General features: G+C 35.8%; 1 protein-coding gene, 1 non-coding gene and 1 pseudogene across 2 annotated transcripts; all 3 read right to left on the reverse strand.

The window, feature by feature from the left end:
• Positions 1-13,381: 13,381 nt before the first annotated feature.
• LOC114382696 lies at positions 13,382-15,845 on the reverse strand. The gene is made up of 3 exons (XM_028342273.1): positions 15,761-15,845; positions 14,485-15,635; positions 13,382-14,266 (listed from the first exon to the last, which is right to left on the reverse strand). The coding sequence occupies exons 1-3, from the start codon at positions 15,843-15,845 to the stop codon at positions 13,382-13,384; spliced, it is 2,121 nt and encodes a 706-aa protein (XP_028198074.1).
• A 315-nt stretch (positions 15,846-16,160) lies between these two features.
• LOC114380863 lies at positions 16,161-17,221 on the reverse strand (annotated as a pseudogene).
• Positions 17,222-55,743: 38,522 nt separating this feature from the next.
• On the reverse strand, positions 55,744-55,850 carry LOC114382897. Its single transcript, XR_003660353.1, has one exon. It is a non-coding gene; the product is annotated as a small nucleolar RNA R71 (small nucleolar RNA).
• Positions 55,851-72,089: the final 16,239 nt, after the last annotated feature.

A 72,089-nucleotide genomic window follows, 5' to 3' on the forward strand; every position in this document is an offset into this window, starting at 1 on the left:
TGGAGCATTCTCGCAAAACATCGTGACCCTGACTGGTCTCCCTATGATTTTACTTAGTGAGAGTGACCTGGCAAACCCATTGTGTGGTGTGTCTTGTTATGTACTCCTAAGCGCCCCAGGGTGGTTTTTCACTGACATGGTACCACATTGCATGTAGGCTTGAGTCTTAGCATAATTGTCTCATGCGCTTGCTAATTGTTTATTATGAAATTGAGGTGTTATTATGTCTTGATCAGAGCGTGTGATTCTTGTGTAATGTGATTGATGATTGAAAAGTGTGATTGATGGATGAAAAGTGAACTTTGAATGACAAAGTGGTGGAATTACATGAATTACATGTAAGTAAGTTTTATTTGGTTTATATGATATGTATATCTAGTTGTCTTGTTTCTTTATTAGTTAGGAATGTGATAACTCACTCCCAGTTTGCTGTTTGTGTTTGGATCCTGTGATGATCTTGAACCTTGTGTTCGGGGGAGCAGATGACTAGGTGAACTGCTTTAAGGAATATTGTGCTGAAGGACGTCGGGACACAACGCTCTGATAAGATGTGACATTGGGATATAAGTTTTTATGTTAATTTTATGATGTTAGTCTATTTTATTTCACCTCACTGATTTAACAAAATATTTTTGTAAATTTGACGACCTTATTTTGAGCCGAATATATTTTTAATGAGTTTATTTGGTAATTGAAATGAATGTGAACCTTTTACCCATTTGATTTTTGTTTACCAATATATTTTATTTATTTATATATATGTCGGGGTAGAGGGTGTCACAGTAGTTTCTTGTGATTATCTCCTTTATCAAACCTAACTACAATTCTATAAATAGAAGGCTAGACATTCATTGTAAAAGTGTAGTAGTACCAAGCAGTTCTTATAATTATATTTTAGACTTCCACCTACTAGATGCCTCTATTATTCCATTAGATAGTCTAGGTTTCATTGTATTATTTTTATGAGTGCAATTCCTTCCACCTAGGAGAGGAAAGGATGAACCTTGCTTCGCTTATTTTTATGAGTGCAATTCCTTCCACCTAGGTTTCATTGTATTATTTTTATGAGTGCCTCTATTATTCCATTATGTACTCAATGCTTTTATTTGATTGGTCATCTTATAGATGAATTCAGGAATTGACTTTCACTTTGGCGAGCCTTGTTGAACCCCGAACATGAATCAAGTACTTAATTGAGATTATCTCTAGGGATAGAATAATCTTGGTTAAGCCTTGCTAATTCTCGGCCATTAATGTTGATTGCTTGTGTTGGTATGTCCAAGGGATTGGATATCGAGCAAGAATTTTAGAATCTACAACCATGCGAGAGCTAGGGTAGAATACATCAGTGAATTGGAGATGAACAAGAGAGATGAGAAGTTACAATGGATCGAGCGAATTCCAAGTCCAAACCTGGACATTCATTCATCAAGATCAACGTCATCATTCAAGTCTAGTATTTCTATCTTTACTTAATTATCTTATTGACATTTAATTTTTATTACAATTTATTTTATATTATTTATTTTGTGACAAACACAAAACAAAAATACAAAAAACCTAGTTCTTAGTTAAATAATGACATGAAATCCCTCCTTTATTCCTTTGGGAGACAACTTGGATGATAGTTCAATTACTACATCATGATTGGATTACACTTGGTCTATAAATTGAATTTAATGTGAAATAAAAACCCTAAAACACATCTTGCTGGTCATTCTTAATTCTATGAGGAAATGGTAGACTTACCTAAGGAGATGTCATTATCTCCTTCTTTTTATCCCCTTCTTTCTTTGGCACTGGATTCCCATTAGTAGGAACCTCAACTTTCTTCGGTGCTTGGTCCTTCTCAGTAAGGACACCATTTGTAATTTTGGGGAAAGAACCTTCCTTCTCCTCGAAATCCTCTTGCTTCTAGTCATCACAACATTGATATCCTCCCTCTTAGGATTTGTTTTAGGTTGTGAAAGAAGGTTGTTCAACTTCCTTTGTGACAAGAAAGGTTGTATATTGGTCAATTGAGACTTCACCTGCTTCATTCGCTGATCAATCCAGGCCAGATACTAAAGCATGATTTCTTAAAGAGTAGGTTGTCTCTCCTCTTATTTAGGCCTCTAATTTTGCATGCGTTAAGGCCTAAACATTCCTTGACTCTGCCTGAAGCCTTGTCCTTGATTCAAATTGTTGGGGAATTGATTATAAGAGTTGTTTCCTCCCCTAATAAAGTTGATTTCATCCATGGTTGTAGCTAGCTTGTCATCAATAGTTCATTCTCCCAGCCGATTCACAATACCACTTCTATCATAGGTTGGGAATAGAGGTGTAGTGATGGGGACTTGAGCTTTAGCTATCATGAGTGTCTCAATCTTTAGTGTTAGAGCTTGCATCTACTTTCCCAATTTAGTTTGGGAATAATCTTTCACCACCTGGTTGACGTCTCTCTTCATAATCCTCCTATCCCCTGGTTATTATAGGGGTTAGAGCACATATCTTCAATGATCCTGATGGCATTAGCAACAGTTTTTAACATGAGGTTACCCCCACGAATCTACTGCAAATTTGGATTAATATCTACTACAATTACTAACTAAATAACTCTTGCATTAGCTCTTATATTATGGAAGAATTCCCTATTGTAGGAGTTGAAATAAATGGCATTATACCAATTGATAAACATCTTTTGTTATCAATTGATAAAAAAATTATAGACACATGTATATGCCTTTTTTCAAAGGACACACTATTCAATCCCAAGGCTAAAGGTTGGGTTTAGTTGCCTTAATGTTTTTGAGTTTATTTTTCTTTTTCCTCATTTGTATATAGTTTTTTATATTCTCATTTTATATATAAAAGGCTTAAATATGTTTTTAGTCCCAGATAAATACACGTTTTTTTTTGCGTTTGATCCTTGATAAATTTTTCTTTCGAATTAGGTCCCTAATGTTTCAAAATTTTTGCCTTAGATCCCTGCCATTAGTCTGTAATCGTTAACTGCCTACATGGCTGTTAATTGGACACTAGGAGTGTGATGTGTCATGCCACGTGTAACCTTTGGTGTTACTGTTTATACACGTTAAATTATTTTTTTAAAAAAAAAACAAAGAAAACCTCATCGTTTCAATGTACTCCAAGGACTTTTTTCAGATCCACTCCATGGCCTCCCAAAAGCTATGTCATGGTTTTGGAGTTCATGTTTCTTCCATAACGTAACTCGGGGGAATCTCAGTGGTGAAACATCATCAAGATAGTGGACAACCCAAAAGCTAAGCAACATTCTAGGACCAAACCCAACAAGCCAATCACAATTTCTAACATCATGCTCAAATCCTTCTTTGGAAAAAACGTGTTTGGCCTCTTCGCCAATTCTAAATATTCCCTCAAATTTTGTCCCCCATCTCACAAATATATTTGAACTAAGAGTTCCATTTAAGGACTGATTAATCTCAATAACAACGACAACACAAAAAGAGCATCCTGCATTCTTCTAATCATTGATGTCCTTCCCAGCTCTCCTAGCCTTTCCATTATCAATTTCACTCCATAACCTTGCAATCCCATCTAAGCTGCAAGTCAAAAGTACATGCCTTACAGAACACTTACCATATCTTATGGCCAATGTCCCTTCCTAGTGGGTTCGACAAGGAAGGGCCACCGCTGAAAATCACAACGGTGAATAAGAGTGAAAATAGGAGTTACCAACAAGGACAAAGTGTGGGGGAAGGAGAGTCGATGCAAAGAGAAGAAGAGGATGAAGCCACCATGTCAGATCTGGAAAAAGAAACCATGGAAAAAGGACGAAGGGGAGTGGATCTCAAATCTAAAAAAAGAAACTATGTCGAGGGTGTAGTTGTATCTTGCGGCAGGGACATTGACTGGGAGAAGATGAAGTGGTTGTCCTCGGAGTCGCAATCATCAGAGAAGAAGTCCTTGGCTGGAGATGGGAGGCCATGGAGTTAATTTGAAAAAAGTTTAGAGAAGTTGTCCTCTCAGTACATTAAAATGGCGATACTTTCTTTTTTAAAAAAAATTCCAAAGTGTATAAACAACAACAAAAGTTACACGTGGCACGACACATCACACTCCTATGTGTCTAGTTAATGACCACGTAGGCAGTTAACGATTACAGACTAATGATAGAGACCGAAGGCAAATTTTTTGAAATATTAAGGACTCAATTCAAAAGAAAAATTTATAAAAATATGTATTTATTAGGGACCAAAAATATATTTAATCCTAAATAAAAGAAAAATTTATAAAATAAATGGTAGAAACATTTATAATTTGAATCAAAGTGGTAGCCTGAATTGTTTAAGTGTCATCATATTGCAAAAGCAAAAACTTCTTTTGAAGTCAACACATTAGTTTCAAATAATGGTACAACTTTGTCATAATAACTGGAAAAATCAAGAACATGAAACCCTTAAGGAAACTAAGCCAACTAAGAGGCACGTGCAAATTCACCAAATTCAAAAGTTCCAAACTAAGCCAATTTGCAATAAAAAATAGGAGTATCTGTTTCCTATTTAAAATTATTTTGCATTAGACTAAACATATAAGATTCTATTAACGGTAGATAAAAATTAAAGGCATATATAAAAAGTAAAAGACATACCTTTGTTTGGTTAGCCATATACGTTACATTAGATTTTTTTTGTCTACAAAATTACAAAAATGAAAAAAAAAGTCAAAACAGTAAAAGTGAAGTTTTTGTATTAAAAAATAAAAATGAAGACATAAAAGTAGAAAACATCTTTATTTAGTGAATCAAGCACATTGCATCCAATTTTTTGTATATACACTAACACAAATGAAAAAAAAAAAGAAGTCAAAATAGTAAGAGTAAAGATTTTTTTTTTCAGACAAAAAAAATAAGGCATAAAAGTAAATAACATACCTTTACCATAAGACCAAAAAAAGGTAAAGATTATTTTTTACGCAATGGGCTACATATATTTTATTTAACAAAAATAATTTAAAAACCACATCTTTTGAGGAGTAAATGAATACATTGATACAAATAAGAGCAAAATTTTTGATAAGATAAAATAAATAACAATAGAGGGATGAAAAGGACGAATTGCTCACATTTTTTTGGCACAATTTAAGTTTAATACAAACGGTGATTGTTTGGCGCGATTTTAGCTAATGGATTTTAATTATAAAAGAAAACTTTAACTTTAGGTTTGTAAAATTTATTTGCTTGATAACTATTGATTTAAGCAAATTCTCCAGCAAAAATTTATTTAAGCATTTTTTTCTATTATATTAAAGTTTTCTTTTATATTTAATATTTAAAATAAATTATCCTTTCAACAGATTGATATCAACCCAAATAATAATTTTGATTGTGATTATTGTTCCCCTACATTATACTTTCCATGAATTGTAGCTTAGTTTAGGTTTGATTATTTTAACAAAAACAACTAAATATGATTGTAAATTTGATTCCTAATCATTTTTGTTTATTTTGATTGATTTTTATTTTGTTTGTTTAAACGAGAAAGAGAAATTAATTGCACGAGACTTAGTTACACGGACCTGACTTCTTTGTTATCTTTTTTGTGTTGTCCTTCGTTTTGATTCAAAACGTCGTCATTTTAAAACACAACTTTCAAAACGACGTTGTTTTGGAGAGATAACAAAAAAAAAGGATAGCAGAGAAATCAATTTCTTAGTTACATTAGAGTGTGTGTTGACAAACACATTCAACAACCCTATTTTATATAGTATATAATAAATGAGAAAACAAATTAATTACACAAGACCTAACTATACTAATGCTTGCCACGTTTGCTAACAAACACAGTCCCCAGCCCCATTTTATATAATATATTGTTTGATTTTGATTTTGATTCATGATATATATATATATATATATATGCCAACACGAATAATTTTCCAATTGCATTTGTGTGACATGTATGCACTTGGTGCCATTTGAACAATTTGATTTTAAAAATGAACCCAAGTCCCAACAACTATTCGTCTATATATATTGGAATTCATTGACTTATAATTACAAATGGACGCATCGGACAGTATTCAGAGATCAACTTTTTTTTTTTTTCTTTTCAAAAGAAGACTACATCTTGGTCCTTGAGTGTTTTGGCGAAGAACTTAGATTCACATCCCCAAGTGAACACCTTGTATAATTCACCGTTCAAAAGTGGTTTAAAAGATGACACATTTCTCTGTTAAAAAAAGACTAAAAAACAAGGTGGGTTCTGAATTTCTAAAATATTTCCATATTCATGTATTAGAATCTTAATAATGTCCAAAGAATCTATTTTTATGTGACAAAGAGAGGAAAGAAGTAATTAGGTAAAGAGTGATGATGATAATAATTACATAGAGGAGTAGATGAGGGTTGCAATAAAGGGAGAAGAAACCAAACCTACTCACTCACCTAAACTAAACTAAACAAAAGAGAAATAAATAATTAAAAGGAGAAGATGATTTAGAAATTGGTTTGTGAAGAGAAGAGGATGAATAAGAGTGGGGGAGGAGAGATGAGTAAGTGGCCGTTCACAATCTCTAAGTATCTTTCTATTTTGGCAGGTGCTGGATTGGGCTCTAGGGAAAGAACATTCAGTTCTTCTCAGAAGATCAGAGTTGAAGACATTTGTGGACTTACATGCAAATGAGGTTTTCCTCATATATAGTATATTCTATCTGGACTAACTTAATCATAAGTGTGAAATTAGTAGCTAAAATATTCAAGTGCAGGCAGGGAAAGGTGGAGAGTTATCACATCATGAAACTTCTATAATCACTGGTGCTATAGATTTGACTGGGAAGACAGCTAAAGATGCAATGACACCCATATCTGAAACTTTTTCTCTTGATATAAATTCAAAATTTGACATGTAATATGTCATAACTCATAACTTTTAACTCATACAGATGTTTTACTCCCAATCTATCATCTATAAATACAGTTCACCTTTGTCATCAGGCATACAATGACACAAATAATAAGCAAAGGTCACAGTCGAATACCTATACATTCTGGGCACCCAAGAAATATTATTGGCCTCATATTGGTAAGCAATTGAAGAATAACATATGGGAAATAGAATGAATTCAAGTATTTTCTGCAATAAATCTTGAATATATAACTTGGGCAGTATAGTATTGCCATTATGTTCATACAAATTAATGAAGGCAAAAAAGAAAGCTTCCATTTAACATCTGAGACAATGCTTCTGTTTCTCAACATTGGTTATTAATATTCTTTATTCATATGGTATTACTATTAATACTTTTGCACTGGTTAAAAACTTGATATTCTGCCGCCCAGAAGATGAGACCCCAATAAAGAATTTGATTATAAGGAAAATTCCAAGGTAATAGAACTAATTTGACTGGAATTTTATAAGCCACATGCCATCTGGCCTTCAAAAACAGGATGGCCATCAGATATATTACTTGTGATTTTCATTCATGCATGAGTCACTAGTACTATACTTAGTATACTAATTACATGATATTGCTCAATTAATAATCATGTAACAGGGTTTATGAAAGTTGGCAACTATATGAGATATTGAATCAATTCCAGAAGGTTCACAGCCATATGGCTGTTGTCTTGAAATCCAACAAAGACACAGAGAGCACTATGGGCGCATCAACCTTTTTGAATATAATTACTAATAAAATATCAAACCCGTCTCAAGTTGTTGTAGGTAATATCTTACAGAATTTAGCCATGGTGTCATATCAAATCAAATAACATTTTATTTAAGATGAATTGCATAACAAAAGTAGAAAAAAATAGTTTACTGGAACAGATTAAATCACTACTTATGTTTGTCAATCTGGGATTTTCAGAATCTGATTCTTCCTTTGTCCTGGAAATAAGTCAGAGAAGTTCTGTACATGAATCCAGTGTAAACTCTAGTGATGCAGAATTTCGTAATCCAACATTAAAAAATCTAATGGAACTAGATGGTGAAGTACATCAAGAATCCAACCAGTGGGAACAAGAAAATGAATATTTCTCACAAGAACAAATAGAGTCTCTTCCAGATGTTAAGGAGGTTATTGGCATCATCATAATGGAAGATGTCATGGAGGAATTGTTCCAGGTTAGCATGGTGGTTTATGCTAGAACTTCATTTGTTTTCCTAATTTTATGTCTAAAGTGCAGAATACTTCATATTCCTATTTGTGAGACCATATAATATTTCATTCCTTTAGTGATGATAACACACATGGACCACATGGTTATGACTAAGACAAAAAGATAAAGGGAAGCAGGGTTAAGATTACTTCTATTAAGACCTTCACTACTAAAAAATAGGCTTTCTACATCGCTACATTAACATCGTTTATTTCAAAAACCGATGTTAACGAAAGCGCAGTGACATTTTTGTAATTAAATGGAAGTACTTAACATCGATTTTAGCAAAACTGATGTTAACTAGTTGAAGTTAACATCGGTTATTTAAAAAACCGATGTTAACATGATGTTAAGATGAATATGGTAACATCGGTTTTGAAAAAACCGATGTTAACTTCATAGAGTTAACATCGGTTTTCAGAAAGCCGATGTTAAGGAGTTGAGCTTAACATCAATTTTTTAAAAACCGATGTAATGTAGTTGATGTTAACATCGGTTTTTCCAAAACCGATGTTAACGATATTATGTTAACATCGGTTATCCTTAAAAAATCAATGTTGTTATGTTTATAAGTTAAAACTTGACATTTCATAACCCGCGCGCGCTTGAAAACCTTGCCCTCCCTCTTCTCTTTCTCCTCCCTGAAATCAGTCTTGTCTTTCTCCTCCCGCCTGAAATCTGCTGGAAACCGCTCCCTCGACACCCACATTGTTCTCAATACTACCGGAAACCCCTCGGCCGAACCCACAGAACCCCCTACACTGCTCTTCGAAGTGTGGCTCGAAGAAAACCCTACATACATTGTAGGTAAAGTTGGTGTATGCTAAGTTTCCTTGGGTGTTCATGTTTTATTGATGATAATAATAATAATACGTCTTCAGTTGCAGTATTGCTGATTGAGGTACGAGGAAAGCTTCAAGTTTCGTGCCATTTTGTTACATCTCACTGCCATTGTCACTGTTTGGGTTGGAGGTAAGCTTGGTCTCTTTTTCATTTGTAGTATAGTTTACTCTTTTTCACTGCCATTGTCACTGCCATTGTCTCTGTTTCAGTAGGTGTTCACTCTTTTTCATTGTCACTGCCATTGTCACTGTGTGTAAAAGTAATATAGTTTACTAATTTGTCTTGTACTTTTCTGTTCAATGTTGTAAATAGTGGTTTATGAAGTGACTGATTGGGTTAGTGAAAATTGATTGGGCAGGGTCTGAGCAAAAAGCTAGTCCATCTATTGTCTGCGTTGCTTTTTGTAGTTTCTTTGGCAATTTTCAGGTATCCCATTTCTTTAATTTTTGAATCTTTGATACTAGTTTACGTGTGTGAACTGCAATGCATTGATTGCTGGTGTTGCTACAATGTTTGAATGTAAAAACAACAAATAGTTGCTTATACTTTTTTATGGTATCACCTGATTTTATGGGGTAGAATTGATTCTTATGTGTCATCCAAACATGATAGTAGCTCTTTTACATTTGGGATGTATAGTAGGGTTTGTAGTTAGAGGTTATTTAGGAATGGATGTTGTGTTCATATGCTTAGGGTATAAGAGAATTGTTTAGTAGCCATGTTCATTCTCCTTCTGTTATATGAAATTGTTTGTGGCAATCATAACTGAATTCATTCTCCTTCTGTTAAATGAAATTCATGGGATCAAATGTGTGGTATTGAGCATCCATACAAACTTAATGGTGAATCATAATTATAGAGCCATAAAACATTTTGAAGGATATAAGTGATTTTCTGTGAGTTGTTGTTTTCTTTTCCCCTTTGTTTTCCCTGTGCACAAGTCCAACTCTCCAAGCCTTGCTCTACTTCCCTAATCCTCATATCTAGACACCAAAATAAGGTATTCTAGATATTAGGAGAACATGTATTTTGTTCTAATTGTAACACCCATTACATAAGAAAACCCTGGCTAATATTGCTTGACCATTGATTTAGATGGATTGAGAAATGTTTCTCAAAATGTCTAAGCCAAGTCCAGGTCAAGAAAACAACTTCATCAAACAATCTGTTAGCATCAAATTCTGCATTTGAGAACAGAATTCTGTTTCTTAATTTCCAAATAGCCCAAGTTACCGCAAGCCACCAATATCTCCACCTCTTAACCCTTAACCCATCTGCCTGGATGAAAATATGCTGGAGAAAATTTTGTTTAGGCCCAAGAGGAAAGGCACTTTTTAAATTCAGCCAAGACATTGATTCCCACCAAATTGGTTGGATGAAGATGCAATGGAAGAATAGATGGGATGCCTCCTCTTCAGCACCTCTGCAAAAAGGACAGCACAAATCTTGAAGTTGTACATGTCTCCTATGCAGATTCATCCTTGTTGGTAGTCTGTCCCTTAATAACCGCCAAGCAAATATCGTTATCTTGCTAGGAATTCTAATCTTCCATAATTCCTTACACCATTCCTCTTGCTGACCTCCTGTAGAAGTTTCCAAAATTAGATTATATGCACTGCGTGTGGAATAATTTCCTGATTGATCACCTAACCACTCCCATTGATCTGATCCTTGCTGCTGAATGTTCATGCCTTTGATCTCCCTTAGGAAATTGATGGCTGACTCAATTTCATTATCAAATAGTGATCTTCTCCACATAAAATGCCACTCCCATCCTGAATGCAGATGTTGTCCCATCTGTCTAATGGTTTGGTTTTGCTGTGACGATATTAGATACAGTCTAGGATATCTCTTTGCTAAAGGTTGCTGTTGCTGACTCCACTTATCTTCCCAGAACCTGATCTTATCCCCACCTACAACCTTCCACTTCATTTTGTTATGAACGATGTCTCCGTGATGTGTAGAATTTAGTGTTTGTTTTAAATCCTTCCACCACACAGATTGGTGTCCTACCCTCCCTGCTTCATGGAGACTCCTCCACCCTCCATATTTTGACTCCAACACTCTGGACCATATCTCTCCCTTCTCTTGCATTAGATTCCATTTCCACTTGCCGAGTAATGCAAGGTTAAAGGTATCAATATCTTTAATCCCCAACCCACGTTTTTCCTTTGGCAAACATACTTGGTCCCATTTAATCCATGCGATCTTATTCTGATCTAGTCCTCCACCCCACAAAAATCTACGTTGTATCCTTTTTAGCCTTTCCACCACTGTTTTTGGGATCCTGAAAAAAGACAAGAAATAAATTGGGATTGATGTTAGTGCAGCCTGAATTAATGTCACTCTCCCCCCCCCCCCCCCCCATGAAATATATCTTTGTTTCCATTTTGCCAATTTCCTCTCATATTTATGGACAATGTTGTTCCACATTTGTGTTCGCCTCGGATTAGCCCCTATAGGTATGCCAAGATATGTAAAAGGAATAGTTAGCAGGCTGCAGTTTAAATACATAGCCGCATCACTCTTCCACTGATCTGAAACCCCAAAAGCTCCAAAGCAACTCTTTGCATAATTGATTTTTAGGCCTGAGATTAACTCAAAAGCCCTCAAAGTAGCCTTTAAAGCTCTCACATTTTCCATATTTGTTTCTCCAAAAAATATGGTGTCATCTGCGTATTGTAAAATACTTATGTCAACCTTTTTTTATCCCACTGGATAGCCTTTGTACATATTTTCAGCTATTGCCTTTCTCAGCAGACCAGATAATGCTTCCACTACCACATTAAATAGGAAGGGTGCTAGCGGATCCCCCTGTCTAATTCCTTTTTGAGGTAGGAACTCAGTTGTGGGACTTCCATTCACCAAAACTGATATTGACATAGACTTTATTCCTTCAATCCATTTGATCCACCGAGAGCTGAATCCAAACCTTCTTAACATGTAGAGCAAGAATTCCCAAGATACCGAATCATATGCCTTCTCAAAGTCTATTTTAAATATAAGGCAAGGCTTGTGGTTATTTTTTGCTTCATCTATTATCTCATTGGTGATAAGTACACTCCGCAACAAGTGTCTACCTTCAATGAAAGCAAATTGTGTTTCCTCAATTATTGCTGGCATCACTTTTCTGATTCTGTTTGCAAGCAATTTCGCCACTATCTTGTACATGCACCCAATTAAGGATATGGGTCTATACTCTCCCAAATGTTGTGGGTTTGATATCTTGGGAATAAAAGCTATAAAAGAAGCATTACAACCTTGGGGAATAACACCATTAGCATGAAACTCATGGATATATCGAAATATATCATGCTTTAATGTATCCCAGAACTGCTTTATGAATCTGAAATTAATGCCATAAGGACCTGGGCTCTTATCATTGCTACATTCCCAAAATGCATTCTGTATTTCTATCTCCTGAAAAGGGGCCACAAGCATGGCATTCTGCTGTTGGTCTATGGTTTTGAAAGTAATACCATCAATCTTAGGTCTATGACTATCTGCTTCTTGAAATCTCTCGGAGAAGAAGGTTCTGATTTCTTCCTTCACCTTGTTAGGTTCATCTATCCATATACCCTCAATGAGTAGTCCTTTAATGCAATTTCTGTTTCTATTTGCATTCATCCTGATATGGAAATATCTGGTGTTACAATCTCCCTCCTTTAGCCATCTTGATCTAGATTTCTGCCTTAGCAATGATTCATGGGCTTGGGCAGCCACCCACAAATCTTCCTGCAACTGCTTTCTTTTACAAATTTCCAAATCAGTCATCTGTCTATGCAATGTGTCCTCCTCTAGCTTATTTAGCTCCTCTTCCAGGTTCTGGACTTTTTTAAAGCTATCCCCATATTCTTCCTTGTTCCATATCTTTAGTCTACACTTCAGCCTTTTGATTTTTTTCTTTTAATACATATGCTCCCCATCCTGAAACTTGGACAGAATTCCAGCATTGATTTACTACTTCTCTGAAGGACTTATCTGTTAACCAGCAATTTAATATCCTAAAAGGTTTAGGACCCCAATCAACATTGTTAGCTCTAAGTAGAAATGCTGCTTTGGAGGCCCCTCTTCTAATCCTCTCCAACCCCTGTACTTGGAAGTCAGAATTCTGCTCCAAAATTGGTCTGGTTGCTGAAACATCAACCATTTCCATTTAATTAGAAGAGCTTTGTTGAGAGCCTTGATGTCTTTGATTCCCAATCCTCCCCTTTCTCTAGAGGCACACACTTGACTCCAAGCCACCCAAGCTATCTTCTTCCCTTCTAGATTACCACCCCAAAGAAAGTTTCTTTGAATGGCAATAAGTCTATTAATCACTGCTGTAGGGGCTCTGAAAAAAGACATAAAAAACAAGGGCAATGCTATTAAGACAACATTAATTAAAGTGATTCTGTCAGTCATTGATATACTTCTCTAGTTCCATTTATTCAGCCTAGCCTCGAATTTTCTTATTATAGGCTCCCACACCACCTTCCTTCTCGGATTGATTCCTATAGGTAGCCCTAGATAGCAGAAGGGAAAATGCAGAGGGCCACAGTTCAAGTAGTTAGCAGCAAGTCTGCACCACTCCTCAGATTGCCCAATTGCTCCAAATTGGGTCTTAGCAAAATTGATTCTCATGCCAGAAACCATCTCAAAGCTTCTAAGAATAGCCTTGATAACTTTAACATAATCCATTGAAGCTTCCCCAAAAAAGATAGTGTCATCAGCAAATTGAAGGATATTCACTGCAACCTTGTTCTTCCCCACCATAAAGTTGTGGAAGCAGTGTTTGGATATTGCTTCCCTCATCATTCCTGTCAAACGTTCAGCAACCAAGTCAAACAATAAAGGGGCCAAAGGATCTCCTTGTCTCAAACCTCTTTGAGGCTTAAATTCAGTAGTTGGGCTTCCATTCACTACGATAGATATAGAGGCTGATGTGAGGCACCCCTTGACCCAACTAATCCACCTGTCATGAAACCCCATTCTTCTCATCATATAAAAAAGGAATTGCCAAGACACAGAGTCATAGGCTTTTTCGAAATCCACTTTAAACACCAAGCAAGACCTCTTTGACCTCCTAGCCCCCTCAACAACCTCATTAGCAATCAGAACTCCATGGAGCAGCTGTCTACCCTTGACAAAGTTTGACTGCCTTTCATCTATGAGGTGATTCATGACCTTGCTAAGCCTATTAGTTAGAATTTTAGCAATGACTTTGTAGACACATTCTATGAGGGATATGGGTTTGAAATCACTAATATATTGAGGGTCCTTAATCTTAGGGATAATGGCAATGAATGATGAATTGAGACCCTTAGGAAAAGCAGTGTTCACATGAAATTATGCACAAAACCTTAGAAACTCAGGTTTCAGATCCTTCCAAAAATGATTAATAAACCTAAAATTAAACCCATCTGGCCCTGGGCTTTTGTCATTGCCACAAGCCCACACTGCACTAGAAATCTCCTCCTCTTTAAAAGGCTCAACCATCAACTCTCTTTGGTTTGAAGTCAAGACATTAAAAGAAACACCATGTAGATTAGGTCTGAGCAGATGAGGTTCAGAAAACTGTTCTGAAAATGCTGCAGAATTTTAGCCTTAATCAAATTAGGGTTTTCTACCCAGATACCATCAATCAGCATCCCCCTCAAGGCATTTCTCCTCCTGCTGTGATTAATAATTTTGTGAAAGTAAGAGGTATTGCTGTCTCCCTCTTTGATCCATTTGCTTCTTGATTTCTGTCTCATAATAGACTCATGAAGAGTAGCCTTTTCCCAAAGGTCAGCTTGAGTTTTCTTGAGCTCTTGGACTTGCTGGTCAGAAGGCTGAGTTGTCATAGAGTTTTCCAAATCATTTAACTTTTGTTGGATCTGCTTCACCTTGTTGCCCAAGTCTCCAATATTGTCTTTACTCCAATTTTTCAACCTTTGCTTGAGGTTCTGAAGTTTGCATTTTAGAGCATAACCACCCCACCCCCTAGGCTGAGTTTCAGACCAGCAATCCCTCACCACCTTCTGATAGTCTTTATTCATTAACCAACCATCATAAACCTTAAAAGGCTTAGGGCCCCAATCAATGCATTTAGAATACATAATGACAGGACAATGATTAGAGTAATTCCTTTCAAGGTTAAATTGGGAGCTATCAGGCCACTTAGATAACCATTCATAAGAGACTAGCACTCTATCCAATTTTCTTTTGCATGATCCATTTGGCCTAACCCAAGTAAAGGGCTTACCCACATAAGGAATGCCATCTACCTCCATAACAGCAAGCCAATCATTGAATTCAGCTATAAGATTAGTATCTGGATTATTGTGATTGCTTCCCATTCTTTCAGAGGGATGTCTAACACAATTAAAATCCCCTACAAGACACCTGCAATTAACTTGGGACTGAATCTTCCTTCTACTTAAACTCTGCCACAACTGTCTTTTACCTTCTATATCACAAGGAGCATAAATATTGGCCACAACAACTCTCTGCATGTCAGCCAACCAAACCCCTTCCAACATAATGAACCCCTTTTTCAGAAATTCTGAAATCAACCTGGAAGTTTTGTTATTCCAAACACACAGCAGCCCCCCAGCAGTGTTCACAGCTGGGTGCCATTCCCAAGCAATATCTGGGTGCGCCCACAAGGCCTGGCAAGCTGCCTTATCAAAAGAGTCCCTCTTTGTTTCTTGCAAACAGAGAAGGTCCACCTTCAGCTTCCCAACCAAGTTCCTGATAGAGGCTCATTTAATACCTCTACCCAGCCCTCTAATGTTATAGGATAGAATATTCATCTATGGGCTTTCCTATTACCCAACTCCATAGCTTCTTTTCTGTCTCTGGATTCCATATTGACATAGTTTTGGATAAAGTCAGAATGGTCTGTATCTGCCTCCATGCCTATGCTTTTTCCCAAATTCCATAGTTGCTGAGCCTCTTCCAACACCTTTGTATTGCACTCAATTTTACTTTTTAACCTCCTTTCTGCTTCAAAATGACTCTGGTTTTGGGCCTTGTCCTTGGTACTTATAATATGACTAGACACAAAATTTGTGAGTACTTTAGTACCTCTGCACATAAGTGTATGCTTGCATGTGTCTCCAACATAAGTGTATCAATGCTACATAGCAAATTAAATAATAGCCATTTAATTAGGATTACAAGGCAGACAAATAAAAGGTACTGCACGCTTTCCTTAACCACAAAGTCAAACCAGTTCAATATTCTCTCTTTAAAATCTGTTGGGATTTTTGCATCCCTTTTCAAACAAACCAGAAATACAGAGTTGTTATGCAGAATTATAAGTGACAAAATAGAAGCCATTACACATATAGATACCAAACTATATTCGTGGATATGATATATAACGTGAAAAAAACTCATATCAAGCATTAATTCCATCTCCGGGGTTAAGTTTCATAGACCCCAAGTTGGCCACGTGAAACTGTGATGCATACTTATTGGAAGAAGCTTCTATCACTGGCGGTTCATTCAGAAATGCCCAGCTGCTTTTGGTCCACCTGCATTAACCCCAATCATTTTCTAAAATATTAATCATTTAAAGGGATTCATAATAATACACCAAATTGTGCAATTACTATCTGTGATTTAATTTACCAGGCATTTTTCTTGATAAGATGCTCTAAACTTTTCTGGTCAACGTCCATGCCTAAGGACTCCTTTATGCTGGCCAAGGTCACGGTACTTGACTTATGAGAATTCTCTGAATCCTCAAATTTTCGGGCCTGCCCACTATCCATCATAAACATCAAGATATATTACTAGCTTTTATATATATGTGTGTGTGTGTGTGAATTTCTGACACATAGAAGGGGGAAAAATGTAGAGATGTAGTTAATTTCAAAGTTAAAAAACCTGAATAGTCTCAGACAGTTTGGACATAGCTCTGAGGTGTTCTAACTCTGTCTCCTTCTTTACTCTCCAATAAGCATTAATTTCTTCTTTGGTGAGTGATCGATTCCTCTCTATTGTAGCTGCAACAATAACAAATTTTTCCTCCATCAGAAATCACAAGTGATTTATGATCTAGATTCGACCAAGAGGTGAAGCATAAGTGCATAACATAATACGAGAAAGAAACAACACTAGTACTAATTAATTAATTAATTATCTATACCTCATTCAGGATCCAAGATCAGAGAGTCCCATCCTGCCATAAGAGAACCCATTGTATTTGTTGCTGAATTAATTTCTTTATCGTAACAAACTTAGCAACTAAGCCACACTAGCTCCTCCAATGCCTTTCTAAATCGATGACCTGTTTCTTGATATATATATATATATATATATATATATAAGTGCTGGTCAGTGTAGTGACGAAGCTCCGGATTGTTTCTCTATTTTGTTCTTATCTCTTGGCAAGGTTTTTAGATTGTGATGAGTGGACAAAAGTGTCACATCCATAGGTTTTGGATGTTAAGGGATAATGATGATGATAATGATCCTACTGTGAGTCAATTATCTCAAAGCAAAGCAAGGCAGTATTTCCATTTCGTTCTAAAGTAGCATAAACCACTATGCAACAAGTAGAGAATTAAGTGGGAAACTTCATCAGTTTTTGATCCCGTAGTTGCTTGAACTGGCTTTTCCTTAGAATGAACACGATTCTTTTCACTCTCTGCTAGTTCAGACCCAAAGGAAAAATTAATTTCACAATGGATGCAAAACAACAACCACAGAAAATGAGACCTATGTTATTTAGGACTAACCTCTAACCCTATCAAACTGCATTTTGAAAATTAGAATTCTTGTAATTCAGCAACTGTACAAATCCAGAGTACAATTGTGTAAATAAATTCTTGCAATTTAGTAATTTTGGTAGTTAAGACTTCTATAATTGGATTGGAACTCCACCAATTGGAATTCTGCAGTTCCTCTTCCAATGGTATTAGTTGGAAAAAGGTTGGTTTTTCTTTTTACCATATTAGCTCCCCTAGCATCCCTCTTGGTTAATAACAAAGAAAAATGCTAGATAGTAGGAGACAGAGTTCAATAAAATTTGTACTTCATCTTTTGCCCAAGGCTGTACTCAGTTCAATAAAATCTGTGTATCAACTACCTAAACCTGCCCTAAAGTAACTTGGGGGACATAGATGGAAACAAACCCATGTTATTTGCACATATAGCTAACTTCTTGGGAAATATGTAGAGCATGCATTTAGCTTCAATGAATTAGACTGTACTCAGTTCAGAAACAATTTTAGATTGGAATTAAACATTGTTTCGTCCATCCTAATCATTCAACCATAAATTGGATTTAATAACCCACAAAATAGTAGCTGTTGAATTTAATTTTGTACCATGAAAATGTCAAAATTACAACAAGCAAAGAAAATTGAATATTTTAAGGCTTTAGTCACAGGAAGCACATAGACTTTAGAAAACAAGGCAGCCACATCACCACAGTTTTTATTTTAAGAACTTTAGCAATTAGTTTTAAATGTACCAATATTTTCCCTCTATCCGTTGAACAAGTAAGTGTATGTTTATGTTGAATAAAATTGATTTTGATTATTGTAGAATTGATTTTGACACAAATTTTGCTGAGCAAAAAAAAAAAATTTGAGTCTTGATTCTGATGTAATCTGCAACTCAATTATTCAAACCAAATCCAGCCTAAAACTATGCTCTTGGCAGGTCTGACTTCTTTGAAGGTTAGTGGCACGACATCCTTAGTTCAGAGACAATATCTAACGGCCCCAACATTTGGGATATTCTACTTCTAGAAGGTTAGTTGCACGACATCCTTAGTTCAGAGTGTTTTTGCTTGCTTATTCTGCCTTCTTCATTCTGCCTTGATTGGATATTCTGCATGCTGTGTTTTTGCTGTTTCCAAAATGGTTTGTTGCTGCATATTGTTGTTGTCTATTATTGTTGAAAGAAGATAAATATAATCGAAATATACCTCAAAGTAGCATACAAACAGATCAGCCTTGCTTAAAGTAATATGATGCGGCTGAGACTATTGCACCCCTCCCAAGGGGATAAAGAAAACTAGTCAAGATGGTTTTCCAATTAGTTCCAACTAGTTCCAATTAGAGTTGGTTTGAGGCTTAGTGTTGTTCCTATTAGTTCCAATTAGTGTTGTTCCAATTAGTTCCTCCTCCACTTCAGATCCCAGCTCCATATATTCTGAGAAAAATTTCCCATCTTAGAAATGGGAAAATTGTGTTGTCTACTAATAAAAAAAAAGCTGATGATACTTCTGCTGAAGGCTGCAATCCTCTCCCAACGAGTTATCTTTACAGAAATTTATTTTATCCCCACATCCAACCTTCCAAGCCATATTTTGATGGATAATGTTGAAGTCAGACTGCTGATTTAGCTTTCTAAGATCCTTCCACCATTGGGAATGCCATCCTTTGTCTCTGCCATTCTGTAAATCTGACCACCCTCCATATTTGGAGTTTAACACTGTGACCCATAACTAATGCTGATTGGAGGATAAGTCCCAAATCCATGTACCCCTCAAAGTTGCATTGAATTTAGAGAGATCCTTGATCCCCAGGCCCCCATCATTCTTGGGAAGACAGATAACATCCCACTTCACCGAAGGGATTTTCTTATGATCTTGATTTCCTCCCCACATAAAATTCCTTTGGAGAGACAGCAACTTGTCAACTATTCTTTGAGGTATCTTGAAAAAAGATAATAGGTAAATTGGTAGGGCATTCAGAACATACTTTATCAAAGTCACCTTGCCACCCATGGATAAGTTTTTGTGGTTCCATTTGGATAGCTTAGCTTCAAATTTGCTGATCAGAGGCTCCCATACCACCCGACTTGAAGGCTTGACCCCAATAGGCATACCCAAGTAGTGAAAAGGGGTATCCATGTGTGTACAATTAAAAAATTGGGCAGCATCATGAACCCAATTGGCTTGAACCCCAAAGATCCCAAAGTGGCTTTTGGAAAAGTTGATCTTTAGACCAGAAGCCATTTCATAACCTCTAAGCATGGCCTTCAAGACAATGACATTCTCCCAAGAAGCCTCACCAATAAAGACTGTATCATAAGCCATGACCTGTCTAAGCCATCATTTAGGATACGTAACAGCTTATGCTAGTTAAAGTCACATCTGAATTAGGCCAAGCCAAATCGAAGACATCATTGGAATGAACAAAGAATTGTTGCAGTGGTGATTCCTCTATTTGAAAAACACTATTTCAAAGGAAAATGAAGGGTTGGCTTAACTGTTTCTTCCGAGGATAAGAGTTGTCACATTCCACTTTGCTTTTAGAAGTACTATCTTGTGGGGTGAAACAAATACTGCATTTATCCAGTGATGTAACACACTAAATGTGAACAACACCATCTTCACCTCCACTCACTAAATACTGACCAGATGGGCTAAATTTCATGGTCCAGACTAGGCCTTTGTGTGCTCTAACCTCTTGTCCAAGGTATAGGCCACTGAACTCCAAGCACCTCTTTTTATTCTGCTTCACCTTTATTCTTCGAGTTTTATTTGTCCCTACATTCAATTTGGACCTTACATTTCCTTGACCACTTTTCCTGATGTTGACAAAGCGCTTCCACCAGTTTTTCCTCTTTCTTTTACTCATATCAAAATCCTGAAATTCTTCTTGTGAAACACCTTCTCTGGGTCTGTGGTCCTCAGGTGTATAAGACAACTCATGCTCTTTTCCTTGAATGTTTGCTTCTGCTTCATGTTGGGGACCCCCTTTGAATTCATCCAAAGAGATTTTTTGTGTAGAACATGCTTTGCTTGCAGAGAGAATGAACTTCTCAGATACTACTTGATCAGTATGCAAAATGCAAGCATTTGAGATTGGCCCACTGCACTCCCTCATCATCTCCAATCCCAAGCTGATAGATGAGTCGTCTAACCTCATTTTCTCTTGTGAACAAACCTTGGAAGAAGAATCAGCTAAGCCCAAACCCTGCAGAAAACGTTCCCTCCTCTCCTTCACACTAACAGGCTCCTTCACACTTAAAGCAATAGTGGATAGATTTCCATAATATGTAATGACACAAAATCAAACCCTGATCACTAGTTTGCCCTTAAATTTTACTAGCATCACAACTACACACATCCTCATGATACACACACACCTTCATGATACACACACAAAGACACACCCTCATGACACACAAAGACACACAGACACACACACACACACATACCCAACTACAATAATAAAACATAACCACCCTCCAAAGCCAGAATTTGAAATTAGTTACATAAAAAACTGCTGATGTTGATATTTTTCTGTAATTGAAATTTACCTTTTGTATGTTCTTGTATGTCATCAATGTAATTTGCTATATAAACAACTGTTGTTCATGCTGAGTGAACCTTAGATTCCCGTTTGAGACTGAATGCAATGATTCTTGCGGACAGTTTGCATTAGTCATTGTATTTAGTCTTGAATTGTCCGTTTGGATAGTTTGGGGAGACTGGTATTTTTATGTTAGATTCATTCGTCAAGGTTATTATTATTTTCATTAATTTGATGAAATTTCGGTTCAATGCATTTCAAGTTGTTCTCTGAGTGCATACTTGATTATTGGGAAATTCATTTCACCGATGTCATGTCGTGTACTTGGAGACCAATGCGAAATGCTGCCGAAATTTAGTCAAATTTTTGTAAATAATGGTAACCTTGACGTTTGAAGCTAACATAAAAGACAGTTTTCCTAAATGGGATAGGGCCACACCTATAAATAAAAAAGTGAGATTTTCATGCATGGAATTGCTTAGATGGATCGAATTTGGATGAATGAAAGTCGCATGAGCCCAGAATATGAGGATGGCATTGAACAGTTCTTGCAATTTGCTTTAGAAAGAGGTCGACTGAATGAAGAAGGAAAATATTATTTTCCTTGCATTAACTATTTGAATGGAAGACGACAACTACTCGATGACATACGAGACCATCTATTGTGTGATGGGATTAAGAAGAATTACACGACGTGGATATGGCATGGTGAAGTCACAGACATGCAGAATGGGTCCCAATCTGAACCGTTTGATGTAGAAATGGGAGATCGGTTGGAGGACATGATTCGTGACCTTGGACAAGAGTCTTTCCAGCAAGCACACGCTCCTGTGTATGAAGGATTGCAGAGTGATTCAAAGAAGCCTTTGTATACAGGGTGCAAGAATTCCTTAACCCTGTTGTCTGCGGTGTTAAGTCTGGTTAATGTGAAGGCCAGGTATGGGTGGAGTGACAAAAGTTTCACCTCACTGCTTGAGGTAGTGTACAATCTGCTTCCAGAGGACGACACATTGCCTAAAAGTTACTATAAGGCGAAAAAGATATTGTGTCCGATGGGTATGGAGTATCAGAAGATTCATGCTTGTCCCAATGATTGCATACTGTACAGGCATGAATTCCAAGAAATGTCGAAATGCCCTATCTGTGGGACTTCACGGTACAAAGTGAAGGATGAAGAGGAAAGCAGTTCTGATGAAAACTCCAACAAGGGCCCCCCAGCGAAGGTTGTGTGGTATCTTCTAATCATTCCAAGGTTTAAGCGTCTTTTTTCTAATGGGGACGACGCAAAAGACCTTACATGGCATGCAAATGGAAGGATTTCTGATGGAATGGTCTGTCATCCGGCTGATTGCTCGCAGTGGAAGAAGATTGATGGTTTGTATCCGGATTTCGGGAAAGAGCCAAGAAATCTTAGACTTGGACTAGCCAGTGATGGAATGAACCCATATGGCACCTTAAGCACTCAACACAGTTCATGACCACTTCCGCTAATAATTTGCAATTTGCCTCCTTGGTTGTGCATGAAGCGAAAATACATGATGTTGTCTATGATGATATCGGGCCCAAGACAGCCAGGAAATGACATTGATGTTTATCTAAGTCCGTTGGTTGAAGATCTAAGAAAGTTATGGGACGAGGGGGTTGTAGTGTTTGATGCGTTTCGCAAGGAGACGTTTGAAATGCGTGCAATGCTTTTTTGTACCATTAATAACTTTCTAGCATATGGGAATCTCAGCGGTTACAGTGTTAAGGGTCATCATGCATGCCCCATCTGTGAAGAAAACACAAGCTACATACAACTTAAACATGGGAGAAAAACAGTCTACAGTAGGCATCGCCGCTTTCTAACACCCAATCATCCTTACAAACGACTGAAAAAAGCTTTTAATGGAAGTCAAGAGCAAGATATTGTGCCGATACCGTTGACTGGTGAGCAGGTATATGAGCGGGTTCAACAATTGAATACTGTATTTGGGAAGACCCAAAAGAAGGATAAAAGTAAGAGTTGCATATGGAAGAAGAGGTCCATTTTCTTTGATCTTCCGTACTGGTCTGATCTTGACGTTAGACATTGTATTGATGTTATGCATGTGGAGAAAAATGTTTGTGACAGTGTGATTGGGACGCTCCTTAACATTCAAGGCAAGACAAAGGATGGCTTGAATACTCGTCAAGATCTAGCTGATATGGGCATACGATCACAGTTGCATCCAAGGTATGATGGGAAGAAAATTTACTTGCCCCCAGCCTGCCATACTTTGTCCAAAAAGGAGAAGATAAGTTTTTGTCAGTGTCTTCGTCGGGTGAAGGTTCCACAAGGATACTCTTCAAATATTAAGAGCCTTGTGCAGTTGAAGGAGCTTAAGCTTGTAGGTTTAAAGTCTCACGATTGTCACGTGCTCATGCAACAATTGTTAGCCGTGGCTATACGAGACATCTTGCCAAACAAAGTCAGGTTAGCGATAACTCGCCTGTGCTTTTTCTTCCATGCTATATGTAGCAAAGTCATTGATGCTGTCAAGTTTGATGAGTTGGAAAATAAGGCCGCAATTATATTGTAGAAGCAAGCTTCATGATGAATCAAGATTGATTCAAAGAAGTTTTGATGATAACAAAGGTGATGACAAAAAGCTCAAAGGTCAAGAATACTTCATGATAACAAAGATGATGATCTCAAGAATCAAAGAATGAGTTCAAGATGTTCAAGATTGAATCAAGAACACTTCAAGGTTCAAGAGCAAGTTTGATTTCAAGAATCAAGAATCAAGATTCAAGGTTCAAGCTTCCAAGAATCAAGATCAAGATTCAAGACTCAAGATTCAAGAATCAAGAGAAGAATTAATCAAGATAAGTATGAAAAAGTTTTTTCAAAAACTGAGTAGCACATGGTTTTTCTCAAAACCTTTTTACCAAAAAGTTTTTACTCTCAGGTAATCGATTACCAGATTATTGTAATCGATTACCAGTAGCAAAATGGATTTGAAAAAGTTTTCAACTGAATTTACAACGTTCCAATTGATTTCAAAATGTTGTAATCAATTACAATGTTTTGGTAATCGATTACCAGTGTGCTTGAACGTTGAAATTCAAATTCAAATGTGAAGAGTCACATCCTTTCACAAAAAAGCTTTGTGTAATCGATTACACTGATTTGGTAATCGATTACTAGTGATAGTTTCTAAACAAATCAAAAGATGTAACTCTTCAAATAGTTTTTGATTTTTTCAAATTGGTTTTAAGTTTTTCTAAAAGTCATAACTCTTCTAATGGTTATCTTGACCAGACTTGAAGAGTCTATAAAAGCAAGGCTTTGTTTTGCATTTCAAATCAATCATTCTATACATCTATCTTTTCCAATTCATTCTTTACACAAGCAATTTTTCCACATTGATTTCTGAGTCTCTTTGAACTTCTTCTTCTTCTTCTTCCTTTTGCCAAAAGCTTTCCAAAGTTTTCTGATTTTCCAAACCTTGAAAACTTGTGCTATTCATCTTTTCATTCTCTCTTCTCCCTTTGCCAAAAAGAATTCGCCAAGGACTAATCGCCTGAATTCTTTTTGTGTCTCTCTTCTCCCTTTTCCAAATGAACAAAGGACTAACCGCCTGAATTCTTTTGTGTCTCCCTTCTCCCTTGTCAAAGAATTCAAAATGACACAGTCTGAGAATTCTTTTGATTCTTCCCTTTCCCTTATACAAAAGTTTTCAAAGGACTAACCGCCTGAGAATTCTTTTGTATCCCCATTCACAAAGTATCAAAGGTTTAACCGCTTGAGATTTTTGTCTTAACACATTGGAGGGTACATCCTTTGTGGTACAAGTAGAGGGTACATCTACTTGGGTTGTTGACTGAGAACAAGAGAGGGTACATCTCTTGTGGATCAGTTCTAGTGGAGGGTACATCCACTAGGTTCAAAGAGAATAAGTGAGGGTACATCCCTTGTGGATCTTTGTTTGTAAAAGGATTTTTACAAGGTTGAAAGAAATCTCAAGGACCGTAGGTCACTTGGGGACTGGATGTAGGCACGGGTTGTTGCCGAACCAGTATAAAAACTCTTGTGTGTTTGTCTCCTTCTTCCCTACTCGTTTACTTTCCGCTGTGCATTTTAATTTCCGCTTTTACTTTTGGTTAAGTTTCTCTTCTACTCTTTATTCTCTTAACAACATAAGTAAAAGCCTTAGAAGAGTAAATTTTTAATTAGTAAAGGTTTAGGAATAATTAATTCAATCCCTCCCTTCTTAATTATTTTGAGGCCACTTGATCCAACATATACTATGCCAGTTGGAGATGCATTTTCCCCCTGCTTTCTTTGACATCATGATTCACTTGATTGTGCATCTGGTCAAAGAAATCAAATGTTGTGGTCCTGTTTATCTACGATGGATGTACCCGGTTGAGCGATACATGAAGATCATAAAAGGGTATACAAAGAATCTATATCGTCCAGAAGCATCTATTGTTGAGAGGTACATTGCAGAAGAAGCCATTGAATTTTGTTCAGAATACTTAGAGAAGGCTAAACTTGTTGGCCTTCCTGAGTCTCGGCATGATGACAGAGTGGGTGGTAAGGGTTCAAGAGGACTGCATGTGATCACTCCAAGTGTAGAACATTTGTTACAAGCTCACTTGTATGTCTTGAACAACAGTAATGAAGTTTTGTCATACATACTTAAGCATGAAGCTTTAGTTGAACAGAATAATCCAAAAATGTCAAAGAATTGGGTGTTGAAAAAGCATAACAAGACTTTCTGTGATTGGTTTAAAGATACAATCTTGCAGATGAGAATGCTTCAGAAACATTAAGAAAGCTAGCAGATGGGCCTAAAAGAAATGTTATAACTTGGCAAGGATACGACATAAACAAGTATTCATTTTACACAAAAGCACAAGATGACAAAAGTACAATGCAGAACAACGGGGTCACCCTAAGGGCTGAATCTCAACACTTTGCAAGTGTGAATGACGCCAATCCCTGTGTAGCTTCCATCCCTTACTTTGGGTTCATTGATGAAATTTGGGAGCTTAACTATGTGAAATTTACGGTATGTGTTTTCAAATGTAAATGGGTTGACAGCAACACCGGTGTGCGCACCGATGATATAGGATTTACGCTGGTAGACCTAAAGAAACTTGGTTACCACAATGACCCTTTCATCATGGCAGAACAAGCTAGACAAGTATTTTACGTGCAAGACCCTTGTGATGAAAGGTGGTGCGTGGTTCTGCAGGGCAAAACAATTGGTGTTAATGTAGAAAATGATGATTCATACATGGAAACCTATGTTAGTCCTTTGACCGCACAAATCACTCCTAACGTTGTCGGAGAAGAAGAAGCTGACGACGTTCATGCTAATCGTAATGATCATGATGAAGGAGAATTGATTAACATCGTCTAACGTAATTTTCTGCAGAGAGAGAGGTCACCAAAGCAAGTAAGTGACAACTGCATTTTTTTCTGATTGAGGCATCAGTATTTTGTTTTAGATGGCATCCTTAGGACTTCATACAACTCATGTTTGTCGCCAGCTTCATCATCCACCACCCTTACCTTCTCTGGCTTCTCACGTTTATTGTTGTTAAACCCATATTTATGCTTTCTTCCCTTCATGTCTTGTTTTATCACAACTTTAGCCGAATCTCCTATCTTCAGCACAATTGAATCTCCTGTCTTATTCTCCAATGACACACTTTGGTGGTCTGTATCTCTTTTCTTCATATGTTCTAGTGCTTCAGCTTCAGAATGCATAGAGCAATCTAAACTTTCCAGTGATCACCAAAGGCTTCTGCATCAGCATTGACACTCTCCACCCTCTTTGCTTTATGCTTCTGTGCTGCATTCCCTGCTTCCTCCTTATAAATCTCAGATTTATTAGAGGTTGCACTAGAACGATCAACACCAATCTGTGTTTCTTCCTCCTCTACCTGCTCAATATCTTTCCTTTCAACTAATTTAATGAATTGGGCTTGGGCTTGAATCCATAATTAGGCTTGGACTTAAAGAGGGCAGACTATTTTATTCTACAAAATTAGATCTTATCTTATCTTATCTAGATATTATTTAGATTTGATCTCATCTAGATCTTATCTTATCTTATCTAGATTTGATTTTATTTTATTTATGGGCTTGGATTTAAAATAGATTTGTAAGCTTTGGGGCTGGAAAACTATATAACAGCACCAAGGTTCTAGTTTAGGCCCTCTCTTCTCTCTCCCTATTTTCGTTTTTTAGTTTTAGGCTTTTCTTTGAGACATTTTTTTGTTTTGCAATTCCAGTAGCAATAAAATTTTGTTCTTCAATTTATAAGTTCGTTATCTATTGATTAATGGAAGGCTAAGTCCCCAGCGTTGCTTTCTCTTGAGAATCAAGCACAGTTCTCTTTGAGGTTCTATTATTACTGTTAAATTTTGTTCAGTTTTTCCTCTTCACTAATTACTCTAAATTTGTTGCTTTTAATTCATGCATGCTTAATGCTTGATTAATTGTCTCTGTGCTTAATTTACGTTCATGCTTAATGATCGTTTATGAGTAATTGGTGTATGTGTTGCTTAATCACATAATGAATGCCTTATGTTAAATTTCGCTTAGTAATTTAATTTAGGGTTGGATCAAGTGGTTAAACTGATAATGGATAAATTCTTGCAACCTAGGATAAGAGGCTTGCTTGTGAATCAAAGGGAAGCAACATATTTTAATTCTGATATTTTTCTAATTCAATTTTACTCACTATTTAATTTACAAAGGCAAACACCCCCCCCCCCCCAATTTGTTACTATTTCCTACTATCTGTTATGAACATTTGGTTTATCATTGCTCGTTGGGAAACGACCTAGGATCACTTCCTAGTTACTACATTTTAATGTTTATTTGATTCGGGTAAGGCCTCGATCAATCCCTAATTCTCGTCTAATGGTAAAGAAACTTTCTTTGGACATAGGTTTTGTAAAGATATCATCCAATTGATTTTTTGTTTCAACAAACTCTAGTACACAATCACCCTTTTGAACATGATCTCTAAGGAAGTGATGCCTAATTTCAATGTGTTTTGTTCTAGAGTGCAAAATAGGATTTTTGGATAGGTTGATTGCACTCGTATTGTCACAACGAATAGGAATGTGATCAAGCATTAAACAATAATCAGAGAGTTGTTGTCTCATCCATAGGATTTGTGCACAACAACTTCCAACTGAAATACATTCCGCTTCTGTAGTTGATAAGACAACACTATTTTGCTTTTTGTTATGCCACGATACTAGTGCGGAACCAATAAAGTGGCAAGTTCCACTCGTGCTTTTTCTATCAATTTTACATCTAGCAAAGTCAAAATCAGAGTATCCTACTAAGTTATAAGAAGAATTCTTAGGATACCATAAGCCTAGATTTATAGTGCCTAGTAAATATTTCATTATTCTTTTGACGACACTTAAGTGAGATTCTTTGGGATTGGCTAGATATCTAGCACACATGCAAATACTAAACATAATATCTGGTCTACTTGATGATAAATATAGAAGAGATCCGATCATACCTCTATATTTCTTTATATCTACTGATTGACTGGCTTCATCTTTATCCAAGTAGCAAACAGTGCTCATAGGGGTGGCCATTTGTTTAGCATTTTCCATTCCAAACCTCTTAAGCAATTCTTTGCAATATTTTGCTTGACTAAAAATTCCATTTTTTTGTTTGTTTTATTTGTAGTCCAAGAAATAAATTCAACTCACCCATCATGGACATTTCAAATTCACTTTGCATATCATTAGAGAATTCTTTGCACAAGGAATCATTAGTAGCTCCAAAGATTATATCATCTACACATATTTGAACTAGGGGAATATCATACATTTTTTTTTAATGAAAAGCGTGGTATCAACCTTTCCTCTTGTAAAGCCCTTTTCTAAAAAACATTTGCTCAATCGTTCATACCAAGCCCTATGAACTTGTTTTAAACCATATAGAGTCTTCTTCAATTTAAAAACACGATTGAGAAAATCTGAATTTTCAAATCCAGGAGGTTGATCAACATACACTTCTTCTTGAATAAATCCATTTAAAAATGCACTTTTAACATCCATTTGATAAAGTTTGAAATCCATTATTGATACAAAGGCAAGTAACATTCTAATAGCTTCTAGTCTAGCTACAAGAGCATAAGTTTCTTCATAATATGTTCCTTCCTCTTGGTTATATCCTTTAGCCACTAATCTAGCCTTATTTCTAATGACTATTCCATGTTCATCCAATTTATTTCTAAATACCCATTTAGTTCCAATAATTGGATGATCATTAGGTCTATCAACTAATTCCCATACTTGATTTCTTTCAAATTGATTTAATTTTTCTTGCATAGCAATAATCCAATGTTCATCCATTATGGCTTCATTTATGTTTTTAGGTTCAATTAAAGAGACAAAAGTCATGTTATTGCATGCATCTTTAAGAGAGTGTCGAGTTGTTATCCCTTTTGAGATGTCACCTATGATATTATCAAGAGGGTGTTACCTTGAAGTTCTCCACTCCGTTGGAAGATCCACGTTTATTTTGATTTTCTTTGGATTGAGCATCTCTACTATTTCTGTCTTCTTTGTCTTTGTGGACTTCTTCATGAATAAGCGTATCTTCTAAAGTATTTGTAATATCATCAAGTATATCCTTTCTTGGGCTAATAGAGTTAGTCTCATAAAAAGTAACATGAATTTATTCTTCAATAGTCATAGTTCTTTTATTATATATTCTAAAAGCTTTACTATTCAAAGAATAACCAAGAAATATACCTTCATCCGACTTTGCATCAAACTTGCCCAAGTTGTCTTTTACATTGTTTAACACAAAGCATTTACATCCAAAAATATGAAAATGGGAAATATTTGGTTTTCTCCCCTTATATAGTTCATATGGTGTTTTCTTTAAAATAGGTCTAATTAATGCTCTATTCATTATATAACATGCAGTATTAACAGCCTCAGCCCAAAAGTATTTAGGAAGATTTGTATCATTAAGCATGATTCTTGCTAACTCTTCTAATGATCTATTTTTCCTTTCAACTACTCCATTTTGTTGAGGGGTTCTAGGTGCAGAAAAATTATGTTCTATTCCATTTTCATCACAAAATAATTCAAAGTCTTTATTCTTAAATTCCTCTCCATGATCACTTCTAATTGATGCAATGTTGAGATTTTTCTTATTTTGAATGATTTTGGCAAGTTTCTTAAAAGCATGAAATGCATCTATTTTGTGAGCAAGAAATAAAGTCCATGTAAATCTAGAATAATCATCTACTATGACAAGAGCATAATAATTTCCATCAAAGCTCATAGTTCTAGAAGGACCAAAGAAATCCATGTACAAAAGTTGTAAGGGTTGAGTGGTTGAAACAACATTCTTTAATTTGAAAGAAACCCTTACTTGTTTTCCCTTTTGACATGCATCACACAATTTATCCTTTTCAAATTTGAGTTTTGGCAAGCCAATTACTAAATCTTTTGAAATTAATTTATTTAAGTGTTCCATATTTATATGAGCAATTCTCTTATGCCACAACCATGATTCACTCTCTTTACTTAGAAAGCATTGAGCATGATTTGGGGTTTTATCTAGATTTATCATGTACACATTATTAGTCCTATGTCCTACATATTTTATTTTTTTGTCATGTTTACTTTCAATAAAGCAGCTACGAGAATCAAATAACACCCAAAAGCCTTTATCATATAGTTTACTAACACTTAATAAACTATGCTTAAGACCATCAAGAAGTAAAACATTTTCTATGGAGGTAGAGGGATTCGTACCTATTTTTCCAACTCCAAGAATTTTACCTTTGTTGTTGTCTCCATAGGTCAGATGTCCACTATTCTTGGGAGAAATATGAGTAAACTTTGATGCATCTCCCATCATGTGTTTGGAGCAACCACTATCAATGTATCAACTTTGCTTCAAGGAGTCCTCTTTTTCGCTTTCATAGTCTTTGGCCATGAGACTTAGATTTATGATTTCATTTTCTGAATCACTTGATGAATCCATGTCATTATCTTCCCAAGTGATATATGCTTTCTTTCCTTTCTTATCTTTGAAAGTTTTCTTGTCGAATTTTTCCATTCTTCTTTTAAAGATAAAACAATCAAATCTCAGGTGCCCATGTTGATCGGATTCATAGCATTTTGGAACTAAGGAGGAATCTTCTCCTTTCTGAACTGATTTATTTTGACAGTAAAGATTTTGAGGTCAAACTATAGCAATCAAATTGAGATTCTTTTAACAAATTTACTAAGTCCTTATCTTAGATTTTCTTAATCTTGTTCTTTGACTTGATTCAATCCGTGCTCATTAAGTAAACTTTTGGCATCATCAAAACTCACATGATATACATTCATAGAATGCGCCAAAGGACCGCCCTCAAAAGCTCTTTGAATGTGCCAAAGAATCGTCGTGGAGAGCTCTTTTAGAAGATGTTCCTACAATTGTCATTGTATTCTTTATATTTTATAATTATCTGGATGAAAAAAAATAATAACAAATTGTTCAATGAATTATTTTTCTATTTATAGTGAGAAATTATGGTATATGAAAAGATAACCATTAATATTAATTGGATATTCTTTAATGTTTGAAAATAAAATGTATAATTGGACACTAACTTGTTTGAAAAGATAACCATTAATATTAATTAGGTTTCTTAAGTTTTGATTGAAATGTAAACCCAAGATGATTAATTGAGGAGCTAAGTGATACTGATTGCTCCCCCATTAATCCATAGAGATTTTTCTATTATTAGTATTTTTTATCATTCTTTCATTTTAATTTCATGACTTGTTATTTTTTAGTTTGTTTATCTTTATAAGAATTGTTATATGTTTGGAACTCTATGATAATTTAACTATTATAAGGATTACTTATATGTAAGAATCATTATTTATATGTGTTAATAATTTTTTTTAATATTATTACGTGTTATTTCATATGTCATTATTTTTTTTATTTTAAGTGAATTCAAAATAATAAAAACTACATTATTATTACATACTCTACAACTATTTATATTTATGATATACAATGGGTATATTATAATTATTGTCTGATTTGTATTTTTTTATTTTTTATATTAAATTTAATCCGTATTATAGATTATGGACTATTTAATTTATCACCTAGAAAGAATTCTATTTATTATACTATTATTAACTTAATTTTTTCAAAATTGTATAAGAATTATCATTAATGAATTCATTTTTTTGTTAAAAGTAGAACTCAAATCTCTTAATATAATATATTATAACAATAATAAGGTCCTTTATCCTATTAAACCAAAAATATAAATTATAAATTGAATATATAAAATAAAAGTAAAATTATTGAATTTTTTGTTACTTAAAATGAGAAAAGCTAAAATAAATACATTTATAATATAGTAGTAATGGGAATAAATGTGAAAAACTGTTTTTTTTAAATGGACAATAATGATACAAATATAAGATAAAATAAAAATAAATTGACAAACATATAACATGCTTGAACTAAGTAATTTATTATTTTCTTTACAATTGAATCAAAAGTTGTTTAATAAGTCAAGCCTTTTAATATAATAAATTATAAATAAATTACCAATATAGCAAGACATTTGACATTGTTATAATTTGAACGTCAATACTAAAATTCTACCGTTGTTTTTTCAAAATATGAAACATAGTGTGTTGGTGTGATTATTTACTATTATTTTTTCTCCAACAACAATCACCGCGTTGCCGAATAAAAGAATTGACATTTATGAAATGAAGTAAGGTTGTAGAAGATCGATGGTCCTGTATAGATTAGAAATAATATTATATTAGATTATTTGAAAAAATGACAATATTCTAGATGAAATCAAACCCAACAATTACAATTGAAAGAACATAAAGTAAACCATGAACAAAATAAAAACTAATAAAAACTAATGTATATAGAACACAAACTAAACTATGAACAAAACACAAATCACTCCGAACAATTGTAAATTTGTAATTGAAAGAAAAAAGAAAAAACTAACCTAAATTGTAAGCAATGTAATATTTCTACAAATACAATGAATAGAAGACAAAAATAACAAGAAATGTGAGAATATAACACAAATTAGAAAATTCTTTAAAATTGAATTATCCAAAATCATTTACCTATAGTGGTGCTAAGGTTGAAGGCATGAGCTATTGAAAGGGAGAAATGGAGGAACTGAGTCTAAAAAAGAGAAACAATGGAGAAACTAAAAAGCACCATATAATTATTATTTATATTAGGTTATAGTGGAGACACATTAATTATAATATATAATGATTTTAATTGTATCAACGTTTACAACAATTTTTTAAGCATAATGGTTACTATTATTAGTTTTTTTTTAATTTCTAAAAACACACACTAAAGTACTGAAAATTAGTTTTTTATTATTTTATTTTTAAACTTCACTTTTTCATTTTCTTTTCATTTGATGAAGTTAGACCGGCCAATTAAATTATCTGTTTTAAAATTTTCAATTAATTAATTAATTAATCTTTTTTTTTACGCAATTAAAGGACTTGTCAAATTAAAAATTTAATACAACAATACACATGATAATAAAATAAAGAATAATTCTTTAATAAAATTGATAATGTGATGGATTGGATCTTGGACATTGTTATCAGTTGAATTATTTTCAATTAATTGAATGAATAGAGATGTAAACTTAGTCGAAAAGGGATTGTTTGTTATTTCAGATAAAGTGATCAGATTTGACCATTATAGAAGACAATTCAATCAATTTTTGAAAATTTAGAGGAAGCTCAAAAGATAAGTGCATCAGATTTTGAATCGAGGTTAACATCATGGGATTCTGGATGAAATCAGTTGTGAACATGAATATCCCATGATCTAGGAAGTGGTTCCTGAAAAATCAAAACGTGGGATGTGCATCGCATGGTTGCTTAGTCGAAACACAAATAAACTAGCCAAATCAGTTAAAAATGAATGAGTCATGTATGAACGCGGATAAACATGATTTAGATTAAGTTAGTTTAGATTTTACAGTATAAATAGTTGTTGCAGAAATGTTGTAAGGACCTTTAACCAACACAACCAATCAATGCAATTATTTTCCAAGTTATTTTCTAGTTATCTTTGTTGAATTAATTGCTTTCTTTCAAATTTAACTTTTACTTTAGTTTGTTCTTATTTTCTTTAAGATTTATCCCAAATCAAGTACTTTCTTTAGTAACTTGAAAGCCCACGAAATCTCAAGAGGTAGATTTCCCCTCTTGACGACTAAATTGCTTGATCCATCACTTAAATTTTGGAATCATGTTGAAGCAGTTATAGTTGAATTCATTTTGGCTAATTCCTAAACTTTCTCGTGACAACAAAATTGGCACGCTCGGTGGGACCTGTTTAGGTGAAATGATCAAACAATTCAAGTCATGAATGGAGTTTTACCAGTCTATGCATTTGTGCTCTTGTAAGACTACTACGGATGTTATGGATCAACAAACTATGAAGAAGAACAGCTCAAAACAAGGAGAAAGCTAAGTTAGAATGCCCATTTCCTTAATGACAAGCCCTGTAATAGCTACATTGCCTACTCCTTCGATTGGCACTACGTCAACTATGGTGCCCACTATTGTAAGCACACCTGAGGAAATGCCCACGGTGATTACTACCTCATTCATTCAGCAGTAGATAGACTTGCGAAAACATGATATCATGTATCAACTATTTGGATAGTTAACCAAAATAGTCAAACACATGGTGTAAAGTGAGATGCATCAATCTAAGGAATTAAAGTCAAGAAAGGTGCATGTTAGTGAAAATTTTTCTTCATCTATGCCTAGAAATTCAGAAGTGGAGAATCAGGTAATTAATCTTGATTCCCCACACTTGATTGGGCCAGTTTAGGCAAATTAATCCCATTGTTCCAACCGAATATGGCTTTTATGTCTACATGGCAAGCAACTCCGTCGAATATGCAAGAATGTTTCACATAATCTAACCGATTTGTAGCCAAATGGGGTTTATGCTAGACCCTTGGTAGCTCATACATGTTATATGCTCATCAATGTTAGTAATCTATTTGCCGCTACCCTTGGGGGTGTCATACCCTAATTTCGTCCGGGGACCATTGTTTCATGGCATGTAACCTTTGTTTGACCGCTTCGAGGTACTTAGCACCCTTTGTTGCACAATACGTGAAGTTCTGAGACATGCCGGAAATCAAAAGAAAACATCTTTACGCAATCCGTGAAATTCTGTAACGCGCCGGAAATCAAAAGAAAGCATTGATGCACAATTCGTGAGGTTCCGTGACGTTCCGGAAGCCAAAAAAGGGATGATTACGTAATCCGTGAGGTTCCGTAACATTACGGGAGGAAAACGAGTATCATTACGGAATTCGTAAAGTTCCGTAACGTTACGGAGAAAGAATCACCGAAAAAAGCAAAGGGGGTGTATATAGTAAAATGGGGGGTGCAAATAGTAATTTTCGAATCTGGGCCCTTCTAGAGGTTTCTGGGCAATTTCTTGCTTAAGGTGGAAGCAACCTAGCTCTCCTGGGCGAGCTAGGCGTCAACCACCTCCCCCGTTTTGTTAAAAAATGGGCTTTTGGGGCTTCCGGGACACCCGTAATGCATCCGTAAAATTCCCATAACCCTAAATAAGCATATTTCACTTAATATGGGTGAGAAGGAAGAGAAAAAAAGAAGAAAATCAATTCCTATAGGCTTCCGTAACTATTTTGTAAATTATGAAAGGAGGGGGTGAACTTATCAAAAATGGGGGGGTGCAAATAGCAATTTAGAAAATTTGAAATTGGACCTTCCAGAGTATTTTCGAAGCTGGATTGCTTCTGGATTGCTTCTGGAGGAAGCAACCCAGCTCGCCTGGGTGAGCTGGGCGGAAACCTCCTCCCCCTTTTTCCTATAAATAGGCTGAAGGGGTTGTTCTAAGGGTCCCGGATCCCCCTGGTGACGTATTTTAGCTGTTTTGGGTGAAAAAAATTGTTTCCGTGAAGAAAATCCAAGCCGAGGTACTTCCGTAACGCTTTCGAGATGTTTCCGTAAGCAAATCCGTGAAGGTTTTCCTCCGTTATTCACCGTTCTTCATCCGTTCTTCGTTCTTCAACGTGTAAGTTTCCAAATCCGAGACTTTTAATTCCTTTCTTGTTTCTTGGCTTTCATTTTTATTTCGTTCAATTTCGGTTTCTTTTCTTCCGTTTTTGACGAGCTTTAACCGGTCATTTAAGCCGTTTTCTCGCCTAATCAAAAAATAAAATAAGTTTCCACCGATCATTTGAATTGTAATATCCGTTAATTTCTGTTAAAATGAAATCCGACCGTTCGGTCATGCCGTAACCACGTTGGAAACCAAAAAGAGGTAAAATAATAATAATATAATAATAAAAATATCTTTTAGTAAAATAAACCAAAAAAAACAATCGGACGTTTCTCTTTGAGATTTCTCTTTCTTAATTGAATTGACTAATAACTAAAGTGAAACTAAGGCTAAAATCAACTCGCAAAGTCAAGCTCGTCCGCGAAAAATCACTAAAAAAGGATTTTAAGATTCAATACCTCAGTTTTTCTTACCAAGTGAAAAGGATCATTTTTAAGGTCCAACGCCTTAAAATGACCACCTTCCAAGTAAAAAGAATCGCTTGATTCACCCTTAAGAAAGAACTACGTAGGTCTGATTTCCTCTTCGATGGAGGGTACGTAGGAGCAAGAGCCCCGCTTTTGTCGACCTCAAAAAATAAAAAGAAATAAAAGTTTAGATACACAATTTCACACAATTCTAATTTAAGGTTGTTGTCCTTTGGGACAAACGTGAGAGGTGCTAATACCTTCCTCAAACGTAAATACAACTCCCGAATCTGGAATATTCTTGATGACCGGTTTCCTTCGGTTTTTCTGACGTTTTCCACAAATAAACGTTGGTGGCGACTCCGCGCATTTTCCTCCTTTGGAAGACGCACCCGAGAGCCTCGCCTTGCTCGCCCGCAAAAGGGTAGATCGCGACAGGGGGGAACCAAGCACAAATGATTATGCCAACCAAGTTATTCCTGCACAGGTAGGTTTAGCCAAAAGGCCTCTAAATGTTGTTGACCCATATGGTTTGTTGAATGTGATCTTGTTTTTACTACCTTCTAGGGGAATCAATCAGGTCATAAATAGAGAGCCTTCATATGTCAACAATGATGTTGGTTTAGGGCCAAATGTTGTGGGCCATATCGGTTACCAATCGTTGAGGACTACCACGATGCCTCTAATTGATCCAGAATTGTTAGTCGAAGCCATGAAGAAGTATTTCAGTATTTAGTTGAAACCAATGGAGAGGCCCATGTACAAGAAACCATATCCAGAATGGGTGGACCATATGATGCCTTTGCTGAAAGGGTATAAGAAGTCAGATTCTCCACTTTTTTCGATAAAGACAACAAATCAACTATGGAGCATATAGGCTAATTTACTGCTCAGAATGGTGAATCTAGTCAAAATGAGTTTCACAAGTTGCATCTTTTTCCCTTCTCTGACAGGTGTAGCTTTTACCTAGTACTCAAATTTACCTCCGAATTCAATACAAAACTGGAAGGACATGGAGAGGCATTTCTAAGATAATTTTATAGGCCTAAACCTGAAGTAACTATAGTTGATTTGATGAACATGAAGTAAATGGTTGATGAATCAACAATAGACTTCATATAAAGGTTTAGATAGGTTGGAAGTCGTTGCTCACTATAGTTGCCAGAAGTGGAATGTGCAACCATGGAAACTGTGAATATGCATCCTCAGTTGAAAGAAAAACTAGTGGCTTAAGAATGTAGTGACCTCAATCAACTAGCTTCAAAGGTCAATTGGATAGAGCAATTCACATAGGAGAAAGAATTGAGGAGAGCTAACAAAGGACGAGAACCCCATTTAATCTCATTAGTTAATGTTGATGAGTAAAATGGGGAGGTCTTTGAAGAGAAAGCTAAGGATAGGGCTACTAAGATATTACGGGGGAAACTTTACTCATGTCCAAATTTAAAACCAAGGAAGAATAAAGGTGTTCCTAGGGACAAAAAATTTGAGTATGACTTTGACATATCAAAAGCAGAAAACATTTTTGATCATTTGATAAAAGAACAACAAATTCGGCTAAAAGAGGGGTACAAAGTACCATCCCCGAAAGAGTTGAAAGGAAAGAAATATTGAAAGTGACATAATTTGTACAACCATTTCACTGTTAAAACCATGTATTCAACATTCTTAACTATGGATGCCAAACCAGCTTTTTTGTGTTGGTGGGGAGAGATTGGATTCATTCTAGCCAATGTATACCTTCTACATTACATCAACAACTGATGTTCTTTGAAGGAGACCAAGTTAGTATCATTTTGGCTTATGAGTGTCCATATCCGACTGATGTGAGATTGCAAAAGCCTTGTTTTATTCTCCTTACTTGGCTCCCATTCAAGTTCTTGAAAATTACGAATATGAGACTTGGGAATCCTGCAATTTGACATAGAAAATGCTCATCATAAATTGGTATGTTAAAGCATAAACATCAACCGAATTTGTAGATGGACAAGCATAATAAAGTCTTAAAGGATTTTTTGAATCAGCTAACATCATTTGTCACTGAGGATAAGGTAGTTGAATCAACAATGATAGATGCTCAAGAGAAAGCAGATCACAAATAGGGAGTGTTGCCCATTGAAAGGAAGTCTCCTAGTTTTGAAGCACAAGATCCCTGGAGGAAGTTAACTTAGGGACAAGTGATAAACCAAGAACGACCAAAGTAAGTGAGTTGTTAGTCAAGAGAGATAAAAATAGCCAAGCATGGTGTTCTCACCTTTATCGATGGTCATTCTTGTTATAACCAAATTTTCATGACTATTGAAGATGTGCACAAAACGATGACTAAATATCTTAGAGCGTGATTGATATGTCCTTGGCAAACATACCAAAGTATCGTGCAATTGGTATAGGATGGAAAGCCCGAGTATTGTATCCATAAAGACTTGTTTGTATCAAGCTATTTGTGCAAATTCAAGTTCTAGGCAAAGAAGATTTTGTTTTAAATGTAAAAGACCATAAAGCAAAGTTGGTTCTAAACTAAAAATAGAATAAATTAAAAGTGAGCAAAAAAACAAATAGTTGGTGGGCAAGAGGAGCTAAATGCATATATAAATGAAATGTTGGAGATTTGGCTACACTAAGCTAACAATTTCAGTAGTTATAAAGGTTTTCTTTATACAATGTTCACTCTAATGCTACCTTAACCCACAATGGTGCTCTAACCATAATCCCTCATGTGAAAGAGCCTAAGTAACTTAAATCAACTCCTAATCCCTTAACAAGTCAAGCAAAACCACTTGGATTCAAGAACAAGGCTTTATCAAGGATAACAAGTGTTGTTCCATCCCTAGACATAACACTGTTAGATACCACTTTAAAATCTTAGTCAAGAAGCATTTTCAAATGACATTTTAACTATGAAATATATTGATATAATTGATCACTAATGATACTAACAAACATCCCTCCATCCCTAGATGAGACATTAATTAGATGTTCTATTCAAATCTCAGTTTTTAAGCATTTCCCAATTACAAAAAAAAATAAAAATAAAGAATTGAAGTAATCAAACCATAAAACAAGAAATCAAAATAGAGAGAAGCAATAACATAAGAAATAACATTGAATAAATATAGAGAATAATTACATGAGAGTAGCTTAGCACACCAATCCCCCAACAATGGATGAACTAGCCCCTCGTTATCATGAAAACCCTCAAAATTACAAAATTGAAGGGGGAAGATAAAGGGAAATGGAGGAAAATGGTAAAAGGAAGCTCCTCAACCACCACATGCACTACCCTTGGTTAATGCTACCATCATCCCAATGAAAACAAGGATTAAATAGGTCAGAGAGGTCGTAGTGTCGTTTATGCAAAATGGCTTGTGTGCTGAACCCACGGTTCGCGCTAAACACACATACAAAAGAAATACTTGGTTAAGTAACTACGCACTGAGCCTAAGGTGCATGCTTAGAACAAATGTTTGGTAGTGGGAACAATTCGTTGAGCTCGTACCAAACTTCAAATTTCCCCCTAATAGCCTCTGGATGCTTGCCTCGTGGGTTTCCAAGTTGACTCTGATGCGCTAAGTGTGTGCAAGCATGTTAAGTGGGTTGCTTCATCAACCCAAAAATTCTTCCTTCCTTGTTGATGCACCAAACTCTACAAAACACAACTAAAATTAATGAATTCACTAAAATTAACTTCATTAAGCTAAAAATCTAAAAGAACACTAAATTCTAACTTATTGGGATCAAACTAAGCAATAAATGTGAAGAATTAAGATACTTGTTGTGAAAATTAAGTGCAAAAGCTAAGCATGCACAATAATTATTAGAGCACTTGGGATAAATGAATGGTTAGTAATGCCGTTTGGGTTAAAGAATGTTGGTGCTACATACTAGGGAGCAATGGAATTCATCTTCCATGATTCCATTGGCAAGAGTATGGAAGTATACATTGATTATGTGGTTGTTAAGTTAGCCAATATAGATCAACATCTGTTTGATTTAGAACAAGCATTGCAAAAAATGAGGTTTCATAGTGATGTGTCATCATTTTCTCCTATTTCTTAACCCTTTTTGTCACCATTTTAATTACTGATTAATCTTAATTGTCAAATTAATTATACAGTTTTATCATTTGGGCCTACTAGACTAATTTTGTGTTTTTAATTTAATTTCAGGAGAATTATAAGCAATTGGGCTTGGACTTGAAGAGAGCAGACAATTTTATTCTACCAAATCTTATCTTATCCAGATTTTATCTAATCTAGATATTATTTCATGTAGATTTTATCTTATCTAGATTTTATTTCGTCTAGATTTTATCAAATCTTATCTTATCTTGTCCAGATTTTATTTTATTAATGGGTTTGGACTTAAAACAGATTTGTAAGCTTTGGGGGCTAAGAACCTATATAACAACACCAAGGTTTTAGTTTAGAGGAGTTTTTCGTTTTTGGAGAATAATTTTAGGTTTTGCAATTCTAGTTTTTACTGTTCATGCATACTATTCACATAGCAATAAAATTTGTTTTCTGCTTCAATCTGCAATTTCGTTTTCTACTGATTAATGGAAGGCTAAGTCTCTAGCGTTGTTTTCTCTTGAGAATCAAGCATAGCTCTCTTTGAGGTTTTATTATTACTATTGAATTCTGATCAATTTTTCCTCTTCACCAATTACTCTGTATTTGTTGCTATTAATCCATGCATGCTTAGTGCTTGATTAATTGTCTCTACGCTTAATTTACGTTTATGCTTAATGATCAGTTTCGTTCATGATTAATTGGTGTATGTGTTGCTTAATCACATAATGACAACCTTATGTTAATTTTCGCTTAGTAATTTAATTTAGAGTCGGATTAAGTGATTGAACTGATTAAGGATAAATTCTCGTAACCCAGGATAAGAGATTTGCTTGTGAATCAAGGGGAAACAACATGTTTTAATTCTGTTATTTTCTAATTAAAATTTACTCGCTGTTTAAATTACAAAAACAAACAACCCCCCCCCCCCAATTCAATACTATTTTATTAGTATCTGTTATGAATGTTTGGTTGACCATTGCTCGTTGGGAGACGACCTAGGATCACTTCCAAGATACTGCATTTTTAATGTTTATTTGATTCGGGTATGACCTCGATCAAATTTGGCGCCGTTGCCGGGGAGTAGTGGACCAAAGGTTCATAATAGTGTTTAGTTATCTTATTTTGTGTAGCGTTTTGTTTTGCATTTCAGTTGCATTCCCTGTTTAGCGACTGTTTCAGCTTTGTGTTTTGTTGTGAACAGTGCTGAACAGTGATTAGCGACTGATTTTGCAATTTAGTTAGCGATTTTTTTTTTGATAGTTAGAGTTGTTATTTTTGGCTGATTTTTTGTGTGGTAGCTTCTTTTGATCCATATTTTGTGTGAAAAATACCAGGAGCACTTGGTGTGGCAGTATTTGAGAGAGACAACTTTTGGGAACTTGTTTTTAGCAAAACTTAAAACGACCATAACTTTTGCTCCAGGTATCAGAATGACTATAATTATATATGCATTTGGGGTAGAAAAAAATTCCCATACTTTGACAACTGGCTTGGGGTCTCCCAAGCTCCAAAAATCAGCCGTTTACTAAGTTTTTTATTTATTTATTTTTCAAGTATTATTGCCCTATTTTTCTAAACTTTGCTTAGGTAGTTTTCATAGTTAGAATTTGAATTTTTGTTTGAAAATTTTTGTGCTATCTTTTCATGATTTTAGGGTGTTCCTCACAAAATTTCAGCTCATTTTGATATCGTTTGAGTATAGTTGTAGTTTTACCCCCTTGTTAGGTGCTTGTTGAGAAACACATTATTTGCTACATATATTGCATGACTAGGGGCAATCCAGGTGATTTACAACCCTTTGATCCTGAAATAGATAGAACCTTTCATAGATTAGTTAGGCATAGTGTGCATCCTGGTCATTCTGTTCATTTTGAACATTTTGAGCATTCAGTTGAGGATTGATCGAGGTCTTACCCGAATCAAATAAACATTAAAATGTAGTAACTAGGAAGTGATCCTAGGTCGTTTCCCAACGAGCAATGATAAACCAAATGTTCATAACAGATAGTAGGAAATAATAACAAATTGGGGGGGGAGGGGGGGGTGTTTGCTTTTGTAAATTAAACAGCAAGTAAAATTGAATTAGAAATTATCAGAATTAAAATACGTTGCTTCCCCTTGATTCACAAGCAAGTCTCTTATCCTAGGTTGCGAGAATTTATCCTTTATCATTTCAACCACTTAATCCAACCCTAAATTAAATTACTAAACGAAATTTAACATAAAGAATTCATTATGTGATTAAGCATCACACATACCAATTACTCATAAACGATAATTAAGCATGAACGTAAATTAAGCGCAGAGACAATTAATCAAGCACTAAGCATGCATGAATTAATAGCAAAAAATTCAGAGTAATTAGTGAAGAGGAAAAACTGAACAGAATTTAATAGTAATAATAGAACCTCAAAGAGAACTGTGCTTGATCCTCAAGAGAAAACAACGCTGCGGACTTAGCCTTCCATTAATCAAATAGAGAACGAAATTTTATTGATAAAACTAAAAGTCTGAACTGGAATTGTAAAAAGAACGAAAATAAAAGAGAAAGATAAGAGAGACTAAAACTAAAAACGAAAAATAGAAGAGAGAGAGGAGAGAGAGAGCTAAACTAGAACCTTGGTGCTATTATATAGTTTTTCAGCCCCAAAGCTTACAAATCTGTTTTAAATCCAAGCCCATAAGTAAAACCAAATCAAATCTAGATAAGATAAGATAAGATCTAGATGAAATAATATCTAGATGAGATCAAATCTAAATAATATCTAGATAAGATAAGATCTAATTTTGTAGAATAAATTAGTCTGCCCTCTTCAAGTCCAAGCCCAATTTTGGATTCAAGCCCAATGCTTCATTAATTCCCGAAATTAGATTAAAAACATCAAATTAGCTGAATGGGCCCAAATAATAAAACTGCCTCATAAATTTGACAATTAAGACTAAACAGTATTTAAAATGGTGCAAAAGGGGTTAAGAAATAGGAGAAAATAATGGCACATCAAAACCCCCCATACTTAGCCTTTTGCACTCCTGGGAAAAATGAAATAAAGAACAAAATCCAAGGATATCAAAGAGAGACAAACAAAAACATTTACATATTTCTCAATGAACATCAAGGAATGAAAGGAATGGGTAACATCTAACATGAAGAGGTCCAAAGAGTCAAGACATTCGTGAAAATCATCCAAGCAACCCAATCATGGCAAAATAGTTAATCAGCTCAATAATGAAAAATGATTAAGCCTCACAAGATATACACTCTATCTCTCAAGTGTCTAGGCTACTGTTTACTCTCGAAGCACCCATGAAAACAAACACCACATAGACTTGGCAAAATTCTAAAATTGACAAACGACTTGACAACACATGCATATGAGGATCAAAAGGTCTTTAAAGGTTGTAATGGGGCCAAGGACAAGGTAGGGAAAAAATATGGAATAAGTAGCTAAATCCCAAAGGAATAGAGGAGCAATGGGGAATAAGTGGAAATTAAGCACAAGTAGTAAACCCAAACCCTCTAATATCAACAAAATCAATAAAGGCTCCCAAATCAAGTCCTCATAACAAGACCTCATTTATTCAACTTCACTTCTTTTCTTTTTCTTCTTCTTTTTTTTCATTTATTCATTTATTTTTTTTTTATTTATTGAACAGTACGAAATTGAAGATTAAAGAAAGAACTAGGCAATATATATATACATCAAGCATGGCCAAAAATCATATTTTCCAATGAAACATACCCCCCCACACTTATTCCCAGCTTATTCCCAAAACAATTCCAAAGCTCCAAAATTCCTTAAGGGTAAGGTGATATCATGGTTTTTCACTTAAGGCTTGTAATGAGCTTCAAAACAAAGAATGGGGAAAATAGGCTCAAAAGGGCTATCAAAGGAATTAATTCAAGATAAGTCCATTTGGCTAGAAGCTTATAAGAACGAAATTGCCTAAATCATTTCCAAATATGCATGTGAATTAGGAAGCATCAACAAGAATCAAGCCAAGGCTATTGTGCAAGCAATCAATGGGGAAAAACACACCAAAAGATTATGATGATGGATGGCTTGAATTCTCACAAAGGTAAACTTATCACTTTCAAATCGAGCTTTCAAAACTATCATGACATGTAAAGGAAAAAAAGGATTTCAAGTCACAAAATGTCAAGAGACTTTTATTTTCAGAACAATTACCCATTACTTGAACATATCCTATAATTCAAAGACAAACATGCAAATTTAACACAACAAAACTAACAAAATTAAACTAGAACCCAACAAAACTAAAAAAATTAAACTAATTTAACACGACTAACAAAACCAAAACCAAAGAACACACTCCCCCCCCCCCCCCCCCCCATACTTAAACAACACATTGTCCTCAATGTGGCACAATTAAAAGATTAAAAGCAATTAAACCATCAAATAGAATCAGGCAAATGTAATAAAAGTAAAGAAGGAGATAGGAAAGAAAAACTCCCTAAGTCATGATAGAGGAAGAGTAGGGTGGAGTAAGGAAGTCTCTTCCACCACTACGTCCACTAAAGAAGGGTTTGTGAGGAATGGCTTAAGTCGGTGTCCATTGACCTTGAAGCTCTTGTTTGTGGAGTCGCTTTTGATCTCAACTGTACCATAAGGAAAAACATTAGTAACAACAAAAGGACCAATCCACTTAGACCTCAACTTACCACTCATGAGTCCAAGCTTAGAATTATACAATAACACTTTTTGCCCAACCATAAAGTCCTTCTTAATTATCATGCTATCATGGAACTTCTTGGTCTTTTCTTTGTAGAACTTGGCATTCTCGTAGGCTTCTAGGCGGATCTCATCTAACTCACTCAGTTGCAACTTTCTTTCCTCACCAGCTTGATCCATAGAGAAGTTGTAGGTCATCACTGCCCAGTATGCTTTGTGCTCAATCTCCACTGGAAGATGACATGTCTTTCCAAAGACAACCCGATAAGGAGACATTCCTATGGGTGCTTTGTAGGCAGTCCTATGTGCCCAAAGAGCATCATCTAGCCTGGTACTCCAATCTTTCCTGCTTGGCTGCACAATCTTCTCTAAAATTCTCTTGATCTCCCTATTAGAAATTTCTGCCTGTCCATTGGTTTGGGGGTGGTATGGTGTGGATACCCTATGGACAACCCCATACTTTTTAAGCAAGGCATGCATTGATTTGTTGCAAAAATGGGTTCCTTGATCACTAACGATTGCTTTAGGTACTCTGAACCTGCAAAATAGATTAGATCTGACAAAATCTACAACAACCTTAACATCATTAGTTCTAGTGGGCTTGGCTTCCACCCATTTTGAAACATAATCAACTGCAAGGAGAATGTAAACATAACCAAAAGATACAGGAAAAGGGCCCATGAAATCTATACCCCAGACATCAAACACCTCACAAAATAGCATAGGTTACTGAGGCATTTGTTGTCGCCATGTAAGTGCACTTCCTGCTCTCTGACACTACTCACAAGTGCTACAAATCTTCCATGCATCTTTAAAGATGGTGGGCCAGTAAAAGCCACAGTCAAGCACTTTGCGAGCTATCCTTTGAACACCCAGATGACCTCCCGGTGCAAAAGAATGACAGAACTACAAGACTGAGTCAGTCTCATGATCTGGAATGCATCGTCTAATGACCTGATCACTGCACAATTTCCACAAGTAGGGGTCATCCCAAATAAAATGCTTAGCATCACTTTTAATTTAATCTTTTTGGGCCTTAGATGCTAAGGGAGGAAAAACAGAAGCAACTAAATAATTGACAATGTTAGCAAACCAGGGAGTAGAAAGAGAATAAGAAATACTATACAATATATATATATATATATATATATATATATATATATATATATATATATATATATATATATAAATGATCATCCGAGAAATCATCCCGAATGGGTGAGTCCTCATCAGACACATGTTCGATCCGACTCAAATGATAAGCAACTAAATTTTGTGCTCCGCTCCTATCACGGATCTCCAAGTCAAACTCTTGGAGCCAGAGCATCCATCAGATCAACCTAGGCTTTGAATCAGCCTTCTGCAACAACTACTTTAAAGCTGCATGGTCAGTATAAACAATAATGCGAGTACCAAGCAAATAAGAACGAAATTTTTCCAGAGCAAAAACTATGGCTAGTAGCTCTTTCTCAGTAGTAGTATAATTCGCTTGGGCAGCATCTAAAGTCCTAGAAGCATAATATATCACCCTAGGCAATTTATCAATTTTCTGAGCAAGGACAACCCCCAATGCATTATTTGATGCATCACATATAAGCTCAAAAGGGGTTGTCCAGTCGGGTGCATGGATGATGGGGGTGGTAGTCAGTGCTCTTTTTAGACAATCAAAAGCCTCTTTGCATTTATCATTAAAGTCAAATTCCACCTCCTTTTGCAACAAGTTGGATAGTGGAAGGGCTACTTTGCTAAAATCTCTTATAAAGCGCCTGTAGAATCATGCATGACCAAGAAAAGATCGCACCTCTCGCACGCAAGAGGGGTAAGGCAATTGTGAAATAACAGAAATTTTTGCAGGATCTACTTCAATGCCCTTATTGGATATAATGTGGCCTAAAACTATACCTTGCTCAACCATAAAATGACATTTTTCAAAATTTAGAACAAGGTTAGTTTCAGTGCATTTATTCAAAACCTTTTCCAGACTATCCAAACAAACATCAAAAGAGGATCCATATACAGTGAAATCATCCATAAATACCTCTATGCAATTTTCTAAAAAATCACTAAAAATACTAATCATAAATCGCTGGAAGGTACCAGGGGCATTGCAAAGGCCGAAAGGCATCCTCCTATAGGCAAAAGTGCCGAAGGGGCATGTGAATGTGGTTTTTTCCTGATCCTCAGGAGCAATAGTGATTTGCATATAACCAGAAAAACCATATAGGAAACAGTAGTGAGATTTACCTTCCAGGCGTTCAAGCATCTGGTCAATGAATGGTAGTGGAAAATGGTCCTTTTTGGTAACCTGGTTCAGCCTCCTATAGTCGATGCATACTCTCCAACTGTTCTGCACCCGTGTGAATGTATGTATACAAGATTTTGATGATGTCAAAGAAGAATCAAACAAGGCTGCTTCAAATGATAAGCATTTGCTTCAAGAATAATTCAAGAGTGCTTCAACAAGCAAAGCCATGTTTTAAGATTCACTAAAGACCAAGCCTTGCCTTAAAACAAAGTGCTTTCAAGACATGCAAGGCTCTGGTAATCGATTACCAGGAAGTGTAATCGATTACCAGAAGACAGGGTTGAGAAATAGCTGTTGAAAAATGTTTTGAATTTGAATTTTCAACATGTAATCGATTACCATATGTCTGTAATCGATTACCAGCAACGCAACTTTGGAAATTCAAATTCAAAAGTCATAACCCTTCAAATTATAACTGTGTAATCGATTACACAAACATTGTAATCGATTACCAGTGGAAAGTTTTCAGAAAATCTGCCAACAGTCACATCTTTTCATTAGATTTGTGAATGGTCATCAAAGGCCTATAAATAGGTGACTTGGGCACGAATTTTAGACAGAGAGTATTTTTGGTCCAAAATGTCTTATCCTCTCAAAAGACAATGAGAGAGATTCCAAAAGAACTTCATTGTCAAATGCTTTCTCAAAAGAAATCCTTGACCAAACACTTGCAAAATCTATAAGGATTCTTACATGATCTTCATTGTAATATTCTTCTCTTGAAGAGATAATTCTTCTTCTATTCTTCTTATTCAATGAGATTGGTTAAGAGACTGTGAGTCTCTTGTTGTAAAGCATCTGAAAACAAGGGATGGGTTGTCCCTGTGTGGTTCAGACTTTGTAAAGGATTTTACAAAGATAGTGGAAATCTCAAGTGGGTTGCTTGAGTACTGGACGTAGGCACGGGTTGTGGCCGAACCAGTATAAAACTGTGTTTGCATTCTCTCTTCCCTTATCTCATTTATGTTCACAAGGTCCAACAAGTGGTATCAGAGCAGGATTCTTGTATAAAGTTTAAAAACTTCAAGAATAGATATGGCCTCATCCAAATTTCCATTTTCTGAGGGAAATTCTATCAATAGGCTCTTATGTTCAATGGTGAGGGTTATCATTATTGGAAAACCCGAATGCAGATCTTTATAGAAGCCATAGATCTAAAGATATGGGAAGCCATTGAATTTGATTCCTTTATTCCTACAATGGTAGAGAGAAATGCAACTATATAAAAAAAACTAGAGAAGAAAGAAGATGATGATGAAAGAAGAAAGAAGAAGATTCCTCTTTAGCCCCAAAATGCTAAGTGCGATCAACTTGGGCACATGAGATTCAATTGTCCTGTGTTTAAAAGAAGAATGGAAAAATCCGACAAGATGAATTTCAAAGAGAATAAAGAAAAGAAAGGATATATCACTTGGGAAGATAATGTCATAAATTATTCAAGTGATTCAGAGAAGAAAATCATAAGTTTGGGTATCATGATGAAAGACTATGAAAATGGAGAAGAACAAAGTCGATACATTGATAGCAATTTCTCCAAACACATGGCATGCATCAAAGTTAATTCATATTTCTCCCCAAGATAAATGAATATGTGATTTATGGAGACAACAAACGAAGGCCACATTTCTCCCCAAGAAAAGTGAATATGCGATTTATGGAGACAAAAAACAAAGGCCACTTGATCAACAACCCCAACAAGTAATATCAAATGATACCAGCAGGTCACTTGTCTTTGATTGATTACTTTTGATGCTTGTTTTCTACTTGAGTTTAGACTGTCCTTGATGATTGTGATTGAATTTGATTGACTGTGTTTGATGATTGATTGATTGTATTTTTTATTGTGTGTTTGATTGTCTTTGATGTTTGTTCCTGATTGAGTTTTTGATTGTTTTTAAAGAATCTATTAAACTTTTCAAATTAGTTTCATGTTTTAAGAAAACTATTTCAAATTTAGAAAAGGAAATTTTGAAATTGAAATTTGAAATTTGAAATTGAAAATTGAAATTTGAAAAGTTAAATTTGAAAATTGAAAATTAAAATTTGAAATTTGAAATTAAAATTTGGAAGTTGAAAGTTAAAAATGGAAGTTGGAAGTTGGAAGTGGAAGTTACTGGAAGTTGGAAGTTGGAAATGAAAGTTATTGGAAGTTGAAAGTTGAAAATGGAGGTTGGAAGTTGAAAGGGGAAGTTACTAAAAGTTGAAATTGGAATTTGGAATTTAAAATTTAAATTTTAAATTTTAAAAATTTGAAATTTGAATTTTGAATTTTTTTTTAATAATAGAAATTATTGTGTATAGTTAGTTGATTGTTAATTTAATTAATTTGATTTGAAATATTTGATGATTGATTGTGTTTGATTGATGTGTTATTGTACTTGTTTTTGCTTGATTAATATTGAATGATTGTTTTAATGCCTTTTGGTATCACTTGATTCTCATACATTGCAACAAGTGGTAACATCTTTCTCCTCTCTATTCATGATTTGTTTTTGATGTTGACAAAGGGGGAGAGAAAGATAAAAGATAAAATAGTAAGAAAAATTATCTATTGTTTTATGAGACAACTTTTTATATATGAAAAATATGAAATCTTCAATTGTCTCATATAAGCAATCATTGTAAAACCAAGGGGGAGTAAACTATATGCAAATAGATATTTTCTTTGTTGTTGCTCCTAACCTACAGGTGGTTGTCATCATCAAAAAGGGGGAGAATGTAAATCATGAAGATTTTGATGATATCAAGAAGAATTTGCTTGAGAAAGAGGGAGATGTAAATCATGCAAGCTTTGATGGTGTCGAGAAGAAATCACATGTTTGTCATAATCAAAAAGGGGGAGAATGTGAATGTATGTATACATGATTTTGATGATGTCAAAGAAGAATCAAACAAGGCTGCTTCAAATGATAAGCATTTGCTTCAAGAATAATTCAAGAGTGCTTCAACAAGCAAAGCCATGTTTTAAGATTCACTAAAGACCAAGCCTTGCCTTAAAACAAAGTGCTTTCAAGACATGCAAGGCTCTGGTAATCGATTACCAGGAAGTGTAATCGATTACCAGAAGACAGGGTTGAGAAATAGCTGTTGAAAAATGTTTTGAATTTGAATTTTCAACATGTAATATATTACCATATGTCTGTAATCGATTACCAGCAACGAAACTTTGGAAATTCAAATTCAAAAGTCATAACCCTTCAAATTATAACTGTGTAATCGATTACACAAACATTGTAATCGATTACCAGTGGAAAGTTTTCAGAAAATCTGCCAACAGTCACATCTTTTCATTAGATTTGTGAATGGTCATCAAAGGCCTATAAATAGGTGACTTGGGCACGAATTTTAGACAGAGAGTATTTTTGGTCCAAAATGTCTTATCCTCTCAAAAGACAATGAGAGAGATTCCAAAAGAACTTCATTGTCAAATGCTCTCTCAAAAGAAATCCTTGACCAAACACTTGCAAAATCTATAAGGATTCTTACATGATCTTCATTGTAATATTCTTCTCTTGAAGAGATAATTCTTCTTCTATTCTTCTTATTCAATGAGATTGGTTAAGAGACTGTGAGTCTCTTGTTGTAAAGCATCTGAACACAAGGGATGGGTTGTCCCTGTGTGGTTCAGACTTTGTAAAGGATTTTACAAAGATAGTGGAAATCTCAAGTGGGTTGCTTGAGTACTGGACGTAGGCACGGGTTGTGGCCGAACCAGTATAAAACTGTGTTTGCATTCTCTCTTCCCTTATCTCATTTATGTTCACAAGGTCCAACAACCCGAGTAGGAATCAGCTCCTCCTTCTCATTTTTGATCACGGTGAAGCCAATTTTCTTTGGAACTACCTGGACGGGACTCACCCATTGGTTGTTGGAGATAGGATAAATGATTCTAGCTTGCAAAAGCTTAGTTACCTCCTTCACTACATCAAGAATCACCGGGTTGAGTCTTCTCTGTGGCTGTCTTACTGGTTTAGCCCTATCTTCTAAATTTATTCAATGCATACATATGGATGGGCTAATACGAGGAATGTCTGTTGGATCGAGTAGCCTCAGAATAATTAAGAAGGGGGGGTTGAATTAATTATTCCTAAACCTTTACTAATTAAAAAATTTACTCTTCTAAGGCTTTTACTTATGTTGTTAAGAGAATATGGAGTAGAAGAGAAACTTAACAGAAAGTAAAAGCGAAAATTAAATACACAACGGAAAGTAAAAGAGTAGGGAAGAAGGAAACAAACACACATGATTTTTTATATTGGTTCGATAATAACTCGTGCCTACATCCAGTCCCCAAGCGACCTGCGGTCCTTGAGATTTCTTTCAACCTTGTAAAAATCCTTTTACAAGAAAATATTCATAAGGGATATACCCTCCCTTGTTCTCTTTGAACCTAGTGGATGTACCCTCCACTAGAACTGATCCACAAGAGATGTACCCTCTCTTGTTCTCAGTCAAACCCAAGTAGATGTACCCTCTACTTGTACCACAAAGGATGTACCCTCCAATGTGTTAAGACAAAGATCTCAGTCGGTTAAACCTTTGATACTTTGTGAATGGGGATACAAAAGAATTCTCAGGCGGTTAGTCCTTTGAACACTTTTGTATTAGGAAAAGGGAAGAATCAAAAGAATTCTCAGACTGTGTCGTTTTGAATTCTTTGACAAGGGAGAAGGGAGACACAAAAGAATTCAAGCGGTTAGTCCTTTGTTCTTTTGGAAAAAGGGAGAAGAGAGACACAAAAAGAATTCACGCGGTTAGTCCTTGGCAAATTCTTTTTGGCAAAGGGAGAAGAGAATGAAAAGATGAATAGCACAAGTTTTCAAGGTTTAGAAAACCAGAAAACTTTAGAAAGCTTTTGGTACAAAGAAGAAGAAGAAGTTCAAAGAGATTCAAGGCTTGTAAATGATTGATTGAATAAGGGTAAAAGTGTATTGAAAAGCAAATCAAAGCCTTGCATTTATAGACTCTTCATGTTTAGTCAAGAAGACCATTTAGAAGAGTTATAACTTTTAGAAAAACTTAAAACCAATTTGAAAAAGTCAAAAACCATTTGAAGAGTTACATCTTTTTATTTATTCAGAAACAATCACTAGTAATCGATTACCAAATCAGCGTAATCGATTACACAAGGCTTTTATGTGAAAGGGTGTGACTCTTCACATTTGAATTTGAATTTCAACGTTCAAAGGCACTGGTAATCGATTACCAAAACATTGTAATCGATTACAGCTTTTTGAAATTAATTGGAACGTTGTAAATTCAATTTGAAAACTTTTTCAAAACAATTTTTCTACTGGTAATCGATTACAACAATCTGGTAATCAATTACCAGAGAGTAAAAACTCTTTGGTAAACATGTTTTGAAAAAAATCATGTGCTACTCAATTTTTGAGAAAAACGTTTCATACTTATCTCGATTAAGCCTTCTCTTGATTCTTGAATCTTGATCTTGATTCTTGAGATCTTGAACCTTGAATCTTGATTCTTGACTCTAAACTTTCTTCTTGAGTCTTGAATTCTTCTTGATTCTTATCTTGAACTCTTGAATTGTTCTTGATTCACTTGAGTTGTTCTTTGATTGATCTTTGATTCACTTCAGTTGTTCTTTGATTGATCTTTGAGCTTTTTGTCATCACCTTTGTCATCATCTTTTGTTATCATCATTGTTATCATCAAAACACCTTTGAATCACCTTTGATTCATCATGAAGCTTTGCTTCTACAATGTTCGCCAGGGTACGGCCTATAGCCTTCTTATGCTTCTTGAGAACTGATAACAGCTTCTCCTCTTGCTCATCAACAAGGGAGGCAAATATAATTACTGGAAAACTTTTGCTATCATCCAAGTAAGCATATTTTAAATTTGATGGTAGAGGCTTCAATTCTGGTGTGGGCGGCTGGATAGTGGTAGAAAGAGACGGTTTCTCAGCCTGTACCTCATAAAGAAAGTCAGAGGTATGTGTACTTCCTGAAACATGGTTAGTTCTATCTGACTCTATAAAATCAATCTCAAGAGGTAGAACATCACCATACATGTAATCAATATCAAATTCATATTCACTCTCAGCATCAAATTCAGGCATATGATCAAGTACAAATTCAGATTCAATGTATGAAGAGTGACAAGCATGCAGATTAGAATGAAACAAGGGAAGCGCTTAACAAAAAAACTAAAACAGGGGAAGCGCTTAACAAAAAAACTAAAACAGAACACACACTAAACAAAATACCAAGACACTAAACAACACTAACTAACACACACACTAACACTAACACAAGAATCAAACACTAACACGACACTAGCTATTATGAACCTTTGGACACTGCTCCCCGGCAACGGCGCCAAATTTGATCGAGACCGTACCCGAATTAAATAAACATTAAAATATAATAACTAGGAAGTGATCCTAGGTCGTTTCCCAACGAGCAATGATAAACCAAATGTTCATAACAGATAGTAGGAAATAGTAACAAATTGGGGGGGGGGGGGGTTATTTGCTTTTGTAAATTAAACAACAAGTAAAATTGAATTAGAAATTATCAGAATTAAAATACGTTGCTTCCCCTTGATTCACAAGCAAGTCTCTTATCCTAGGTTGCGAGAATTTATCCTTTATCAGTTCAACCACTTAATCCAACCCTAAATTAAATTACTAAGCGAAATTTAACATAAAGCATTCATTATGTGATTAAGCATCATACACACCAATTACTCATAAACGATACTTAAGCATGAACGTAAATTAAGCGCAGAGACAATTAATCAAGCACTAAGCATGCATGAATTAATAGCAACAAATTCAGAGTAATTAGTGAAGAGGAAAAACTGAATAGAATTTAACAGTAATAATAGAACCTCAAAGAGAACTGTGCTTGATCCTCAAGAGAAAACAACGCTACGGACTTTGCCTTCCATTAATCAAATAGAGAACGAAATTTTATTGATAAAACTAAAAGTCTGAACTGGAATTGTAAAAAAAACGAAAATAAAAGAGAAAGAGAAGAGAGACTAAAACTAAAAACGAAAAATAGAAGAGGGAGAGGAGAGAGAGAACTAAACTAGAACCTTGGTGCTGTTATATAGTTTTTTAGATCTGTTTTAAATCCAAGCCTATAAGTAAAATCAAATCAAATCTAGATAAGATAAGATAAGATCTAGATGAAATAATATCTAGATGAGATCAAATCTAAATAATATCTAGATAAGATAAGATCTAATATTGTAGAATAAATAAGTCTGCCCTCTTCAAGTCCAAGCCCAATTCTGGATTCAAGCCCAAGCCCAATTCTAGATTCAAGCCCAATGCTTCATTAATTCCCGAAATTAGATTAAAAACATCAAATTAGCTGAATGGGCCCAAATAATAAAATTGCCTCATAAATTTGACAATTAAGACTAATCAGTATTTAAAATGGTGCAAAAAGGGTTAAGAAATAGGAGAAAATAATGGCACATCAAGGATGATTCTGAATATTCTGATTTTGAGCATTCCACTACTAATTTTCATACTAAGAACATGGCTCAACCTCCACCTCATGAGAGGACTCTTAGGGAAATGGCTGCACCTGATTTCACTTATGAAAGCTTGTGCATTCAATATCCTGATGAGGGTGTTCCATATGTTCTCAAGACCGGACTAGTACATTTGCTGCCCAAGTTTCATGGTCTTGCAGGTGAAGATCCTCATAAGCATCTTAAGGAGTTCCATATAGTTTGTTCCACCATGAAGTCCCTTGATATCCAAGAAGATCATATCTTTCTAAAGGCTTTTCCTCATTCTCTGGAGGGAGTGACAAAAGATTGGCTCTACTACCTTGCTCCCATGTCCATTTTCAGCTGGGATGACCTTAAGAGGGTGTTCTTGGAGAAATTCTTCCCTGCATCTAGGACCACTGCCATCAGAAAAGACATTTCGGGCATCAGGCAACTTAGTGGAGAAAGCTTGTATGAATACTGGGAAAGATTCAAGAAATTGTGTGCAAGCTGTCCTCACCACCAAATTTTTGAGCAACTCCTTCTTCAATATTTCTATGAGGGACTTAGCAACATGGAGAGGAGTATGATTGATGCTGCCAATGGTGGATCTCTTGGTGATATGACCCCTGCTGAAGCTAGGAATTTGATTGAGAAGATGGCTTCCAACTCCCAACAATTCAGTGCAAGAAATGATGCTATTGTTCTTAGAGGAGTCCATGAGGTGGCCATGGATTCATCTTCATCTACTGAAAATAAAAAGCTTGAAGGAAAACTTGATGCCTTGGTCAAGCTAGTAACTCAGCTTGCCATGAATCAGAAATCTACACCTATTGCATGAGTCTGTGGTCTATGTTCTTCTGCAGATCACCATACAGATCTCTGTCCTTTTTTTGCAGCAATTTGGAATCAATGAGCAACCTGAAGCTTATGCTGCAAACATTTATAATAGACCTCCTCAGCAGCAAAACCAACAACAGCAGAATAATTATGACCTCTCAAGCAATAGATACAATCCAGGTTGGAGGAATCATCCAAATCTAAGATGGACAAGTCCTCCACAACAACAATAGCCTATCCCTCCTTTTCAGAATGTTGTTGGTCCAAGCAAGCCATATGTTCCTCCTCCAATACAGCAGCAGCAACAACAACAATCACAACAAAGACAACAAGCAACTGAGGCTCCTCCTCAACCTTCCTTAGAAGAGTTAGTGAGGCAAATGACCATCCAGAATATGCAATTTCTGCAAGAGACAAGAGCCTCCATTCAAAGTCTGACAAATCAGATGGGGCAAATGGCTACTCAGTTGAACCAAGCTCAGTCCCAAAATTCTGACAAATTGTCTTCACAAACTGTGCAGAATCCGAAAAATGTGAGTGCCATCACCTTGAGGTCTGGCAACCAAATGCAAGTGCCTCCACCAGTAGCAGCACTTGCACCTGAACCTGTCAAGCTTCATTCTACACCTGAAAAAGAGGATGAGATAGTTGCACAAAAGAGAAAGCTTCCTAACAAAAATTTTCATGCAGGTGGACCTTCTTCTAGTAATTCTGACTTATCGCAGCCTTCTATCCCTCTTCCATTCCCACCTAGAGCAATTCCAAATAAAAAATGGAAGAAGCGGAAAAGGAGATCTTGGAGACCTTCAAAAAAGTAGAGGTGAACATACCTCTGCTAGATGCCATCAAGCAAATTCCAAGATATGCCAAGTTTCTAAAGGAGTTGTGCGCCCACAAAAGGAAGCTCAAAGGAAATGAAAGGATTAGCATGGGCAGAAATGTGTCAGAATTGATAGGTAAATCTGTTCCTCACATTCTTGAGAAAAGTAAGGACTCAGATACTTTCTGTATACCTTGCATTATTGGGAACAGTAAATTTGAGAATGTCATGTTAGATCTAGGAGCATCAATTAGTGTCATGCCTCTGTCCATTTTCAATTCTTTATCTCTTGGACCTTTGCAATCTACAGATGTGGTCATTCATTTGGCAAATAAAAGTGTTGCTTACCCCGCAGGTTTCATAGAGGATGTGCTGGTTTGGGTTGGTGAACTTATTTTTCCTGTTGATTTTTATGTTCTTAATATGGAAGAGGGATTTTCCCATGGTTCAGTTCCAATTATTTTAGGCAAGCCATTTATGAAAACAGCCCGAACCAAGATAGATGTTTATGCTGGCACATTGTCTATGGAATTTGGTGATATTGTTGTTCATTTTAACATTCTTGATGCCATGAAACATCCATCTGAGGATCATTCTATTTTTCGTGCTGAGATAATTGATCAGATTGTTGATGATTATATGTTTGATTTTGATTATGTTCTTCATGGTAGGAAACATCCATTTATATCTGATCTGCATACTTGTCATTCCTTATGCATTAAATCTGAATCTGAGTTTCTATTTGATCCTATATCTGATTTTTATGCTGAGAATGAATATGAATTTGAGTCTGGTTCTGATTTTTTGGGTGTTGTACCTCTTGATGTTGATTTTTTAGAGTCAGAATGCACTAACCATGTTGCAGGAAGAACATATAATTCTAACTTGCTTTATGAGGTACAGGCTGAGGAACCTTTTTCTTCTCCTACCCTGGTTCCTGTAACGACCCGCCTCGTCGCTACGGTATCCACACTCTAATATTCAATAATTTCAATTTTTATAAAAAGAACTCCCTTAATTTTTTATTATGAAAATAGAAGTGATTTTGTCACAACATAAATTCATCCAACAACACGCCATTACTTAAGTGATTATGCATAATTACATAGAAACAATAATTCGGTACATGTCATACACATACCGAAAATTAAATATGTTCATATATATATATATATATATATATATATATATATATATATAATTAAAATTCCAGTTTTACATCTTTAACTCAACAAAATAAAACTTAAAAACCAACTACGGAGGAGTTGATTACAAAACACAACTCTCTCCCAAAATAACGCCAACGTCATCACGTCGGCTCGGCGGCTCCTCACCAGAATCTTACACACCCTGCCACTGTCATTCTGCTCCCACGAACAAGGTTCGTGATCATCACAGGTATCAACCACACGATACAAAATTGCAAGGGTGAGTTTATTATAAAAGAACCAATACCAATTCCAAATAACCACAATTAGCAAGGAACATAGGCAAACATGATAAGCATACACAACAATCATTATTCAACACTCATATCCAACAAATATTCATCATTCACATCCAACAATTACTCATCATCCATCCATGGACCCAATCAAGACTGCACAGAATGATGCATGCACCTAAGTCAACACTCAGATGCAATGTGGTACGTACCAACAACAACCAAATATCAGGAAATAGCCTAAGCGTGTCCACACGACACTCTCACTTAGGGAACTGTGCTGAGTTTGTCGAGACCACCCGATTGTGCACGTAACAGCCCCCCTCCCATAGGTGATCAGCCTGGGAGCCCAAAGGTGTTCCCTACCAGGTGACAGCCCCCTAGTACAAAGTACACTTGGCCACAGTTACTCTATTTCCTGTGTCGTATGAGCTATGATCACGACCAAAAGTAAGTGCCCAAGACCATGGACCAATTAAAGCACCTAAGAATCCCCTCAGGAATGCTTAGATTCTCTAACCACGCTAGTTACCCATGTCTGGGCCATCCGACAAGGTCAATGCACTCTACCCCCCATGACATACACTTCATACGACGTATGATCATGGCCAAAAGCTAGTGCCAAAGACCCTGGAAGGTCAGTGCACAGTGCCCCCCACGTTCATACACAACATCCAACGTATGAACGTGGCCAAAAGCTAGTGCCAAAGACCCTAGAAGGTCAGTGCACAGTGCCCCCCACGAACATACACAACATGCACATGCCAATGCATTTCCAACATCAATCAACAAATTGTATTTCCATGTCATTCACAACATAAATATCATCTCATCTCAATGACGTTATCAACAACAACAACAACCTCATTTCATATTCACATATTCATCAATAATAACAATTCATGTTGACATGGTCTTTATTAACAACATCATCTCAAATCAATATCATCATAATTATCATTATCATCACATATCAATTAAAATCCTCAATAGCAACATCAACAACAATTCAAACAAACACAACAATATCATTTCCACACGCACGGTATTCAAACAACACATTTCAAACAACCAAAACAATATCATTCATCACAATACATATATATATATATATATATATATCGCATCCCATTAGTTAAAACGTAATTTTCTTTGAAGAAAAATCAGCATGCGACAGGGACAGGCAGATATCCTTATAGCTAGGTTCCCTGACCCTAACTATGGTGTTAAAACGGTAAATTTTATAATAAACTCCCCTTACCTATAGTGAGCTACCCCACGGATTCCTCGTCGCATCACTTGAAGATTCCTTTTTGTCCTTGCTTGTCGATTCCACACAAGCCTCTACCATGCCAAAACGAAGGAGACTTAGTATGGATTTAAGAAAACAAAGCTAGTAACAGTGCTCTGGGTCAAACACCCACATTACTACATGAAAGAGCTGAGAGTATTTCGGGTTTTACAAAGGAACGTAATTTGGAAATTCCGACCACGCCAATGTGACCGGGGTTCAGTGTAGGTTACAAAAATAACATGCATTTCATGAAAGGATAATGTTTACAAAGTCTCTTTCTCTAAGGTTTTTCAAAGGAAGCATAAGACATGCAATGGCGGTTGCAAAGTTAGAAAAGATGCAAAGAAAAGATGAAACTAACAAGAAACAATCATAGAACCATGGTTACCTCGAAAGAAAACGAAAGATCAGATTAGGGTTTTCGTTTTCTACCGAAACCGCAAGCCAAGTTGGAAATTCTGCTTCGGTTGAAGGGTTCCTCTCGGTGTGGGTTTTCAATGGAGAACAATGATGGTTTGTGGTGGCTAATGGTGGATGTGGGTGATGGAGAAAGTTCTTGGAACTTTAGAAATGGCTTTGGAAGAAAGAAAGAAGAAGAAATGACGTTTTTCCTAAGCTACACGAAAGCGAAGGCTGAAATGCTTAAATAAGAGACGCTCTCGGGAACGGAAGCTTCTAGCACACTCCAGACATCTTCTCAAAGATCCCAACGGTCAGATCATGGACAAGTGTCTTTTAAAGTTGAAAACAAAATTTCGAGATGATCCAACAGTTAACGAAGGCTGGGCAGCATTTTTACCGAGGCAGCTACATGTAGTTTTCTCTAGAAGCTTCATTAAGAGGCTTCCTCCAGAAGCTTTATTAAGAGACTTCTAGCCCACTCCAGACATATTCTCAAAGATCCCAACGGTCAGATCATGGAAAAGTGTCTTGTGAAGTTTAAGGCCAAATTTCGAGAAGATCCAACGGTTAATGAAGGCTGAGCAGCGTTTTTACCGAGGCAGCTGCATGTAGCTTTCTCTAGAAGCTTCATTAAGAGGCTTCCTCCAGAAGCTTCCTCGTGGCTTCTTTGAGAAGCTTTCTCAACAGGCTTCTTTGAGAAGCTAGATCCTTATCTATCCACACCCCTCTATTAACTAAATTAACTTCCTTAAAAATAATTACGGGTGAAAATAACGTAACAAATAATCAAACATCAAACATAATTACTAATAATATATAGATATATATATATATATATATATATATATATATATATATATATATATATATATATATATATATATATATCAGGGTGTTACAGTTCCTCCCACTGTTCAGCCACCACCCACACTAGAGTTGAAGCCCTTACCAGCAACCCTCAAATATGCTTACTTGGAGGACAAGGAAAAATTTCCAGTGATCATCTCTGTCTCCCTTGCTGCTGAGCAAGAGGAGAAGTTGTTGCTAGTTATCAAGAAGCATAAGAAAGCCATTGGATGGACTTTAGCAAACATTCCTGGTATTAGCCCATCTACCTGCATGCATAGGATAATTTTAGAGGATGGAGCTAAGCCAGTGAGGCAGCCACAGCGGCGACTCAACCCCGTCATTCTAGATGTGGTGAAAAAGGAGGTGACCAAGCTCTTACAAGCTGGAATCATCTACCCCATTTCTGACAGCCAGTGGGTGAGTCCAGTCCAAGTGGTTCCTAAGAAGACAGGCCTCACAGTGATCAAGAATGAAAAGGATGAGCTTATTCCCACAAGAATGTAGAACAGCTGGCGAGTCTGCATTGATTATAGGAGGCTGAACCAGGTAACCAGAAAAGATCATTTTCCCCTGCCTTTCATTGATCAAATGCTTGAGCACTTTGCAGGTAAGTCTCATTACTGTTTTCTTGATGGTTTTTCTAGTTATTTACAAATTCATATTGCTCTTGAGGATCAAGAAAAGACCACATTCACCTGTCCCTTTGGCACTTTTGCCTATAGGAGGATGCCCTTTGCCCTATGCAACGCCCCTGGTACCTTCCAGCGGTGTATGCTTAGCATTTTCAGTGATTTTTTAGAGAGTTGCATAGAGGTATTTATGGATGATTTTACTGTTTATGGATCCTCTTTTGATACATGTTTGGATAGTCTGGATAGAGTTCTTAGAAGATGCATTGAAACTAACCTTGTGCTGAATTTTGAAAAATGTCACTTCATGGTAGAACAAGGTATAGTTTTAGGGCATATCATTTCCTGTAGGCGCATAGAGGTAAACCCTGCAAAAATAGATGTTATTTCACAATTTCCTTACCCTTCTTGCGTGCGAGAGGTTCGTTCGTTCTTTTCTTGGTCATGCAGGGTTTTATATGCGCTTTATCAAGGATTTTAGCAAAGTGGCCCTTCCACTATCCAATCTGCTGCAAAAGGAGGTGGAGTTTGATTTTGATGACCAATGCAAAGAGGCTTTTGATTGCCTCAAGCATGCGGTGTCTACCACCCCTATCATTCAGGCACCTGATTGGACAGCCCCATTTGAGCTAATGTGCGATGCATCCAATTATGCATTGGGGGCTGTCCTTGCTCAAAAGATTGATAAGCTGCCTCGGGTGATCTACTATGCTTCCAGAACTTTGGATGTTGCTTAAGCAAATTACACTACCACAGAGAAGGAGCTATTAGCGATAGTTTTTGCTCTTGAAAAATTTCGTTCATATTTGCTTGGTACTCATGTTATTGTTTATACTGACCATGCAGCTCTAAAGTACCTATTGAAGAAGGTTGAATCAAAGCCTAGATTGATCAGGTGGATGCTTTGGCTCCAAGAGTTTGATTTGGAGATCTGTGATCGGAGTGGGGCACAGAACCTCATGACTGACCATCTAAGTAGGATTTAGCGTGTGTATGAGGACTCACCTATTCGGGATGATTTTTCGGATGACCATTTGTACATTCTATATAGTATTTCTGATTCCTTCCCCCACTCCCTGGTTTACTAATATTGCGAATTATTTGGTTGCTTCTGTTTTTCCTCCCTTAGCATCTAAAGCTCAAAATGATAAAATTAAGAGCGATGCTAAGCATTATATTTGGGATGACCTCTATTTGTGGAAGTTGTGTTGTGACCAGGTTATTAGGAGATGTATTCCAAACCATGAGATCGACTCAGTCCTGCAATTCTGTCATTCTTCCACACTAGGTGGCCATCTTGGCATACAGAGGACAGCTTGCAAGGTGCTTGACTGCGGTTTTTATTGGCCCACCATCTTCAAGGATGCGTGGAGAATCTGTAGCACTTGTTAGCCTTGTCAGAGAGCAGGCGGCTCACCTTCATGGAGACAACAAATGCCTCAACAACCCATGTTATTCTGTGAGGTGTTTGATGTCTGGGGTATAGATTTTATGGGGCTTTTCCCTGTCTTTTTTGGTTTTGTTTATATTCTCCTGGCTAAACCCACCAGAACTAACGATGCTAAGGTCGTTGTGGATTTTGTTAGATCTAATCTGTTTTGCAGGTTTGGAGTCCCTAGAGCCATCGTTAGTGATGAAGGCACCCTTTTTTGTAACAGATCCATGTATGCCTTGCTCAAAAAGTATAGAGTCGTGTATAGAATTTCCACACCTTACCACCCCGAAACTAATGGGCAGGCTGAGATTTCAAACAGGGAGATAAAAAGGATCTTGGAGAAGATTGTGCAGCCGAACAGAAAGGATTGGAGCACCAGGCTAGATGATGCTCTTTGGGCGCATAGGACTGCCTACAAAGCACCCATGGGAATGTCTCCTTATCGGGTTGTCTTTGGCAAGGCATGTCATCTTCCTGTAAAGATAGAGCATAGAGCCTACTGGGCTGTAAAGACATACAATTTCTCTATTGATTAGGCTGGAGAGGAAAGGAAGTTGCAACTAAGTGAGCTAGATGAGATCTGTTTAGAAGCCTATGAGAATTCCAAATTCTACAAGGAGAAGACCAAGAAGTTCCATGACAGTCTGATAGCAAAGAAGGACTTCGTGGTTGGACAGAAAGTTTTATTGTATAACTCTAGGCTCGGACTCATGAGTGGTAAGTTGAGGTCAAAGTGGATTGGTCCTTTTGTGGTGACTAATGTTTTTCCTTATGGTACAGTTGAGATCAAAAGTGAGTCCACAGATAAGAACTTCAAGGTCAATGGACATCGGCTGAAACCATTCCTCACAAATCCCTCTTTAGTGGATGTAGTGGTGGAGGAGACCTCCTTACTTCACCCTACTTCTCTTCTGCCATGACTTAGGGAGTTTTCTTTTTCTGTCTCCTTCTTTACTTTTATTGCACTTGTCCAAATTTATTGATTGTTTCGATTGTTCTTGATCTTATGATTGTGCTACATTAAGGACAATGTGTTTTTTAAGTGTGTGGGGGGGGGGGAGATTGTTCTTTAATTGTGTTGGGTATTCTAGTTTAATTTTATTAGGTTTTTCTAGGTTAATTTTGTTATTTTGGTTTTGTATTTTGTGTACAACATTGCATGTTTCTCTTTGAATTTTGGGTTATGTACAGGTAATGGGTAATTGTTTTTGAAATAGGAGTTTCTTGGCATTTTGTGAATTGAAACCCTTATTTTTCTCTACATGTCAAGTTAGTTTTGAAAGTTCGAATTGAAAGTGATAGATTTACTGATGCAATCCTACCCCGCAAGGGCATTGGATAGAAAACTCCAAGTAGATTGGGCCAGAGATGCAAGAGAAGGTCCTAGGATTCTTATGAGCCTTAGGGTAGATTTCGGGCCCATGGGCTAAGTACGAGCCCACTTATCTTTGTAAATATTAGATTAAGGTTTCATTATTTTTGGGCCTTGTATTTAGGGCTCTATAATGTAGGTAGGGTACCCTAGAAATATAGGATTTTTCAGCCCTTGTATTTTAGGGCACCTAGACTAGTTTTTGTATTAGGGGTAGTTTTGTAATTTCACATGCACTAAGTGGATATTTGATGTGTGTGGTTGGAAATAAATTTAATTGAATTGGTAGAAGCCCAATCCAATTAAATTTTAGAGGGGGAGGTGAGCATTTGCTTACTACACCCCATTGCCACATCATATAGTCACACTTTGTGCATGTCCTTCATGCTTTTCATGCCTCATGACACCTAAGCACACTTAGTGGAGAATCTTGGAATTGATCTTGGATTAGTGGGCTGAACCATAACTAAAATTCACTAATCATAATTAGTGAAATTTTGGCTCCAAATTTTGGCTCCACAAATTCAATTTCAAATTCAAGTGAAATTTGAATTTCCCTCCAATTATGTGTGACACTTAGGCTATAAATAGAGGTCATGTGTGTGCATTTTTTTCAACTTTGATGATTTGAATATTAACTTCAGATTTCAGAGCTCATTTAGAGCACAAAATTTCGTGCTCTTCTCTCCCTCTCCCTTCATTCATCTCCTTCTTCCTCCAAGCTCTTATCCATGGCCTCCTATGGTGGTGAGCTTCTTCTAGACTCATCTTCTCCTTGAAGTGGCGTCTCCTCTCTCTCTTCCTTCTCCATTCCGCTGCCATTTATCTTCCAAGAAGCAAAGGAATCCATTGATGAAGAAGATCCTAGGCCTACAAGCTCCAATGGAGCTTGCATCATTTACCCTTGGTGAGAATTTGAGCCATCATCATCTATTTTATTCGGTGTGTTTTGCCCCATTGATTGCTTGCACAATAGCCTTGGCTTGACTCTTGTTGATACTTCTTGTTTCACATGCATGTTGGGAGATGATTTAGGCCTTTTGTTCTTATAAGCCTCTAGCTAAATGAGCCTACCTTGAATTAATTCCTTTGATAGCCCCTTTGAGCCTATGTTCCCCTTTCTTTGTTTTGAAGCTCATTACAAGCCTTAAGTGAAAAACCATGATCTAACCATACCCTTAAGGAATTTTGGAGCTTTGGAATTGTTTTGGGAATAAGTGTGAGGGGGGGAATGTTTCATTGGATGATATGTTTTTATTGGCCATGCTTGATGATGTATACATATATTGCCTAATTGTTGCTTTATTTTTCAAATGCTTTCAATTGCTACTGTTCACGTTCAAAATATATATATATATATACAAAAAAAAACAGAAAAAGAATGAAGTTGAATAAATGAGGTCTTGGTTTGAAGACTTGGATTAGTTGAGGACTTGGTTGATTTTGTTTTGGGTTTACTTTTTAAAGCTTAATTTGTAATTTTGGTTTTGGGGTTTACTACTTTTTCTTACTTCCCACTTATTCCCCATTGCTCCTTTATTCCTTTGGGTTTTAGCTACTATCCCATACTTTTCATCTACCTTGTCCTTGGCCCCATTACAACCTTAAAAGACCTTTTGATCCTCATGTGCATGTGCTTATGATGTGGTTGTCAACTTTAGAGTCTTTCCAAGTCTATGTGGTGTTTGTTTTCATGGGTGCTCTGAGAGTAAACAGTAGCCTAGACACTTGAGAGATAGAGTGCATATCTTGTGAGGCTTTATCACTTTTCATTCTTGAGCTGATTGACTATCTTGCCATGTTTGAGATGCTTGGATGATTTTCATGATGGTCTTGATTCTTTAACTCTTTACGTGTTGGATGTTACCCATTCTTTTCATTCCTTGAGATTTATTGAGAAATATGTAATCGTTTTTGTGTCTGTTTGTTTCTCTTTAATGTCTCTGGATTTGTCCCTTGCTTTGTTTTTTTTTATTTTGCCCAGGAGTGCAAAAGGCTAAGTGTTAGGGGATTTGATGTGTCATCATTTTCTCCTATTTCTTATCCCTTTTTGTCACCATTTTAATTACTGATTAGCCTTAATTGTCAAATTAATTATGCAGTTTTATCATTTGGGCCTACTGGACTAATTTTGTGTTTTTAATTTAATTTCAGGAGAATTATAAGCAATTGGGCTTGAATCCGGAATTGGGCTTAGACTTGAAGAGAGCAAACAATTTTATTCTACCAAATCTTATCTTATCTAGATTTTATCTAATCTAGATATTATTTCATGTAGATTTTATCTTATCTTATCTAGATTTTATTTCATCTAGATTTTATCAAATCTTATCATATCTTGTCATATCTTGTCCAGATTTTATTTTATTAATGGGTTTGGACTTAAAACAGATTTGTAAGCTTTGGGGGCTGAGAACCTATATAACAGCACCAAGGTTTTAGTTTAGAGGAGTTTTTCATTTTTGGAGAATAATTTTAGGTTTTGCAATTCTAGTTTTTACTGTTCATGCGTACTATTCACAATAGCAATAAAATTCGTTTTCTGCTTCAATCTGCAATTTCGTTTCATGCTTCAATCTGCAATTTCGTTTTCTACTGATTAATGGAAGGCTAAGTCTCCAGCGTTGTTTTCTCTTGAGGATCAAGCACAGCTCTCTTCAAGGTTTTATTATTACTATTGAATTCTGATCAGTTTTTCCTCTTCACCAATTACTCTGTATTTGTTGCTATTAATCCATGCATGCTTAGTGCTTGATTAATTGTCGCTGCGCTTAATTTACGTTCATGCTTAATGATCAGTTTCATTCATGATTAATTGGTGTATGTGTTGCTTAATCACATAATGACAGCCTTATGTTAATTTTCGCTTAGTAATTTAATTTAGGGTTGGATTAAGTGGTTCAATTGATTAAGGATAAATTCTCGTAACCCAGGATAAGAGACTTGCTTGTGAATCAAGGGGAAACAACATGTTTTAATTCTATTATTTTCTAATTAAAATTTACTCGCTGTTTAAATTACAAAAACAAACAACCCCCCCCCCCATTCGTTATTGTTTTATTACTATCTGTTATGAACGTTTGGTTGACCATTGCTCGTTGGGAGATGACCTAGGATCACTTCCTAGATACTGCATTTTTAATGTTTATTTGATTCGGGTACGGCCTCGATCACATAGGCTGAAGATGAATCTGGCTAAATGTGCATTTGGGGTGTCAACTAGAAATTTTCTGGGATTCTTGATACATTAGAAGTGAATTGAAGTTGATAAAAACAAGGCAAAAGTAGTGTTGGAGGATAGCCCACCTTGAAACAAAAAAGTGTTTAGAGTCTTATTGGTAAGATTAATTTCTTATGAAGATTCATAGCTAATTCAACTGGCAAAATGAAGGTTTCCTCTCCTTTGTTAAAAGTGAAGGATTAAGATGAATTTGTTTGGGGTGAAGAGTAATGGCAAACATTTGAACAAATCAAGCAAGTGCTAGCCAAACCACCAATTCTAGTATCACCCATACCAAGGAAGCCTTTGAAATTATATATATCGGATGCGGATAAGCCCATCAGATGCCTTCTGGCACAAGATGCAGAAGATGGAATTGAAAGATCAATTTATTATTTTATCCAATTATTAAACAATGCTAAATGTAAATACACTCCTATGGAAAAATTATTTTTATCACTATTTTATGCTTGTACAAAACTAGAATGTTATATATTGCTAAATGAAATATTAGTTTTGTGCAAATTTGATATTGTTAAAAATTTGTTAAATCAGCCAATTCTGCAAGGACTCATGATAAAATGGGAAAATAAAGTTAAATGTTTATGCTTTTACATATGTACCATTACAGGCTATGAAAGGGCAAGTGTTAGCTGATTTCATCACCCAACATCCATGAGTCCCAATAGAAGATGTAGCCGAATTGGCCAACAATTATGCACCAAACTGAACCTAGCAAGAGGGTCAGTGTTGTGAGTAGGTATATGAGTAATCTTGGGAAGGAACATTGGCAAGTTGTGAAATGCATACTCAAGTACCTTAAGGGTACAACAATTATTGGTCTCGTCTACCATGGTGACACGTCCTATGCTCTTGTTGGTTACTCAAATTATAACTTTGCTACAAATCTAGATATAAAGAGATATGTGATTGGGTATGCATTCTCAATTGACAACTGTCTTGTTAGTTGTAAGGAAACACTTCAACCCATGGTGGCTTTATCCACAACAGAGGTAAGGTACATGGCTCTGGCAAAAGCAGCATAGAAGGAATTTGATCAAAGGGTCTGATTAGCAATCTTGGATTTTCAAAGGAAAAGACCATCATTTTATGTGACAGTCTGAGTGCAATATGTTTAGCCAAGGATCAAGTTCATCATGAGAGGACTAAACACATTCACATCAGATACTACTTCATATATTCTAAGAAGGTCAAAGTCTAGAAAGTTAATACAAGGGAGAATCTAGCTTATGTGTTCACGAAGCCTATTCCGAGAAGCAAGTTCATGCATATTTTGGATATACTCAATGTAGATTGCTGGAAATAAACTGAGTTACTTGTAATTCAGAAATGTTATTGAACCAAGGTGAGAAATTTTTATTGTTGGATGATGGACGATAAAGATAGGATGGACAACAATAGTTGCCTGGTCTAATACTCTTATCTTCTGAAGAGGTTGTTCAATCTTCTATAATCTATTGGAGTGCCCAGTCTGAAGATTCATTAACATAGATTGTGTTGTAACTCTAACTATTTTCTATTTTTTGTAACTTTTTTCCATTAGATAGTTAGTTGTTATCTCCTTTATAAGGAGCTCTATATTTTTTGGGTTTAGAGAGCTTCAGAGTGTATTCAACCCTTTTATTGTAAATTTTCTTATTCACAATAAAGTTAACACTTTATGTGTTATCTCTATTCTTATTCTATCATTTGTGTTTTCCTATCTGAATAAAATTTCTCGAATCTTCCCAACACTAACCTTTGAATTTTCACAATCAAATCAATAAATGTGCATGTATGGTCAAATACAATGACCATTAAGTTTAAAATTCTATTATGGTTTCACACGTCCATGCAATGGCATATTATTTTTTTTCATGACATTTTTAATTTCGATTAACAATCGAAAATTCTATTTTCTAATGCCACCAATTTGTTACTTCAACAATTTTTACTTAACTTGATGAATCAAATAATGGCCATTACATAAATAATTTTAGGCCACCATAATAATCAAATATTCAAATTGAAATTTCCACTTTCAATTGCAATGCCTAAGTTTTTGCCATTAATTTAATTTAATTTTTCTTTTTTAACCTTTGTCTTGTCTCTCTTTCTTTTTACAATTCATTGTGATAAACAAGACATTGAGAGAGTTAATAAATATATACTACAAGAATCTGATTGTAGCCTTGTAAAAATGTGAATACTCTCTAATAGACAGGATGATGCCCTTCATTGCTCTTCGAAGGTTTTCAATGTGTCACTCTATTGCTTCTTGCAATAAATCTACAACTGCAACAACCATCTCCAACAAAATAGCCATATATTTCACAACCTTATGTATGGTAAAGTTTGTCTAATCAAAGCAAGATTTTATGGCAGTTTCAAGCGAGTTCCTCTTTTAAAAGGCCATAAGTAATTTTGACTAATAGTAAAAAATTTCAAATATTAGGCCTTAACTACCACGATTTCATGTCCAAAGGCCAACCACTTCAATTTCATTATTTTCTTTTGCACATGTTTTTCCAAACTCCTTTGTAATATTTTTTAATATATGCCATATTCAATTTTGAATTTTTCTTTTTTCAACGTGCACCAACTTCAAGAGTAATTAAAACAAATTTTGAGATTAGAATGATTACTACCATTTGCCATTAAAAACAATACTAATATGGCCATATGCAACACCCAAAAACATTAACAAATCTACCCTTCAAGTCAATTAATTCAAACCATGTTTGGCTGTTAATGAAGGGATATTCAAATATAACAACATTGGCCATGAAGGCCATAACAAAAAATTTAACACACGCTACCCACTTTTAGGGCTCCCTTACCTGGTGCGCCATTTTGTTGACAATGAAATTTGGGGCTTCTTTTTGTCAACAAGCATAATCCCATAGATATTTGAGGAAAGGAATAGGTACTTCCATTGGAGGCTTTTTATCCTCCTCAATAGGTTCTTTACCAAAGGTAAGTGTCTTAAACTTTTATCATGAGAACAAATAAAAAATGCAATAAAAAGTAAAATGTTGATTGATCATGAGAACAAATTTAAAATAAAAGAGTGAAATAAAAAGTAAAGTACACGAATAAAAAGATGCAAAAATTTAAAAAAGTAATGATTTTCGAAAAGAAATTGAAATTGGAAGAAGATGAAGGTTTAGAGAAAAGTGCAACAAATGTAAACGCAATAAAGTTACTCTATGAATATGATAAAGTTTTGAAATTGAAATGATTGTGAACATTGTAGTAACTTGTTGATCCACGAGCGCCGCCGACCATGGACAATAGGATGTGTGGGTGTTTACAAGTTCCAACCCTTATTACATGGTGCAAACTAGTATTTATAAACAAAGATTCATTACTACCTATAACTTCTCCTAATAACTTCTTGTAATCTTCACCATTGATGACTTGTCTCTTCAATCTCCACCATTGATGACTTTTGTCTTCCATCCCCATCATTGATGTCTTCTATGGTCTTGATTCTCTAAATCTACAATTTTCAAATACTATAGTCTCAACATAAAACATCAATCTGATACTCAATTGAAATATTGTGGGCATTAACAGTTGTGCTCAAATCTTTTTCTTGTCCTTCATGTTGATAAAGCAAATGAATGATGTTGGGGTGAAATGAATTTTCCAAGGCAGACAGATGAACGCACAAGTCCAAATTACCCTTAAGTTTGGAATTGGGGAGAGTAATCTTGGGATTTAACATGTTGAGCCATCCAAGCTCAACTATTAGATCAACAATCCTCTTGTTGAGATGCTTTTGTTTGGCCAAGTTAGCTTGTTGCTCTGCTTCGACAACTTGAAAGTTGGCAGCATAAGTAGACTTTTGAGTTTGCAACTGCCTTAGCTATTCTAAATCAGCCATTGTAGAATAGTAACGATGCTGGTGCATATTATGATTAAAGATCAAATCACCAATGGGCATGCTGATATGGTTGAGAAGGTCAGTGGAGGCCATAGTAAAACAAATTGAAAATTACTATGGTGACTAAGAGACTTACATGAATAAGTGTAGAAATGGACCTAACCTTCAATCTTTTGTGGCTTCGGCTAGGTGCGGCAGCTGATTTCTATAAAGAATTCTAAATTAGGATTAAAAATTGGTGATAAATAAGCAGCACAATATGAGAAGTAGATATTGATACCTGAGTTGAAGGGGGATCAGGAGTAGAGAATTTCTGAGCAATAACAGATCTAGTAGTTCTCTTGAAAGTCAGAGGAGTTGACTCTAGACAAGTGAGCTCTTCTATGTTTTCCAAATCAATCGTCTCAATTCAACATTTGGCTACAAAGGAAATGTTAGCCAAATAACAACAAGGAAAGGAGAATCTAAAAGATGAAGATATAAAGTAATACCTGATTGCAAAGCTAGTAAAGGATTAATGGTGATTTCAGTTGATGAGCTCTTCTTCTTTTTAGTTGAAACAAAAGCCGAATG

The sequence above is a fragment of the Glycine soja genome, chromosome 13 (assembly GCF_004193775.1).
Source record: "Glycine soja cultivar W05 chromosome 13, ASM419377v2, whole genome shotgun sequence".
NCBI lineage: Eukaryota > Viridiplantae > Streptophyta > Magnoliopsida > Fabales > Fabaceae > Glycine > Glycine soja.

Bases quoted from the DNA above. Each gene is read 5' to 3' on its own strand.
- LOC114382696 (XM_028342273.1), bottom strand. From the start codon at position 15,845: ATGGAGGCAGATACAGACCATTCTGACTTTATCCAAAACTATGTCAAT. The intron at 15,636-15,760 runs GTAATAGGAAAG...TCTGTTTGCAAG, and splicing joins AAAAGAAGCTATGGAGTTGG to AAACAAAGAGGGACTCTTTT. The intron at 14,267-14,484 runs GTGTTTCTTTTA...GCTTTTCCTAAG, and splicing joins GCTCAGACCTAATCTACATG to GGTCTCAATTCATCATTCAT.